Raw genomic sequence first — 59,025 nt, forward strand, 5'->3', positions numbered from 1 at the left:
CTCTTCTTCACCATCAAGAGCTCATGACCAGAGGGTAGGGTTGGACTGTAAATCGACAACTTCCCTCCTCATCATGATGGTTCAGTACAGATGCTGATGCTACACCAGACCCCTGCCCATCCCATGCTTCATTCTTTCATCACTCATGACTAAGATCCCAACCAGCATCCAGCTCTTCAGTCACGTTCCTTCAGTCCACACCATCGTCTTGACCTTCCTCCATCTCTGAACACCACCCTGTCCATCCACTCTAACGAAGCTGAACCAGTAAAGTGGGTAGTCCATGCCCATCATGATCCTCGTCTAAGACCTCACTAATCTCTAGAACACCAAACCAGAAACATCTCAGGATGCTTCACCTTCAGACCTTCAGTTCACCGCAGAGAACAGTCAAATCACAATCTGATCCTTATTCCTCTTCCACTCCAAGTAAGTCCTGATAACATCCAGGATCCTTGTTCTCTGGCCACCTGATCAAGACCATGGTCCTCAGTTTTATCCCCTTCTATCTGCTCCAACCTTTGAGACCTTCGTTAGCCCTCTCTTCATGTTGCAGGTTGTCGGTGCTACTTACAGAAAATTATTCATTTCTTTGAGGAGGTGTGGATTGTCATCACACAGTGGAGGAACAGCTTCATAGTCTGTCATTGGATGGATCTCCTCCCACATAGGATGGGATCCAGACAAGAACGGATGATGAGGCTAGATGTTCCTCAGCAGCAGGTCCTGGAAGGCTGGTAAAGGTAGAGGGTAAATAAATCCTGGAGGACAATCTGATGATGAGACGTGGAGAAGATCAGTTTTCCATCCAGACGATGAGTCGAAGCAAACAAAGATCACCTGAGATGATTTGAAGACAACAAGGAGGAGGTTCTGGAGGACTCAGAGTCCAGACCTCAGTCCAGCTGAGAACTAGAAAGGTTCTGTTGACTGAGGATCCCTGAGGAACATGACAGAGTTCAACAGTTTATGAGGAAGAAGGAGGAGAAAGACCAGGGGCCTCATTTATAAAACATTGCGTAGGATTCATACTAAAGTTTGCATACGCCGAAAATACGAAAAGGGCGTATGCCCTTCGCCCCTGATTTATAAAACTGTGCGTAAGCACAGCTGCACGCAATTTCTTGATAAATCACACACCAGCTGGAAGATTGCACAGGTGGATCCACCTCACATTCCGCCCACAACACACCCACATTTTACCATGAATGGTCAATGCAAAGTAACTCATGAATGTATCTGTATATAAATAAGCTGCTGATCCACGGCATTTCACACAGCGCCCCCTGCAGTCTGTTCACTGCTGTGCGTCAGGATGAATGAATCATGTGTTGACCCAGGCCACCCTGCCACTTAATTTGTTATGATCACGTCCGATGTACAAATAATTTGTACACTGATTGAATGTGCATTTTTTCGGTTCACATAGACAAATTCATCTTCACTCGGGGGTTGTGGTGTGAAGCATGTGTGTCTGTACAGGGCTGATTAATGGTTGGACGCTCATCCCACATATGGATAAATAAACAAAATTCTTTACAGGGCTGTACAGTGCGAGCGTTTCACTCGCATATGCGCCTAAAATAGATCGGGGCGAGTAGAAAAAATAAAAAGGGAGCACCCGTGTGAGTGCAGATGTCAACCCTATCATTCGCATTTGCTCCTAAAATAAATCCACACAAAGTGGATCAAACTAAAAGTCACAGCCTACACCTTCTTCTTCAACAACTTTTTTTTTTCACATCAGCGCTACAACATGACATGGTCAGAAAACCCGTGAGCTCCTCTGACTCTCAGGCCGTCTCCCCCATAGATCTATACAAACATGTATATATCTATGGTCTCCCCCCACAGTACCGAGCATCACACAGATCGCCGCACTTTCTTAAAGCGACAGGCTCCTATTTCTGTCTTTAGCTTTTATGAACACATTAACTTGAAATAACCAAATACTGTGTCTGTCTAAATTATAATAATGCAAATGACACTAAATTAAGCATGTAAAACAGTTTAAATACCATAAAGTAATAACTGAACTAAAATTGTCATCAGTTAACACAATCTGTGCATTCTGCCCCTATAATCAGACTCCCCTAAGAATGCAAGATATGGCATCAAAATATGTCTGGTATTTATGTATAAAGTCTTTAATATAAGTATAGTTCTTAAGTATAAAGTTATTTGTATTTGTTGTTATTTTTATTGGGCCAGTTAACAATATAATAGAATTGAAATTCTTTATCCCACACCTGGGAAATTATTTGCTACAACAGCTACAACACCAAATTACAAGTTGTTTTTTTTAAAATCCTAGTAAATTACAGTCTGTAAGAACAGAATAATAAAATAAGGGGCTAAATGATCACAGTATGGCAGATTAAGAACAGAGAGACTGTTTCAAAACTAGGACTTTAACAGAAATATGCAGGTTGAGTTAACTGTGCAGATTGTATGAGATGAAATAAAATCTGCAGTCAGAATTTGTTGGGTCACTTAACAAAATATGACTCCCCTATGATTTTGGCAAGGAAGTGACAACCTCCAAACTTTCTCCGCTACATCTGCACCTCTGCTGCTGTTGTATAAGGTCTGGTGTACATGGTGGCTTCCACCGAGTTTTTTGCTTGGAAATTGGAAAAATGTAACACAATGCCATCTGAGTGATAATGGAAAATATGACAAAAGAAAGAAGTCAGTAGACCAATCACACTCCAAATGAAAGGAAGCCATATTGGAGAAAGTTTTGTTTTCTTTTGTGAGAACAAACTCAATAATTCTTTACAAACTAATTACAAAATACACATACATATGTACACCTCCTTTTATGAGAACAAAATCAAACATAATTCTTTGCAAACTATTAACAAAATACACACACACACACACACACACACACACACACACACACACAGGCTTTGGTGTTTCCTTGTGACGGATGTAGTATAGATGTCCATCTGTAAAAATACATTGGTTTATTAGTTCACAAAGTCCTGAGGACCAATGAAGCTGATGTATGTGACACTGGTGAGGGATGATCATCTATTTTGTGGGAGAAGCTTTGTTTGTGCAATGTCACTGTTCGAACTGCATCCATTTATTTGACCACCACTGAAGACCTCATGAGGATCAGCTTGGAGGGGCCATGTCTGGAGGACTTTGATCCAAGTCCTGCAGTGGACCACTGGATGAACTCAGCCAAGTGTGCCAGGCAACTTGAATACAAAAAGATGTGGGACAGGGATGTTCTCTGTGTTAAATAACTGAGCCTACTGCTTGGCTTGTTGTGTGAATGTTAATAATAAAATTATGCGATTCATAGTGAAAACTCATAGTGCTCCTAAATGTTTTTCTGTGCTCCTAAATTTTTTCACTAGGAGCACCTGTGCTCCTAGTGAAAAAGCTAAGCGTACAGTCCTGCTTTACTTTTTTTTTTTGCCTTTTTACTGTGATAGTTGCAGTGAAGAGTGACAGGAAAGGTTGATGCTACGGGTACGGACCCGTACCTGTAGCGTCTGTACTAGAGGTACGGACCCGTTAAGGTCACTGAAGAGCTGGCGCCGGTTAACTACTATTTGCTGCACATTACAGGCAGTTTATATGAATGACTTTGACGGCGAACATTGTATAATTTAACCAAAAATACACCGTCTCCTCTCACACTTTAGACATTGCAGTTTTTACGCTTTTAGACGCCGTGTCTAAATTGTTTGAAGTCCAGTTCCTATTCATTAGTTTACCGCGTTCAGTGGTGGAAGTGGCTGACGAACTCCATTGCAAATGTTCCCATTTAATTTCAGACGCTAATTTACAAGATAAAGTTAAGGATGTCGAATATGAAACAAACACTCGTGAATGGTGAGGAGCAGCTCTTTAATTCGGCATGAATTTAAAAAAAAAACCACAAACTCGATTCACTGTGATACTGTGAGATTTGTTTGTGGTGATGTAACTTAGCCATTCAACAGAGTCCGCTAACATTAAAGTGACTGACGTGCAGTGTCTGTGTTGACAGACGTAGAAAATACGTCAGGGTTTTGTTTAGGTTGTTATTATGTAATAGTCTGTCGCTGCTTTTGAAGGTAAAAAAATACTTGTAGTTTGCTGGCTGTTAGTTCTGCCATTTGTTTTGTTTGCTGTTTGTGCTTTATTAGAACCGGGTCACGTGAATAAAAAGTTTTGCTATTTTTAATAGTAGTGCTGATTTCAACCCCCAAATCGCTGTCCGTGAAAAAGTCAGATAATGATATTTATAAGACATTATGCATGATAGAAAAGAGAACAGCAGATGACTGACATGACAGGCTCAGCACGCAGATTCACCTCGAATCACGGAAGCGCCTTCATCACTCGGATTACCAAACCGGCTCATTAATATTTATGTACGTCGGATTACCAGCCAATCACAAAGCGCGTTCATCAGTCGACTCATTAATATTCATGTGTGTCTCATTAATATTTATAGCAAGGGAAAGTGCCGTATCCGTAGGCCACAGGCTACGGGTACGGGTCCGTATCTGTAGACACTACCGACAGGAAATGGGGAGAAGAGTAGGGGGAAGACATGCATAAAAGTGCCGCGGGCAGGAATCGAAGCCGGGCCGCTGCGTCGGAGACCAGCCCTACAAATGGGGCTTCTGCTTTCCCCGATGCGGGCGCCGGGTGATCAGTAAACAAAATTATTTAATAAAGATCACCGCACCGGCCCCAGATACCGGCCCTTCGGTCAAACGACCAAATGAAATAACGTTCAATCCGCTCCTGTTGATATATGAACATAGTTCTGCAAATACAGTCGTTGGCCGAATGGCGCACTATATGAACATCTACAACAATGAGGGTTTATGATTATCAGGCTCTACAAGTCTAATATGTGATAAAAATAAAGGTTTGAGATCAATCTGGTTTCAATTCACCACTTCGTCCTCCAGCACTGCCGTTCCCTCTGTCTCCAAAATGTGCTTAAGCAAGCATCAAAGTTGGCGCACCGGTGCGCACATTCTCACGACAAGTTTGTTTTTAGAAATCACAACGAACACAGCGTACGCCACTTTCTACGCAAAGTTTGTGATTTACGCCCTGTTTTGTGCGTAAAGAAGCATCAAGAATCAAGGTTGGTGCACCGGTGTGCACATTCTCACGCAAAGTTTGTTTTTATAAATCACAACCTTTGCGTAGAAAGTGGCGTACACCACTATCTAGCCCTGTTTTGTGCGTATGCAAGCTTTATAAATGAGGCCCCTGATGTTCAGACTGATGGAGACCAACAGGAGCAGAAAGTTCATCTACTGAAGATTGACTGGAAGGAGGAGAACACTGATGGAACCATTGGTTTAATATTTTTTATTAAGGACATTATTTTGTAGAAATCTGTGAAAGAATCACACTTTATGTAAATTTTTGTCAAAAAAACAAGTTAAATGGACCATGATCTGATAAATAAATCAGTAAGAACAGACCCTTTCCTCAGAGGGAGAACATTTATCAGATCTTCTACGTGTTCGTGGTTAAATGTTTGGTTTTGTGTGATGTCTGCTTATTTGCATCTCAGTGATTCTTCTCTCCTCCTGATTTCATGCATCAACAAATATTTCTTTGGTTTCTGCAAACAACCCAGTTTTCTGTCTGCGGCTGTGCTTAGTGTGTCATTGCGGTGGCGTGTTACATGCGTGTGCTGCACGTCCGTGTGTTTGGCGGGAGGCGGCAGGGCAGCAGGAGCAGAGCGGGGCGTCATGATGAAACTCAGAGGCAATTTGGAGACGAGGAGAACGAGAGGAGGAGGCGAAGGGTGGAAGAAAGAGGAGCAGGTAGAGTTAAGGACATGAAAGCATCGCCTCCGTCTGTTTACTGCTCAGAGAGTGTTAGTGTGTGTGTGTGTGTGTGTGTGTGTGTGTGTGTGTGTGTGTGTGTGTGTGTGTGTGTGTGTGTGTGTGTGTGTGTGTGTGTGTGTGTGTGTACTTGTTTCTGCTATACCGGTGGGGACTTTGACCTGACTATTTGCTATAAAGGTGGGGACTTGTCTTACAGTGGGGACCTAAAATGAGGTCCCCATGGGTGGCAACACCGTTTTCTTGGCCATATTGTTGTTAATAAAAAATGTAAAAGTGCAAAAACGTTTGTTTAGGGTTAGGCATTGATTTGGTGATGGTTAAGGTTAGGGTTAGGGTAAGGGTTAGGAGTTAGATATGAATGGGAGTCAATGGTAAGTCCCCACCGGTATAGAAAAACAAACATGTGTGTGTGTGTGTGTGTGTGTGTGTGTTAACGTGTGTGTGTGTGTGTGTGTGTGTGTGTGTGTGTGTGTGTGTGTGTGTGTGTGTGTGTGTGTGTGTGTGTGTGTGTGTGTGCGTGTGTGTGTGTGTGTGTTAAAACAGGCATGTGTTAAATAGGGCTGTCCCGAATATTTGTTTCTGGTCTCCGAATATTCGGGTCCTATTAAAGACGAATATCTGAATATTCATTCCGCCCTGTAACGGCGGGATGAGCCGAAGTGGGCGGAAGGTGAAGGGAAGAGACGAACTCCGAATATTTTCATCTGTGGGGAGGAGGGGGTGATCACATAGACACATGTGTATATGTTTATGTGGTCACACGACGGGATGAGCTGATATGAGCCGATGTGGGTCGAAGGCTGAGGGAAGACAGTAACACCGAATATTTGTTCCGCCCAGAAGCGCGGAGGGGGGCAAATATTCGGATACCAAAATCAATATCCGGATACCGCCGTAACAAACGAATATTCGGATATTCGGGTCCATCCCTAGTGTTAATGTGTGTGTTAAAGCGTGTGTGTTAAAATGTGTGTTAATGTATTTTAATGTGTGTGTATGTTACTGTGTGTGTGTGTGTTACTCTGTGTGTGTGTGTGTGTGTGTGTGTGTGTGTGTGTGTGTGTGTGTGTGTGTGTGTGTGTGTGTGTAATCGCTCTCTCGTTGGTTTCCGTCGCTGCAGGATTTTTTTTCTGGAGATAAAAACTCTGTCAGTCAGATTGTTTGTCTGCTTCCAGGGAGGTGAATGAAGGCAGAAAAGCAGCAATAAGGAGGAAAATAAAAGGCGAATGGAGGCGAGGGATGGAGTCCTGCCGTCTGGGCAGCAGTTAGCGGCGTCTGTAAGCGGTGATGGGAGGTTGCATCATGGAGATCACCTCCTGAAACATGAAAACACTTTAACCTTGGTGCTGTCGGTCCCAGAAGCCTCAGTCTGCTGACCTTGGAGGCTCCAGCGTCTGCATCTCCTTCTACCTTTAATACGTTCAGCAGATGTTTAACTCCACACACATTAAACAGAATGAAGAAAGCCTCATGGATATGGAGCAGGACACCTCATTCATTAGCTTCAGCACAGAGAGGACGGTGAGTTCACTCTGAATGTGCTGCTTCTGTTGATGTAGAATTCCTCCATTTCCAAACTGAAGCAGAATAACAAACAGAGCCCGTTTATTCATCCTTCTTGCCTGGGACACAAAAAGATGCAAAATCACAAAAAAGGTGCAAAATCACAACTAAAAGATGCATAATTACCACAAAAAGGTGCAAAATACAACAAAAAGTTGCAGAATCTCAACAAAAGATGCTAAATTAAGACAAAAAGAGGGAAAATCACCACAAAAGGATGCATAATCATGTAAATGGAATGATATTAAAACATGTTTTTTCCTGGAACATGGAATGATTTGAACTTTTCATGGTAAAGATGCTGGTAGAGAACGAGCCTCTGCTGCTCTGAGGGTTAAACAGTTAAATATAATATTATAAATATGTTGTTTCTGTTCATTTCCAAACTGAATAACAAACGCAGCCTGTTTATTCCTCCTTCCTGCCTCCGGCTCTTCCACACATTTCCTTCTGCTGCTGCTTCATTTGAATTCCGTCATTTGAGCAGATAAAGTCTTTCTGTTTGAGCTTTTTTAAACGGCAGCTCCTTCTCTTCACCTTGTTTACCGAACGCTTCCCAAAATTCAAACAGGGGAGAAGAAAATGTTTCACGCTCGTGCATTTTAATGCCGGGCGGTTTAGAAGCTGTAAACAGGAGACGAGCTGCTGCAGGATTTTAAGAATCTTTGATTAAAACAAAACACCGACAGAGAAAAGAGTGGAGCTGAAAACCACCAACACACCTCAGTTCTGAGCAGCACAAACCCACTGCAGCTCTGGAGGTTTCACAGCAACAGTCATATCCAGGAAGAATAAAAATAAGAACGCTGCTCAGGTTTGAAAAAAAAAGAAAGGCGACCGGATGTTCGATCGAAAATGTTCTGTTTTAGTTTCACTGAACTGACTATTTTGTGACGTAGAACGATCTGACGGTCATCCAGAACTTCATCAGGACCGCAGACAGATTCACGACCTGTTAGGAGGAAAGACACAAAGCTGACAGCAAACCAGCACAAAAAGACCCAAAATATAAAGACAGAGAAACACAAAAAAATGTAAAATCACAATAAGATAAAGGAAAATTACCATGAAGATACAGAATCACCACAGAAAGACTTGAAAAAAGAACAAAGAGATGCAAGATTATTACTAAAAGATGCAAATTTACAAAAAAAGAGGTGAAACTAAGACAAAAATATGCAAAACCACAACAAAAACACAAAATGACCAAAAAAACATGCAAAATCAAAACAAAAAGATGCAACATTATTATTAAAAGATGCAAAATCACCTCAAAAAAGGTGTAATTAAGACAAAAATGAGCAAAATCACAACAAAATGACAATATTCCAACTAAAAGATACAAAATTACAAGAAATAGATGCAAAATCACCACAAAAAGATGTGGCATTAAGACAAAATATGTAAAACCACTACAGAGAGATGCCAAATACCAAAATCTGGATGCAAAGCAAACAAAACAAGACACAGAACTAGAAAAAACAGAAATTAAACTAGAGAAACGAGACACAAAATGTCACAAGTGATAAAAATGAGACACAGAACTAGAAAGAGACGGAAAATGACAAAAACCACAAACAAAAAGACGACAAGGAGCAAAAAACACAAAGACAAAAAGAACGACACAAAGAAGAACAAAAAACTGACACCAGATCAGTTTACATCCATCCAGCTGTCCCAGTCTGACACTGGATCTGGTTCCTGGTCAGTTTCTCTGGAAGCAGCTGGAAGCAACAGTATTATGGGATGGATCCTAGTGGGAATAGTTTAGATTCCAAGAAACTAACCATGATGCTGCCTCCACCATGCTCCATCATGATGCTGCCTCCACCATGCTTCATCATGATGCTGCCTCCACCATGCTTCACATCATGATGCTGCCACCTCCATGCTTCACAACATGATGCTGCCTCCACCATGCTTCATCATGATGCTGCCTCCACCATGCTTCACAGTGAGGATGGTGTGTTTGTGACGATCTTCAGTGTTTGGTGTCCATCAAACATATCATCTAGTCTGATGGACATAAAGCTCCATCCTGGTCTCCTCAGACCAAAGAACCTTCTTCCAGGTGTCTTCAGAGTCTCCACATGTCTTCTGGTGAACTCTAGTCCACATTTAATTGGAGCTTTTTCCATCAGAGTCTTTCTCTTTGTCTCCATGAAGCTTTGACTGGTGAAGAACAGTCTCTAACATCTCATAACATAAAAACCTGGATATTAACCCATGAGTACTCTAAAAATCTGGAAACTGACGCTCCATGAATTCAAAAACCTAGAAATTAGTGCACCCAAACTTTAAAAACCTGGACATTGACACACCTCTATGTCAAAGACTTGGATATTGAAGCAACAAATGGACCTCCACCTCAGTTACATGTTGAATTTCCAAATGGTCATTTGTTCCAATGTTTGACTGTAAAATGAGAGTTTTAGCTGAAACATGTAATGATCTCACATATATTTGCAGATACTTGAAGGATAAATTCTTCATATTTGAGATTGAAACCTGTGTTTTTACAGATTCTTCCTGTTTTATTCAGTTCCAGATGTTAAACTTGTGAAGTCACAGTTGTTGTGAAAACCTGCCGGAGTTTCTGAGATTCCTAGTCAATGAAATCCACCTGAGAGCTCCTCATCACACTTTGATCTGCAGCGTGAGCTCGCCTCTTTGTTTCAGTGTTTTCTGAAGGAAACTGGACTCAGAATGTTGTGGAATTCAGACATAGGTCAGCTGGTGGGCTAAGTTTAATGCCTGACGTCACATTCAGAGAGCATCAGAAGGTCCTCCATACAAGGATTTCCTCCTGTTCACATCTGGAAAACCACAATCTTGGAGTCCACTTGAGTCTGTGTGTGTCTGTGTGTGTCTTTGTGTGACAACAGCACTTAACAGGGTCTCTCCTTAATCAGGACTCTCCAGTTCTTCCTCTGCTGGTTTCCTTTACAAGCCGTCACTTCCTCTAAGTTTTCCTCTGGTTTGTCTGTTGAGACGTTGTTTTGTCCGCAGGTCTGAGTGTCTATTGTTTCTGGAGAATCTGTGTGTGTCAGCAGAGTTCTAATTAACGCCATTTTTGTTACAATACGACATGAAACTATTGGACACATGTGGACAGGATTAAAACATCTGAGGACAGCGTCTCGTCTAGTTTGACCTTCCTTTGCTCTGAGCACAACTTGAACTCTCTGAGGTCGACTCTCTGGAGGTTTATTTGGTAATCTTGTTATATAAACTCCCTTCTGCACTTCCCATAGTTCTTTTTTAGACTTTGGTTTTCTGTCTAAATGATCACAATCAGCTTTCATAATATTGAGATCTGGACCAGGTAATTGGAAATCTCCAACTAAAACATCAAAAACGTGGATACTGACCAACTGAAATATAAAAAATGGAAAAAGATCCACCAAAATGTCAAAATCCTGATTACTGACACATACAAATATGTGAAACCTGGAAAAGGATGCACTAAAATGTCAAAAATGTGAATACTGACACACAGAAAAGCCTAAAAATCTAGATATGAATGCACTACAACCTCATAAACCTAGATATTGATGCACTAATATGTCAGCAACGTGGATATTAATGCAACAAAATGTCCAAAATCTGAATATTGATGCACCAAAAACAGCTCTGAGCACAGCTTGAACTCTCTTAGGTTGACTCTCTGCAGGTTTTCTTTGGTAATCTTGTTACAAATGCTATAAGAAATTCCCTTCAGCACTTCCCATATTTCTTCTTTGGGCTTCATTTGGTTTTCTTTCCAAATGATCCTGTACAGCTTCTATAATACTGAGATCTGGACTAGCTAATTGGAAATTTCCAACTAAAACCTGAATATTGACGCACTGAAACGCCAAAAAATCTGGAGACCACTGCAGGAAAAAAGCAAAGAATGTGGATATTTTTGCACCAAAATGTCCAAAATCTGTAAACTGATGCACCAAAACCAAACCAAACTAAATTCTTCTTCTACAGGCTGAAGTCAGTGTTTAGTGACACCTCCCTTTGCTCTGAGCATAACTTGAACTTTCTTGGGTCGACTATGAGGTTCTCTTCAGTAATCTTTAAAAGCTTCCTTCAGGATTTCTCAGAGTTCTTCTTCAGACTGTATTAATGATATAAAACAGCTTCTATAATACTGAGGTCTGGACCTGGTCATCGAATATCTCCCATTAAAACATCAAAAATCTAAATACTGACACACCCAGAAGTCCAAACCTGGAAAGTGACGCATTAAAAAAATCAACAGTCTGAATATAGATGCACTGAAACCTCTAAGACTTGGTTATTGACGCATTGAAACGTCCAAAACTGGACATAAAAATGGACCAAGATGTCTGAAATCTGGATTCCGATGCATTACACCTACCTGAAACTAACTTCTTCCTGTACAAACTGCAGCCAGAGTTCAGTGAATCCTCCCATTGCTCTGGCTCTATGGTGTTGAGGTTCTTCTTAAGACTTCATTAGCTTCTCTGTCTGGATGATCTCATACACTGATCTGGAATATTGTGCTCTAGACCTGGTCATTGGAAATCTCCAATTAAACCATCAAAATCCTGAATAATGCTGCAGTAATACTGAAAAATAATCTCAATATCATACCAAAATGTCACAAACCCAAATACTGACAAACTACAATATCAAAAACCTGGAAACTAACATGAGAAAAGGTCAAAAACATAGATACAAGCCAACCAAAACATAAAAAAACATGGACATTAACCAACTAAAACAACAAAAACATGGACATTAACCAACTAAAACAACAAAAACATGGACATTAACCAACTAAAACATCAAAAACATAGATATTAACCAACTAAAACATCAAAACATAGATATTTACCAACTAAAACATCAAAAACATGGACATTAACCAACTAAAACATCAAAACATAGATATTTACCAACTAAAACATAAAAAACATGGACATTAACCAACTAAAACATCAAAAACATGGACATTAACCAACTAAAACATAAAAAAACATGGACATTAACCAACTAAAACATCAAAAACATAGATATTAACCAACTAAAACATCAAAAACATAGATATTTACCAACTAAAACATCAAAAACATGGACATTAACCAACTAAAACATCAAAAACATAGATATTAACCAACTAAAACATCAAAACATAGATATTTACCAACTAAAACATCAAAAACATGGACATTAACCAACTAAAACATCAAAAACATGGACATTAACCAACTAAAACATCAAAAACATGGACATTAACCAACTAAACATAAAAAAACATGGACATTAACCAACTAAAACATCAAAAACATAGATATTAACCAACTAAAACATCAAAAACATAGATATTTACCAACTAAAACATCAAAAACATGGACATTAACCAACTAAAACATCAAAAACATAGATATTAACCAACTAAAACATCAAAACATAGATATTTACCAACTAAAACATCAAAAACATGGACATTAACCAACTAAAACATCAAAAACATGGACATTAACCAACTAAAACATCAAAAACATAGATATTAACCAACTAAAACATCAAAACATAGATATTTACCAACTAAAACATAAAAAACATGGACATTAACCAACTAAAACATCAAAAACATGGACATTAACCAACTAAAACATCAAAAACATAGATATTAACCAACTAAAACATCAAAACATAGATATTTACCAACTAAAACATCAAAAACATGGACATTAACCAACTAAAACATCAAAAACATGGACATTAACCAACTAAAACATCAAAACATGGACATTAACCAACTAAAACATCAAAACATGGACATTAACCAACTAAAAGGTCAAATATGTGGTTATTGATGCACTAAAACAATAAAAACCTGGATAATGATGCATCTAAAAGTCAAACGTGTGTCAGCGTTTGTTGTTTGGTTTGTTCATTCTTCTTTATTCTATTGTCTAGTTCCATCCTCTGTTGATTGTCTTCATCAGATTCACCTGTACCTAATGACTCTCTGTTGTCTAATATTGGACAGTTTGGGTAAATTCCTCTGGTACTACTATAGTACATAAATAAATAAACAGCATTCTACAGAGGAATCTGTGTCATTTCGTTATTTATTTACTCCAGAGAACAGCTGTGCTCTGGTCAGGAGTTTCCACGGACTGAACAGGAACTCTGGGGTTGGAGGTTCCTCAGAGGGCTGCTACTGTTTCAATGACAGGAAGTGACCCGAACGCTGGACGGGTTCCTGAGTTCACAATGAGCTGGAAAGAACCAGCAGAACGTGAGTCATTTCACTGCTGAGGAACCTGATGGAGGCTCTGATTTCCCTCAGAACGTTTCTGAGTTCAGGAAAGTTTTACTAAAGAACTGCATTTCTGTTTATTTATACAGAACAAAACGCAGTAATAACATGCTTCATATCATGATGCTGCCTCCACCGTGCTTCACATCATGATGCTGCCTCCACCGTGCTTCACATCATGATGCTGCCTCCACCGTGCTTCACATCATGATGCTGCCTCCACCGTGCTTCACACCATGATGCTGCTATTAGATGTGACTGAACTCAGAAAATGTAGGATATTCTTCAGATGTGTTGCTCAACAGGTGTATTTTAGACCAAACTGTGACATTTCCTTGAAGTGAAACAGGTAATTTGGTGACTGACCCAAACAGTGATAGAAAACTGAAACTACTCTTTTGGACTACAGGATGACTGAAGTTTGTTCAGCAGCTACACCCTGAGTTTACTTCAACAGTTCACTGATGCTGCAGATGGTGATAATTCATGGAAATCTGCAGTTTTAAATGGTCAGCTTCAACAGAATCTACAGGCTGCTGCTTTATCTGTACTTCTGTACAGTTGGAGTGCAGATCCTGCAGTATTTGTACTTCCTCATACTCAGTATTTCTAAACTTTGAAACCAGTTATCTGAATGTTCTGCATTCTGTTCTTCTACTATCCTCATGGACTTCCTCCTTCAGTGTCTCTGACTTTCATTAAACTTTCTGTGGTTTCCTCGTGTTTGCAGTTGCACTTTTTTATTCTGTGAACTCTACTGGAAGATGTTGAGGCTTAAACTGAAATCAGCAGAGTTGGTTTCTTGTTCAGCGTCTTTTAGCATCGGTTCTCCTGGTTGTGATTCAACGTCCTGAGAGATCAGCTGGCAGAAGGTCCAACAGGATTACAGGTTCAAGACACGAAATGGTGAAAAAACGATGAACAAACTGACAAGAACAAGATAAAAGCTAATACTACATTTACCCTCTAGTGCTACATTTACATTCTAACACTACATTTACCCTCTAACACTACATTTACCCTCTAACACTACATTTACCCTCTAGTGCTACATTTACCCTCTAACACTACATTTACCCTCTAACACTACATTTACCCTCTAATGCTACATTTACCCTCTAGTGCTACATTTACCCTCTAATACTACATTTACCCTCTAATACTACATTTACCCTCTAATGCTACATTTACCCTCTAGTGCTACATTTACCCTCTAATACTACATTTACCCTCTAACACTACATTTACCCTCTAATGCTACATTTACCCTCTAGTGCTACATTTACCCTCTAATACTACATTTACCCTCTAATACTACATTTACCCTCTAATGCTACATTTACCCTCTAACACTACATTTACCCTCTAACACTACATTTACCCTCTAATGCTACATTTACCCTCTAATGCTACATTTACCCTCTAATGCTACATTTACCCTCTAACACTACATTTACCCTCTAATGCTACATTTACCCTCTAATGCTACATTTACCCTCTAACACTACATTTACCCTCTAATACTACATTTACCCTCTAATGCTACATTTACCCTCCAATGCTACATTTACCCTCTAACACTACATTTACCCTCTAATACTACATTTACCCTCTAACACTACATTTACCCTCTAACACTACATTTACCCTTTAACACTACATTTACCCTCTAATGCTACATTTACCCTCTAACACTACATTTACCCTCTAATGCTACATTTACCCTCTAACACTACATTTACCCTCTAATGCTACATTTACCCTCTAGTGCTACATTTACCCTCTAATACTACATTTACCCTCTAATGCTACATTTACCCTCCAATGCTACATTTACCCTCTAACACTACATTTACCCTCTAATACTACATTTACCCTCTAACACTACATTTACCCTCTAATGCTACATTTACCCTCTAACACTACATTTACCCTCCAATGCTACATTTACCCTCCAATGCTACATTTACCCTCTAACACTACATTTACCCTCTAATACTACATTTACCCTCTAATACTACATTTACCCTCTAACACTACATTTACCCTCTAACACTACATTTACCCTTTAACACTACATTTACCCTCTAATGCTACATTTACCCTCTAATGCTACATTTACCCTCTAACACTACATTTACCCTCTAATGCTACATTTACCCTCTAGTGCTACATTTACCCTCTAACACTACATTTACCCTCTAATACTACATTTACCCTCTAATGCTACATTTACCCTCCAATGCTACATTTACCCTCTAACACTACATTTACCCTCTAATACTACATTTACCCTCTAATGCTACATTTACCCTCTAACACTACATTTACCCTCTAACACTACATTTACCCTCTAATGCTACATTTACCCACTAACACTACATTTACCCTCTAACACTACATTTACCCTCTAATACTATATTTACCCTCTAATGCTACATTTACCCTCTAACACTACATTTACCCTCTAACACTACATTTACCCTCTAGTGCTACATTTACCCTCTAACACTACATTTACCCTCTAATACTACATTTACCCTCTAACACTGCATTTACCCTCTAACACTACATTTACCCTCTAACGCTACATTTACCCTCTAATGCTACATTTACCCTCTAACACTACATTTACCCTCTAATGCTACATTTACCCTCTAACACTACATTTACCCTCTAACACTACATTTACCCTCTAATGCTACATTTACCCTCTAACACTACATTTACCCTCTAACTACATTTACCCTCTAACGCTACATTTACCCTCTAATGCTACATTTACCCTCTAACGCTACATTTACCCTCTAACACTACATTTACCCTCTAATACTACATTTACCCTCTAATGCTACATTTACCCTCTAATACTACATTTACCCTCTAATGCTACATTTACCCTCTAATACTACATTTACCCTCTAACGCTACATTTACCCTCTAATACTACATTTACCCTCTAACGCTACATTTACCCTCTAATACTACATTTACCCTCTAATACTACATTTACCCTCCAGTACTACATTTCGGTGTCCTACTATGTATTTAATACCTTTAATATATTTCCAGTATGTTTTAGGATTTGTTGAGAGCACAGATCCAGATTTTATTTGATTAAAACCGGCATATTATTAAAACACAAAGAACAGGGTTTGTCCTGAGATAAACTCTGATAGCGGCTGCAGACTTTACAGTCATTCTGTTTGTTTTTATGCTCATTATAACTGATTGTTGACATAAAGCTTCAGATTCCATCAGTTTATTCTTCCTTCTGCTCCTTTCATTCACACGTTTCTGTGTTGTCTTGGATTGTTTTTTTTTTCTTTTGTCAATGAATGAAATAAAAACTTACTGATGAATGTGGAGCAGAAAACTGGAACAGAGAAGGTTTACTTTTCAAAATTTAGAAGTTCTGGACTGAACTTTTCTTGTCCGGTAATAAACTGTGATTTCTGGAGGTTTTCTTTAGAGATCACTTCCAAGAAATGAGTTTCCAAATGATCCATCCTCCTCCTCACAACATCTGGAGATAAAAACAGAAACAACCAGAGGAGTGTCGGAACGCACTGAGCATGCTCAGTCCACAGGGAACACACTGAGCGTGCTCACAGTCCACAGTGTGTCTTGTTTTATGTCTTTTTTTGTTGTCTTTTGTCTTTTTGTCATTTTGTATCATGTTTTTGTCTTGTTTCTGTCTTTTGTGTCTCGTTTTTGTCATTTTCTGTCTTGTTTCTGTCATTTAGGACATGGTTCAATTTATTTGGGACAGTTTTTAATAATTTTGGACAGATTTTAAGACAGATTTTTGTTCTTTTTTTAGAATTCTTAGTAATTAAGGATGTGTTTAAAGTTATTTTGGATATTTGATCGTAATTTTAGACATGTTTCTGGGTTTCAAGCCATCTGGGACATTTTCTGAGTCATCTCGGATCTGATTTTTTGGAATTCATGAGTCAAAGATGAAAAAGTTCTGAAGAAAAAGTTTGGATGGTCACAGTTCAAATGTTTTACTGTGCAGCAGCTGAAGCATTCCAGGAATAATTTATTCATTACTAATATTTACTCAGAACGTCTCTAATGTGTTTGTTTTAAAATATTTAAATTTAATTCTTGATGAATTTTCATCTGAATGTAGGGGGAAAACAACAAATGCAGATTTTATTCTGGTTATTAAGAGTTTCTGTTCCTCTCATCCTGTTTTCTCTTCTTTATGTTCATCGTGTTTCTTCTGGTTGTGGAGGTCCGTTCATCTCCAGCAGGTCGGAGGTCACAGCTGAACCTCCCACATCACTAAAGGTTTACAGATGTTCAAACTCAGTGCTTTAATTCTTCTCTCCTGTCGGTTCATCTCCACCACATTTCAGTTAAATGTTCAGTTTGAGATGTTTCCAGACCTCATGAAGCTCCAGATTTAGATTGAAAGAACAAAACTTAACATCTTTTTTCTATGTTATGATTCTTATATAAACTTTATCAGATGCGCCACATCAGAATGAAGGACAATGCTAAGTTTCTTTGGTTCTCCTCAGCAGATGTTGGACCTCAGAGGTGTAGAAATGATCTTCTGAACATCTGGTTGGAGTTCATCCTCTCAGCTTTAGTGTTCAGGTTTTAATCTTTTTATTCCTCAGAAAATGTCGTAAATTCCCTCAAGTTTTTATGATCTGTTGCTAGATTCACAGTTTCCCAAGAAAGGTCTGAAAGAAAAAAGTTCTTCCTGCGATTATTCAGTACGAGGCTGCACCATACTTAGATAAACACAGTTGCATGCAAAATGATTCAACCTCCCTGATATTTTTGACAAAACATGAAAAAACAACACAAAATGACACGATCAAGGCAGAAAATGCTATAAAGGAGAAACAAAAGGCCACAAATGTGACAAAAAACAACCAAAAGACACAAAACTATGCAAACGAGACACCAGGGGACAAAAACAAGACGCAGAAATATTAAAATTAGATCCAAAACAATGAAACGAGACACAACATGACATGAACAAGATGGAAAACGACACAAACAAAACATAAAAGAAAAATGAGATACAAAATGTCATAAAAGAGACACGAAAGGACAAACGTGACACAAAACAACAAAACCAAGACACAAGATGACACAAAGAAGACACAACATGATGAAAATGATGAAAAATTTATAGGAATGAGACATAAAAAGACAAAAATGGGATTCAAAGCAACACAAAACCATGAGTGACGCACAAAATCACGGAAACGGGACAGAAATTGACAAAAACAAGACACAAAACCACAAAAATTTAATTCAAAACAGCAAAATCAACAGAAAATGACACAAGGAACATGTAAAATGCCATAAAGGAGACACAAAAGGACAAAAATTTGATGCAAAACAACAAAAAACACAATGCTTTGGGTCAATCCTCCCCTTACACCTCCAGCAGCACCATGGTTCAGACCACAGAGATGTCCTGAAGTTTACAGAGGAGATAGCTGCTTTGCACCAGAAAGGAAATGGGTCCAAGAAGATCTCCAAGCTCTAGAATGTTCCCAGAGACACTGTTAGAAGCATCATTGGTATGTTCAAATCCACCCGTACTGTGGCTACACTACATGGTGGAAAAAAGAAGCTGTCAGCGAGAAAATCAAGATTTATGGAGACAGATGGACCAGAACCCTCGGCTTACTGCCAGGGGCCTGCAGGAAGATCTGGCTGGAAGAGGAACTGATGTTTCTGTGGACACACTCCATGCTGAAGGACTTTATGCCAGATCTCCTAGATGGACACAGCTTCTGAAGACACACCATAAGAACAATGGCCTCCAGTCTGCTAGAACCAACCTATCTAAGCCACAGAAGTTCTGGGAGACCTTTGTATGGACTGATGAGACCAAACTAGAGCTCTTTGGTCCTATGGACCAGAGGAACGTTTGGGAGGAAGAACGAGGCCCACGAGGAGAAGAACACCCTGCCTGCTGTGAAGCATGGTGGTGGATCTGGGATGCTGTGGGGGTGTTCTGCTTCTGATGGAACCAGGAATCTCCAACGTGTTGAAGGCACCATGGATTCAGGAAGTACCAGGATGTTCTGGACAAGAACGTCCCTCAGTCCCTGAAGAAGTTGAAGCTTGGACGTAATTGGACGTTCCAGGAAGACAACGACCCCAAACACACATCAGAACCAACAAAGACTGGTTAGAGAAGAAAGCATGGAAGGTTCTAGAGTGGACATCACTACCTCCAGACTGAAACCCAATGAAGAACCTGAGGTGGATCTGAAGAAAGCTGCTGCAGCACGTAGACCTGAGAACATCGCTGAGATGGAGACCATCACCCACGAGGAATGGAGTAAAATTCCCAAGGAGCTGCCTGACGCTTGTTAGAGACGATACCTCCATCTACAGCAGGTCATTGGAGCTAAAGGCTGCTGAAGATACAACCTCATAGGACCTGAAGATACGGCCTGATAGATCTGAAGATACTGAATTATAGGACCTGAAGATACAGCGTCATAGGACCTGAAGATACAGCCTCATAGATCTGAAGATACTGAATTATAGGACCTGAAGATACAGCCTCATAGATCTGAAGATACGGCCTCATAGATCTGAAGATACGGCCTCATAGATCTGAAGATACAGCCTCATAGATCTGAAGATACAGCCTCATAGATCTGAAGATACTGAATTATAGGACCTGAAGATACGGCCTCATAGATCTGAAGATACGGCCTCATAGATCTGAAGATACAGCCTCATAGGACCTGAAGATACGGCCTCATAGGACCTGAAGATACAGCCTCATAGGACCTGAAGATACAGCCTCATAGGACCTGAAGATACAGCCTCATAGGACCTGAAGATACAGCCTCATAGGACCTGAAGATACGGCCTCATAGGACCTGAAGATACGGCCTCATAGATCTGAAGATACAGCCTCATAGGACCTGAAGATACGGCCTCATAGATCTGAAGATACAGCCTCATAGGACCTGAAGATACGGCCTCATAGGACCTGAAGATACAGCCTCATAGGACCTGAAGATACAGCCTCATAGGACCTGAAGATACAGCCTCATAGGACCTGAAGATACGGCCTCATAGATCTGAAGATACGGCCTCATAGATCTGAAGATACGGCCTCATAGATCTGAAGATACGGCCTCATAGATCTGAAGATACGGCCTCATAGATCTGAAGATACAGCCTCATAGGACCTGAAGATACGGCCTCATAGGACCTGAAGATACAGCCTCATAGGACCTGAAGATACGGCCTCATAGGACCTGAAGATACAGCCTCATAGGACCTGAAGATACAGCCTCATAGGACCTGAAGATACAGCCTCATAGGACCTGAAGATACAGCGTCATAGATCTGAAGATACTGAATTATAGGACCTGAAGATACAGCCTCATAGACTTGAAGATAAGGCCTCATAGGTGGAGGATCATTCTGAAACCTGCTTTTAGTAAAAAAAAAAAAAAATTGAAAAAATTGAAAAAAATTGAAAAAAAAGCTGAAAAAGTCTGAGTCACTCTGGACAAATTTAGCTATTGTGGACCATTTTTAGCTTGTTTTCAGATAACTGTATTCATTTCTTGCATAATTTTTGAATAATTTTGGATAAATTAGTTTGATTGTTGTGCTTGTTTGGTGTGGACTAGTAATTTTAAGCATATTTCAAATCAATTTGAATACATTTTGTGTCATTCTGGACCAATTTTGACTTGTAGAATGATCTTTTGGTATATTAGGTGAGGTATTAGTCATTTTGGACTAATTTTTGGTCAATTTGGATGAATTTGGGGTCATTTTAAAGGACTTTCTATTAATCTTGGATGGTTTGTCGTCATTTTTTTGTCATTTTGGACTAAAAAACCTTGTTATCGTGTTCTTCTTAGCTGGTTTGGACTACAGTTTTGAGTAGTTTTCAACAAATTTTGGGTCAATCATGGTGTTTAAAATCTATTTAGACAAATTTTGAGTCACTTTGAACAAATGTCCTGTCATTTTGGACCATTGGAGCGCTGCCAGGAGCTTGTTAGAGACGAACTCTCCTGTCGATCTGAAACAGCATCTGGAGAGTTAGATTAACACACATTCTACAGAGTGTGTGTTAATCTACAGAGTGTGTGTTAATCTACAGAGTGTGTGTTAAAGTAGATGATCCTCCGTCGGACCTCTAAGCTCGTTACTAGAAGCTCCAGGAATCGCCTCGATGCTCCATCCTGATTGGAGGAGAGTCTCCAGAAAAACAGAAATTGATTGTTAGGGTTAATCCTGGGATTAGAATAAAAACAGGAAAACCTGCAGCCTGTTGTTCAGAAAACTCAAGAGATTTTTAGGGTTAAATGAGCTTTAATTTTGGTAACAGAGATAACCATTTTATTCTGAAAAGGTGCAGTTTGTTGAATAAAAAACAGACTAGAAGCAGACAAACACAGAAACCGCTTCACAACAAGGAAGTTCTGTCCTTACAGCTGATTTATTTTGGATTTTTGAGTTTTAAAGTTAAATTCCATCTGACACCGACTAAAAAATGAATTAAACTCATTAAATGATCAATAATGTGCACTAATACAGTTATAAATGTTCACACATCACGTAAACCAGTGGACCAGATGAAGACTAAAGCAGGAACGTAGACGAGGAATTCACCGTCGCTGTTCTCAGGCTCCAGGATTGAATTTCAGGCTGACAGGAATCATCCGTCAGAGGAAACTAGAAGGAGGTGGAGGATTTGGAAACACACCCAGAGGCTCTAATGAGCGGCCGGAGGCAGCATCTGATGAACAAATTAATCTGTGGTCCTCCTCAGCACGGATTAACGAGCTACAAATAGCTGCCATTAATCTGCATAAAGACATTAGAGAGTAAGACCAAGTCCGTCCAGCTCTAAAAGTCCACTTTAAAATGCTTTTAGAGTCACATTAGAGCTTCAGTTATCAGAGGACTCAGCTCTAAAGTCTGTTCAAAGGATCCTTTAGTGATTCTATGAGATAAATTCATCTGTTTCTGATTTAAAATTATTCCACTTTAACTGAACTGATTGTTTCCTCAGTGGTTCCACATCCAGAGAGGAGAAGAGGAACCTGACAAGAACATGAAGAACAAGACAAACGATCCACACACACACACACACACGTCTGGTTCTTATATCCCCGTGGGGACTTACCATTGACTCCCATTCATATCTAACCCCTAACCCTAACCCAACCCTAACCTTAACCCAGACCAAAACAATGTCTAACCCTAAAGAAACGTTTTTGCACTTTTACTTTTTCAGTAACAACAACATGACCATTTTTGGTCCCCACCGTGAGACGAATCCCCACCGAGATAGTCAGGTTGAAGTCCCCACCGGTATAGATAAACACGTACACACACACACACACACACACACACACACACACACACACACACACACACACACACACACAGTGTGTAATAACAGTAAACTGTTAGGGGAAAAAGTACTGTTAAAAACTTCAAATGTTTTACAATCCAGTAATTTGCCGCTTTGACTATAAACAACAGTTTTACTGCATTTCAATCAGCTAAAAATAAGATTTACATTTATTTGCCACATGTTTCTGTATTTTTTAAACATATTTTCTGGCCTCTTTGTTGTCAGATTTTCACATCTTTTCTTCCAGTGAATGTTCTGTGGCCTGGTTCACAGTTTTCCCCTGAAGGAATCAGTTGTTGAGCTTCATGTGTGTTTAGGGTCTGATGTTAACAGGTCTCATTATGAGCAGCCTCTAATCAGTAAAAACAGCAATGTAGGTCACACACACACACACACACACACGCAGCGCAGCACATGTATGTTGGTGCTGTAGCGGTGAGGTCACTGCTCAGACTGACAGCTCCAGGAAATGAAACACACCTCGAATTACAGCGACAACATGTGAACCATGAGCCTCTGCTGGGACCAGTTTACCTCCAGTCTCCATCTGCTGCTGGTTAATATTAAAACCAGCAAACACTGGTCTGTCTCTGAGTGTCTGGAAGTCACAGCAGGAGGAAATAAACCCCAGAAAACACTTCAACGCTTCAACCGCAGCATAAAAGGTGTAAAATCACAGCCTGGAAAACCAACGACAGCATTAAAATACAGTAAAACACTGTCACAGATCTGTATATAAAGATCTATATTAAATATAGTAAAATACCATCATTAGTAGTAAAGTACAGATTATGTATTTAATGTGAACGTTCATGACAGTTTTGGTGTTTTTAAAAAAAAACAAATCTGAGAACTAACAAAACAGGAAAAATCTGTTAAAGAGCAGTTAAATATGATTTTATATATGATGCTGCCTCCACCATGCTTCACATCATGATGCTGCCTCCACCGTGCTTCACATCATGATGCTGCCTCCACCATGCTTCACATCATGATGCTGCCTCCACCGTGCTTCATCATGATGCTGCCTCCACCATGCTTCACAGTGAGGATGGTGTGTTTGTGATGATATTCAGTGTTTGGTGTCCATCAAACATATCATCCAGTCTGATGGACATAAAGCTCCATCCTGGTCTCCTCAGACCAAAGAACCTTCTTCCAGGTGTCTTCAGAGTCTCCACATGTCTTCTGGTGAACTCTAGTCCACATTTAATTGGAGCTTTTTCCATCAGAGTCTTTCTCTTTGTCTCCATAAAGCTTTGACTGGTGAAGAACAGACAGCAGTTGTTGATGAACAGTCTGAAGCTGGAACTCCTTCAGATTAGTCATAGAGTCTTGGTGGCCTCCCTCTCTAGTCTCTTTCTTCTTGGTTTCAGTTTTTGAGGATGTCCTGCTCTAGTCAGATCTATTCATGTTCCATCTTTCTTCTCTTCTGTGCTGGTGGATTCCATTATGTTTCTTTAGTCTCCTCCTGCTTGGAGACAGAACCTGAACCTTTGACTCCTCAGATACCATCAGAGGGAGGACACTAGAACTCTCAGATTTACTGAACTCTCCAGTAATTAGATCAGTGTGGGGTTCCACCCAGACGTTGAGCAATCTGAGGCTGAGCGAAGCCGTAAAGTTTGTGGTTTTCTTCCTGAGTGGAGCTGCAGGCTGAGATCTGTTCACTTCAGTTAGACTCACTTTAATCCGCCTCAGCATTCTTCATGTTCTCCATGTTTCTGCCAGAACTCCGCTCTTTCATCTCGGTTTCCACGCTCGGCCCTGATTGTTCTGTAAACCTCACAGTCTAAACAGCAACACGATCCTCAATAATCACCGTGTTGACCACAAACTCCTCATAAATCACCAGCAGTCAGACCAGAGACCGTCACACTACTGCTCACTTACAGAGTGGATTTGAAGTGTCTTGGACTGGAGCTGTGATGGAGGACGTCCAGCTCCACTCCCGGCTCTGATCCAACATATTTGTCTTGTTTTTGTCTCTAATTTCTACATGAACATTCATATTCTGCTCAGTGGCTCATTATTCAGAGTGAAGCGAACAGCGTGTTCTTCACTCCCAATCCCTGAACTCTGCCTTCACCTGCTGCCTTCCTCAGCAGCTTCCTGTTATCTCCACAGCTGTGGGGGAGCAGAGAACATTTAGAATTCCTTTTTAAAGCGTGTCGCCTACTAGCCGGGGAGAGAATCAAACAGTCGCTGATCTGGATGTGAAACTGAGGATTTCTGTGAGACAACTCGTAGAAGATGAGAGTCTGAGAGCCTGAAATGTTTAAGCCTGTTACAGACAAATCACACTTATTGTGCTTTTTCCAACATAAATTCCGGCTTTAAGTGTTCGGCGGCGGCGGCGAGGCGAGTTTATCGGCGTGACGTGTGAAGGATGAAGGAACAGGAGAGAGGATGTTTGTGAGTCGACATGAAGGGATTATCGACACACAGCTAATCTCTTTATTCCACTCAGATCTACATCACAAAAAATAAAAAGTGCTCCTCACAAACACTGAAACGCTCATGAACACGTGACGGATGTGAGGAGACGCTGCAGGTAAAGAGAAAATAAACCAAAGCCTGGAACTGAAAACCTTATTTAAGGAAGAGTGAAGCCTGAAAACTACCTGCAGGTAGAACCGGATCATTCAGAGCTGCACCATCTTCAGCTCAACATTCCAGAGTTTTCTCTAAAAAACTATTTAAACAACGAAGACACTTAAAATTCAGGCCCCAAAGTTAAAACTGGTGAGCGGGGTTGGGGCATGGGTGGTGGGTGGGTCCTCCTGCCCCGGAGGGGGGGGGGGGGGGTGTTGGCCCTGCATTGCCGTGATAGCCGTTCTGGGCTTCAGGGTCCTTCACACTTACATGTTTGATCAGGTCTCACCAGTTGTTGAGCAGTGATGGGACCAGAATGTGCTGAGACTCTCTCCAGAGTCTAGACTCACACTAAACCCACTCTCTCTTCCTCTAGTATCTTCTTCTGGCCTATTCTATTCTATACTGTCAAGACATCCACAATTATGGGGTTCAATACTGTTTGTTTGTTTATTTATTTTCTTTGTTTTGTTGGTTTTTTTTTAAATTGACGAGCAGTTAATAGTTGCCCAGATAGCAAACTATGGGTGAATCAATGTTGAATCTGTGTTGAGACCTAACGTAGAAATTATACAGAAAGCGCAAGGTTGATAAAATGTTGAGTCAACGTTTGCTTACATAGATTACATGTTTGCAAACATAGATTCAACATTAATTAAACATTGACCTGTCAAACATTTTAATTAAACCAAAATACAACGTAGATTCAATGGTATCTTTTAAACACAAACTTCAATGTTAACAAAATGTTGTTGAATCAACGTTGATCCAACCATCAGTCTTCAACCGTAACCACAATTCAACCTTCTTAACCCTAATTCAACATTGATTTAACATCTTTTGTTATCTGGGTAAAGTGTGATTTATGGTTGAAAAGCAAACGTTGACTCAACATTTTATCAACCTTGCGCTTTCTGTATAATTTCTACGTTAGGTCTCAACATAGATTCAACATTGATTCACCCATAGTTTGCTATCTGGGTGGGGATTACACAGCACCTGACACACTTCTTCAGTTGTAATAGCACCGCTTGCTAGTCCCTGTCCGTCCCCTCTCGTCCTGTCCACCCTTTGTTTCCCCTCACATCACCACTGAGGTGTAGCACTGCCCTCCCTGGCTCTTAACAGGGAAATGTAATAAAAAGTGTCAGCTTAGCTTTCAGGGAGGACTGGTGATGGTCACACACATGCACTAAATAATAAGATATTTGGCTGTAAGACTAAAATCTGCATTAATCTCATAAAACGTTGACACCCCTTCTGTGGAGTTAAACAATGAGAATAAATGCAGACATAAAAAAAAAGAACCAAGTCTGAAAGACGACAAATGTAGCAGAACTGAACTGGAATTGGTGCTGTTTCACTACATTTGTTGTCCTTCTGACTCATGCTTGATTCAGTTAAACTGATAGTATAATGATACCGCCACCTCCATGCCTGATGGTAGCGTTAGAGTCCAGAGGAGTCCAAGATAAACCAGAAGACTGAAACCAGAAAAACCAAACTGAGGTGGAAATGGACTAATTTAAGCAGATCTTGAACATTAGTGAGTCCTGGGGCGTCTAATTGTGTAACAGGAGCAGATTTTATTCCCACTAACTCCTGAGGACTCGCTGATCCGCTGAACCAGATTAGAGGAAACGTGTCCACGGCAGCAGAATTAGAAGTCATCAGCAGCTCACCCACACACACAGATAAAGTGTCAGAAAACCAGATTATGTTGGATCTGTGTGTAATTAGCAGCCTGCAGTCACAGCAGCTAATCTGACGTATAGATAGATTCATTTTAATAAACAGCACGACGCCTCTGTCCTCACCGTGGTAATGATGAGGTTTTAGAGTGTTTAATGACAGGAAAACACGTCTGCACCTTCTGCAGGATCAACAGCTGGAAACAGGTTTAACTCTGACCGTCACAGAACCTGTCTGCACATTTTATGTCCACATTTTTGTCATTTTCTGTCTCATTTTTGCCGTTTTGCAGTTTTTGTTTCATTGGAGCATAACGCTGTCAAACTGGAAAATAAAGAAAAAGCACAACCTTTAGTGAGAATCTGAGATCTGAATGTCCAAAATTGCACAAAATTTGTCTACAATGACTCAGAATTCTATCCATAAATGATAGAAAAATAAATGAGAGAAAAATGTCCAGAGTGACTCAAAGATGTTCCAAAAATTACTTAAAATGTGTTCTCAGTTACTGAAAATGTGTCCAAAATACTGAAAAAGTTCCTGGAATGATTTAAATCTGTCCAAAATAGATCAAAATGTGTCAAAAAATGTCTTCAAATCTGAGCAAAATGACCATAAATATGTCCTAAATGACCACAATTTGTCCAAAGTGATAAAAAAAGCATTGAATTGAAGACATGAAGGTTAACGGGGCCGCTCATGTGGGTCATTTTAAAGTCCTGCAGCTCTGTGGAACCTGAACACCATAAAAAAAGAGAGAGAACTCAGAGGTGTCTTCTTCCAGTACATAGAATGATGGAAACCAGAGAAAAGACCAGAACAGAAAGCTGTTTCATCGAGCTGGATGGATCCTCCAGTGAAATGACTTGAAGTACATCCAGAGTAAGCTTCAAAGTCAGTTCATGTTTGTCCAAAATGACTCAAAAGTTGCCCCAGATGAGGCAGAATGGTGTCTCCTGATGCTGCAGATGTTTATCTCCATTTCTACAAAGGGTTTAACTCCTCTCTGGGACTTTTCAAAGTAAAACACGTCTCATTTATCAGCTTCAAACTGTAACAACAGAAGTAAAATGCTCATATTTTCTACTTCCAGCTGGTCCTTGAATGCATCATGTGTGGTTCCTTCAGAAAAATGAACTAAATTTGAACTTTAAATGATGACGTTTCATTATAATTAACAAGAACCTCCATGTTTCCTCTCCACACGCTTCCTCTCTGGGAACATGTTTGACCATGCATGGATCTCCAGTAACTTGTGTTGTTGCTTCATGTCTCATTTTTGTCGTTTTGTCTCTTTGTGGTCATGTTGTCTCCTCATCCTGCAGATGTTTTTCTATCTCCATGTTTCCAGATGTCTCATCATCAGTAGATGTTCCTCCATGCTGGATGGATCTCCAACTACTTCTCTGTTCTCTGTTTCTGCTGCATTTATTTTACTGGAAACACTGCCTGCAGTTCAACCTGGAGCTCTCAACAAACAGGTTATTTGTGTCTTATTCTTAGTGGTTTTGATGCTCTATCTCCATTTAAAGCTGAGACTCGGATGCTTTTCGTGATGGAACTTCTCCAATCATATGATGTTTCTAATAAAAGGTGGTAAATCGTTCTGTTTTTACTGTTTCTAGGCAGTAAATGGTGATTATTAAAAGACAACAGATGGTTTAAGAGCTTCAGACAGAGCTGCAGGATGTTTATTAGAAAAGAGTTTGTAGTCCTTTAATAAAATACTGCATCAGACAGATGGAAGAATAAAAACACCTCATGAAGAATAAGTCCAGGTTGGTTCAGCTCCAGCATCATGACCAGCAGAAAGAAACACAAACAGCTCAGGAACAAGAAAAATCAACCACAAATCATCTCATTCTTCTCTGTTTCAGTCCTCAGAATCCTGATAAATCCACAGACAGCTTCAGAGCAGCTCAAAGCTTTTCTGTCCTGGTGGTGCCTCCTGCTGGACAAACTCTGTCATTACAGCTTTTACATCTGCTGCTGCAGGTCAAAAATACCGTTAAAATCCCTTAAAAACACAGACATTAAATGGATTAAATGGGCTAACATTATCCCTTCACCAGACTGAATGTATATCCAATGAAATGACTCCAAATATATCTGAAATCTGCAATAACAATTGTTCAAAATTGACTAAAATATGACAAAAGTAGCTAAAATTTGTCCCAAATGAGGGATAAATTGTTCAGAAAGCCATCAGATTCATCAGATGTTTCACCAGGCTGAATGTATCTTCAACATCACGCTTTAAAAATAGTCCAAAATGACTCAAAATTTGTCTGAAAATACTTAAAATTTGTGCAAAATGAATGAAAAATTGTTCAAATTCCCGTGAAATTTGTCCAAAAGGACTAAAAACTGAATAAAAACCAACATTTAAACACGACAATCCACCTGTCCCACAGTTTAGACAGACTGAAGCTTTTCTGTCCTGGTGCTGCCTCCTGCTGGACAAACTCTGTCATCACAGCTTTTACATCTGCTGCTGCAGGGCCTCCTCCAGCTCTGATTTTACTCAATGTTGATGCATGAATGTAGATATTTCGAAGATATGTGCTAAATTTAGATAAAGATTCAGATTTATCAGGTATTTTTGGGAGTTTTTTTCTGACATTAAAATCTGAGTCTATTTGAACAACAATATGCCAGAAACTATGTAAGAAAAAAACCTGAAAAAAACCTGGGAAATCATCACAAAATGATGCTCATTTTCCATAAAAACATATTAAATTAACAGAAAAGATGCCTAAATATTCCAAATGCAAAAATGTCAATTAAAAGATGTGAAATTACCACAAAAATATATGAAATAATTGCAAAAGATGCTAAAATACCACAAAAAGCAGTGTCCTCACAAAAAGAAGCTAAATTGGCACAAAAAGACATGAAATCACCACAAAAGATGCTAAAATATCACAAAAATGCAGTGTCCTTAAAAAAGAAGCTAAATTTGCACATAAACAAATGAAATCATCACATAGATGTGAAACCAACCCCAAAAGATGCCTAAGAACCACTGAAAGATGCAAAATCATCACAAAAAGAAAAGTTCCACAAAACGATCTAAAAGTGAAATCATGGCAAAGATATGATAGGTTTCCATAAAAAGACATTAAATCAACACAACAGATGCTGAAATACCACAAAAAGATGTAAAACCATCACAGAAAAACACTAAATTTCTGGAAAAAAAGGTGAAATCAACACAAAAAGACGTGAAATTAACACAAAAGATGTTAAAAAAAAACATAGGAAGAAACAAAATTAACGTCTAAAGAAGCTAAATTAGCACAAAAAGAATGAAAAAGGTTTTATTGCCAAGTGGGATTTCACATTCAAGGAATTTGACCCGCAAGAGAAGTGAAATTACCACAACAGATGCAAAAACACCACAAAAAGATGCAAAAATCAAAACCAAAAGACATTAAATTTGAATTAAAATATATTAAATCAGTCCAAAAATGCGTATAATTACTATAAAATATCAGATAAAGATGCAGAATCATCACAAAACAAAGCTAAACTGGTCCAGGGGAGTTCTATCTGGTTCTTCTATGTGGACAGAAACAGAAACAGGATGAGTTTCTGTTGATGCCAAAGGACTGAAATCTGTCCACAACAACTCCAAAAGTCTTAAAAAAAGACTCAAATGGATCCTAAATGAGTCAGAAATGTATTAAGAAGTGTTCAAAATGACTAAAAGTGGACATAAATTAATAACGTTTTGATCAGAATGATTAAAACTTGTCATAAATTAATTATGGAAGTTCACTTTAAACGCATTAAAACTTAAAAACTAAATCAAACAGCGTCTCTTCATTCAGATTAATATCATCCTGAAACCAGACGTTCTCTGAGAGAAACTGAAGCACCAGAACAAACTTCAGTCATTAATGAGATGGTTTAAAGTCTAGTCCAGTCTGAGGCCTCCAGGTCAGATCTTCTTCTGTTTGTTTGTCCGTCTGATGACCTCCAGTCCAGCCATCGCTCATCACTCATGATGTCATCACTCATGATGTCACAGGAAGTTCACAGGTCAGACGGTGACCTCACAGGAAGTCTGGGAGACAAACCTGCAGGTGGACCGAAGGAGATGAAGGTTAAAAATAGACGTCAGACGACAGAAGCAGCTCAGAGATGCTTCGTTAGATCCAGGTCAGGAGGTCCAGGGAGGACTTCTGAGGAACTCTGGACAAATTCTCCTTTATGCCATTTATGACCATTTTTATTCATTTTCTATAATTTAAGAGTAATTTTAGACTATGTTTAGCCTTTTATTGGACAAATTTCAAGTCATTATGTCAAACTCTGCTTCTGTTCTCACTGATCTTTGTCCTTTTGGACACATTTTGAGCCACGTTAATGATTTTTGAGACATTTTGGACAAATTCTGAGTCATTTATGACATTTTTTAAAGCATTTTCGATAACTTTTTAGTCATTTTGGGCAATTTTTAGCTAATTTTGGACAGATTTCAAGTCATTTTGGACATTTTTTACTGCATTTTGTCCTGTGTTGTTTATCAGACTCTAGAAAGTCCTGATCTCAACCTCTGCTTCAGTTCTGACCATTCATTGTCATTTTTAGCAAATTCTGAGTAATTTACGACAATTTTTGAATCATTTTATATAACTTTTGAGTAATTTTAGACAATTTTGGACTCTGGTGTGATGATGTTCTCTGGATGTTCTCCTACTGAAATATTCCTGTTCTCCAGCTGGTCAGACAGGATTCTGGTTCATCCTCAGACCTTCATGATGCATCTAGAAATGTCTTCAATATACAGCCTCAGATCATCATACTGCTACCTCCATGCTTCACTGTCAGGACCATGATCCACTGTGGTAGCCCTGGTCAGGTTCTCACCAAACATCTGGACTCCATCTGAGTTGGGCTCAGATGGAGAAAGTAGTTCACTGTCTGTGGAGTCATTTTAGGAGCTCTGATTAGTGGAACTATGACTCCTTCTAGACCTCCTGATTAGTGGAACTATGACTCCTTCTAGACCTCCTGATTAGTGGAACTATGACTCCTTCTACACCTCCTGATTAGTGGAACTATGACTCCTTCTAGACCTCCTGATTAGTGGAACTATGACTCCTTCTACACCTCCTGATTTGTGCTTTCTTTCCTCTTCCTGTGTTCAGTTTTTGCAGACAGACAGTGATCAGGTGAAATGGCTGCTGGGTAATGAAGTCAAACAACCTCAGAGTGAAGTGGAAGTCTTTTATTTTGGAGGCACTTCACATCCACACAAACACAACAAAGTGGAGCAGCTGAAACAAACTTCCTGTCCATCAGGGTTCTTCTCATCTCCTGGAGGTTCTAAAACCTCGACAGGAAGAACCCAGCGAGACTTCAGACCTGGGGGTGGAGTCCAGCTGTGATCTCCAGATGTTCTACCAGGAGAACATCAGAGTGAATACATGATGGTGAGTTCAGGGTTCTGGTGGATTTCTGGTTAACAGAACTATGTGGTTCCTACAGCAGCTGATCTCCATGATTTAATGAATCCTTTAAAGGAGCGTCTCCTCCGTCTGCAGCATGCGATCAAAGACAGGACGAGGACAGGAAGGACACCATCAGGGAATGACAGAAGACAGAATGTAGGACACGAGCAGAGCTTCCTCAGGAGCTCTTGTCATAAAAGTAGGACTGTTCGATGCGTTTGCAGAAGGACAGCAGGTTGCTGTAGCTCTTGATCCTCTCAGCCAGCTCTGAGCTGGTCAGCCTGGTGGTCAGGATGGTGAAGAGGTGACCGAAGACCAGAGCGTCCAGTTCTGTAGGTCTGAGACACAAAGACACGCAATTTAACACAATGTAGCACGATGAAACACACACTGAAACAGTTAAACACGATGAAATACTATAAAACACACAATGAAACACAGTTAAACACTATAAAACACACAAAGACATGCAATTTAACACAATACAGCACGATGAAATACACAATGAAACACAGTTAAACACTATAAAACACACAATGAAACAGTTAAACACTATAAAACACACAAAGACATGCAATTTAACACAATACAGCACGATGAAATACACAATGAAACACAGTTAAACACTATAAAACACACAATGAAACAGTTAAACACTATAAAACACACAAAGACATGCAATTTAACACAATACAGCACGATGAAATACACAATGAAACACAGTTAAACACTATAAAATACTATAAAACACACAATGAAACAGTTAAATACTATAAAATACTATAAAATACACAATAAAACAGTTAAATACTATAAAATACTATAAAACACACAATGAAACAGTTAGACACTATAAAATACTATAAAATACACAATAAAACAGTTAAATACTATAAAATACTATAAAACACACAATAAAACAGTTAAACACTATAAATACTATAAAATACACACTGAAACAGTTAAACACGATGAAATACTATAAAACACACAATAAAACAGTTAAACACTATAAAATACTATAAAATACACAATAAAACAGTTAAACACTATAAAATACTATAAAATACACACTGAAACAGTTAAACACTATAAAATACTATAAAACACACAATAAAACAGTTAAACACTATAAAATACTATAAAACACACAATGAAACAGTTAAATACTATAAAACACACAAAGACACGCAATTTAACACTATAGCACGATGAAATACACAATGAAACAGTTAAACATGATAAAATGCTATAAAACACACAAAGACACGCAATGAAACACAGTTAACACTACATAATACTACAGTGGGGATGGAAAGTTTGGGCACCCCAGGTATAAATTTGTATTAATGTGCATAAAGAAGCCAAGGAAAGATGGAAAAATCTCCAAAAGGCATCAAATTACAGATGACACATTCTTATAATATGTCAAAGTTAGATTTTCTTTCCATCATTTACACTTTCAAAATAACAGAAAACACAGTGATAGCGTCTGCAAAGGTTTGGGCACCCTGCAGAGTTAATACCTTGTACTGCCCCCTTTGGAAAGCTGAGGCCTGACAGTGTCATGGATTGTTCACAATCATCATCTGGACAGACCAGGCGAATCAGAATCAGAATGCCTTTATTGTCACTATACACTAGTACAATGAGATTAAGAGCATCTTCATTAGTGCAAGATACATGAAATAAAAAAATCACAAAAAAGATAAAAGAAAAATAATAAATAAGATAAGCTAAATAAGTTAAGTAAAACAGTATAAGGAATTTTTAAAAAAAGTGCATAGTCAGTGGAATATTGCACCGTCCATATTGCACAATGGGGGGGGGGGGGGGGGGGGGGGCATGGTGCAGCTGCCGTACCACACTGTGATGCAATAAGTCAGCAGGCTCTCAATGGACGAGCGATAGAAGGTCGTCAGCAGGGTGGGGTCCAAGTTGTGTTTCTTGAGAACCCTCAGGAGGTGTAGCCGCTGCTGTGCCTTCTTAATGATCGCCGTGGTGTTGTCCGTCCAGGAGATGTCAGAGGAGATGAGGACGCCAAGGAACCGGAAGCTGTGGACCCTCTCCACACACTCACCGTTGATGTAGAGGGGAGCTAGGTCGGTGCTGAGCTTCCTAAAGTTGACAATGATCTCCTTTGTTTTCTTGGTGTTCAGAGCCAGGTTGTTTTCTGAACACCAAGCTGCCAACTTCAGGACCTCCCCTCTGTAGGTTGCCTCATCTTCTCCTGTGATGAGTCCGACAACTGTTGTATCGTCAGCAAACTTCACGATGAGGTTGCTGTTGTGGGCCGGACGACAGTCATGGGTGTAGAGGCAGTACGGGGGGGGCTCAGCACACAGCCTTGTGGGGAGCCGGTGCTCAGTGTCCGTGTGGAGGACAGGTGGGGGCAGAGTCTCACAGCCTGGGGCCGGTTGGCAAGGATGCTCCAGATGTGACAGCGCGGAGTGGAGAGCTACAGCGATGGCATCCTCAGTGGATGCGTTTGCACGATATGAAAACTGGTAGGTGTCGAAGTCTGGGGGGAGATGGTCCTTGATGTGCTGGAGGACCAGTCTCTCAAAGCACTTCATGATTATCGGAGTGAGGGCCACAGGACGATAATCATTTGCGCTCGTGATGGGAGACTTCTTAGGTACTGGAATGATTGTGGCGGTTTTCAGACAGGACGGGATGACTGCCTGGGCCAGGGAGAGGTTGAAAAGATTCTGGTGAGGATGTGGATGAGCTGGAGGGCACACGCCTTTAGCACTTTACCAGGAACACCATCTGGGCCAGAAGTCTTCTTAGGGTTCACAGTGAGAATAGTGGTGCAAGAACTGGGTGGGGGTGGGGGCAGGGCAGGGGCTGCTGAATGTTGCTGTTGGGACGTTTCAAAGTGAGCAAAGAAGCGATTTAGCTCCTCAGCCAGTGATGCACTCAGGTCTTCTGTTGTTGTAGTGCCGCCCCTGGAGTTTGTGATGTTGTGAATGCCCTGCCACACCGCCCGTGTGTTGTTGCTGGACAGGTGGGACTCTATGCGCTTCTTATGGCTCTCTTCTCATACCCGCTCGAGCAGTCCTGTAAAGGGCTCCGTCACCTGATCTGAAGGCAGCGTCAGGGACTCTGAGGAGTGTGTGGACCTGGCTGGTTAACCAGGGTTTCCTATTTGGGAAGACCTGGATGGTTTTTTCCACAGTCACATTCCCAATACAGAACTTGATGTAGTCTAGTACTGTTTCTGTGAAAGTTCCAAGCTCCTGCTGTTCAAATAGGTCCCAGTCTGTCTCAGTGGAGCAGTCCTGCAGTTGAGAAAGTGCGTTATCCGGCCAGGTTGTAACAGTCTTTATGGTGGGCCTGGCACTACGTCTGAGGGAGGTGTAGGCTGGGGGGAGCAGGAGAGAAAGGTGGTCTGACTGGCCGAGGTGGGGGAGGGGTATGGCTCTGTATGTGTGCTTAATGTTGGAATAAACGTGATCCAAAGTGTTGTCCCCTCTAGTGGAACACTTGACATGCTGATAGAACATTGGGAGTACAGTCTTCAGGTTGGCCTTATTAAAGTCTCCTGCAATTATGTGGACACCATCCGGATGGTCCCGCTGGTGTACGTTGATGGTGTTCAGCAGGATGGAGAGCGCCGTGTTTACGTTGGCATGTGGTGGAATATACACAGCCTCACTACTGTTAGCTCTCAGTAGAAAAAAGGGCCGGCATCTCACAGACATGTACTCGAGGTCGGGGGAACAGTGCTTGTCTATCACAGTCCCGTTGTTGCACCAGTTGTTATGGACATACATACAGAGCCCCTCTCCTCTGCTCTTACCAGAGTCCTTAGTCCTGTCCCCACGTAGCAGAGTGCGGCCCGCTAGGTGATGTCATTCTCAAAGTTTTTCAATGCCCAGACTCATCTGACCTTTCTCCAACAATCAGCACCATGGGTTCTTCTAAGCAGCTGTCTAGAACACTGAAACTCAACATAGTTGACGCTCACAAAGCAGGAGACGGCTATAAGAAGGTAGCAAAGCGTTTTCAGATGCTAATATCCTCTGTTCTGAATGTAATTAGAAATGGCAATCATCAGGAACAGTGGAAGTTAAAGCAAGATCTGGAAGACCAAGAAAAATATCAGACAGAACAGCTGGCAGGATTGTGAGAAAAGCAAGTGAAAAACCCACGTTTGACTGCATGATCCCTCCAGAAAGATCTGGCAGACACTGCAGTTGTGATGCACTATTCCACTATAAAGAGATACAAATGTGGGCTTCATGGAAGAGTCATCAGAAGAAAACCTCTTCTACATCCTCACCACAAAAATCAGTGTTTGACGTTTGCAAACGAACATATAGACAAGCCTGCTGCATTTTGGAAACAAGTTCTGTGGACTGATGAGGTTAAAGTAGAACTTTATGGCTGGAATGAGCAAAGGTACGTTTGGAGAAGAAAGGGCACAGAATTGAATGAAAAGAAGCTCTGTCCAGCTGTAAACATGGGGGTGGGTCAGTCATGCTTTGGGGCTGTATTGCAGCCAGTGGCACAGGGAACATTTCACCAGTAGAAGGAAAAATGGATTCAATAAAATTTCAGCAAATTTTGGACGCCAGCTTGATGCCATCTGTGAAAAAGCTGAAGTTAAAGAGAGGATGGCTTCTACTAATGGATAATGATCCTAAACACACCTCAAAGTCCACGGTGGATAATGATCCTAAACACACCTCAAAGTCCACGGTGGATTACATCAGGAGACGTGAACTGAAGGTTCTGCCACGGCCTTCACAACCTCCTGACCTCAACAAAACTGAAGATCTATGGATAGACCTTAAAAGAGCAATGCGTGACAGACAGCCCAGAAAGCTCAAAGAACTGGAAGACTTTTGTAAGGAAGAATGGGTGAAGATACCTCAAAGAAGAACTGAAAGACTCTTACCTGGCTACAAAAAGCGTTTATGAGCTGTGATACTTTCCAAAGGGGGTGGTGCATGCTATAAACTCTGCAGGGTGCCCAAACTTTTGCAGACTCCATTATTGTGTTTTCTGTTATTTTGAAAGTGTAAATGACGGAAAGAAAATCTAACTTTATTTGACATATTATAAGAATGTGTCATCTGTAATTTGATGCCTTTTGGAGATTTTTCCATCTTTCCTTGGCTTCTTTATGCACATTAATACAAATTTATACCTGGGGTGCCCAAAACTTTCCATCCCCACAGTACAAAACACACAAAGACACGCAATTAAACACAGTTAAACACTATCAAATATTATAAAGATCTATAAATTACTATAAAATACACAAATACATGCAATTAAACACAGTTAAATACTATAAAATACAATTAAAAAACACAGAAAAACAATTAAACACAATAAAGCATTATAAAACACACAACAGAACACAATAAAATACTAAAAAACACAATAAAACACAGAAGCAGACTCAGGGTTTGTTACTGAGGGAATCAAGTTTGTATTTTGAGCCTCATTTATTTTTTTTAAATTAAACTGCAGCTGTGAAGAACTTGAAATTTTATTTTTAAAATAATGTTTGACACAAAAAGTGTGAAAATATAATCAAACCATAATTTCAAAACTACACTGTATTTTTTAATTTATTAGATGAAATTAAAACATTTCCAGTTCAATGCTGTGAAATTGTTTCTAAAGTTAGACATGATCAGTGAATCTGTAATTGACTGAATTTATCTTTGTATTTACGTGTCTAATTAAAATAACATTAAACCCTGAATCTTTTAATAAACATAAAATTAACTTTTTTAAAAAGAGAATACAAAATGTTAACATGAAAAGAAATTATAAAAAATAAGAAAAAACAACAAAATAATTACTGTTAAATCCCAAATATATGCAATTATTAGATGAAAGTGTAAAATTCAAGTTTACTGCTGTAGATTTATTTATTTAGTCAGAAGCAGACCTGAGCATCCAGGATTTTATGATGGATGTTTGGTTTGTTCAGCTTCTAACCAGCAGGTGGTGCTGCTTCATCCTCTACAGCAGCAGAATATTCCAGTAAAAATCAAACTTACTGTTTGTTGAAAAAGTACGGTTGAGTTCCAAGTCTCTGAGAAAGAGCCTGACAGCACTGACTGACGTCTTCATACACCTGAAATAAAAAATAAAAACAAGCAGCTGAACGTTTCTCCACTAATGAGGAGACGTTCCCTAAACCTGGAGACGTTCCCTAAACCTGGAGACGTTCCCTAAACCTGGAGACGTTCCCTAAACCTGGAGACGTTCCCTTAATCTGGAGACGTTACCTAACCCTGGAGACGTTACCTAACCCTGGAGACGTTACCTAACCCTGGAGACGTTACCTAACCCTGGAGACGTTACCTAACCCTGGAGACGTTACCTAAACCCTGGAGACGTTACCTAAACCCTGGAGACGTTACCTAAACCCTGGAGACGCTACCTAAACCCTGGAGACGCTACCTAAACCCTGGAGACGTTACCTAAACCCTGGAGACGTTACCTAAACCCTGGAGACGTTACCTAAACCTGGAGACGTTACCTAAACCTGGAGACGTTTCCTAAACCCTGGAGACGTTACCTAACCCTGGAGACGTTACCTAACCCTGGAGACGTTACCTAACCCTGGAGACGTTACCTAAACCTGGAGATGTTTCCTAAACCTGGAGATGTTTCCTAAACCCTGGAGACGTTTCCTAAACCCTGGAGACGTTACCTAACCCTGGAGACGTTTCTTACCTGCTCCAGTGTCTTCCCTCCCCAGCCGATGGCGTTCATCTTCCTCCGGACCTCCCACTGCTTCTGATAGGCCAGGATGTTACTGAGAGGCCACGAGTACGGACTGCTGTACCTGGGACGAGAGATCTGCAAAAACACACCTGATGAGACCCCAGCACAGGTAAAATACAGCTAAACTACAGGTAAACTATGAGTAAACCAGAGGTAAACTACAGCTAAACTACAGGTAAACAACAGCTAAACTACAGGTAAACCAGAGGTAAACTACAGGTAAAAACTACAAGCAAACCAGAGGTAAACTGCAGGTAAACTACAGCTAAACTACAGGTAAACACTACGGCTAAACTACAGGTAAACTACGAGTAAACTGCAGGTAAACTACAGGTAAACTACGAGTAAACTGCAGGTAAACTATAGCTAAACTGCAGGTAAACACTACAGCTAAACTACAGCTAAACTACAGGCAAACACTACAGCTAAACTACAGGTAAACTGCAGGTAAACTACGAGTAAACTGCAGGTAAACACTACAGCTAAACTACTGGTAAACCTGAGATAAACCTAAACCAGAGATAAACCAGAGATTAACATGAGACAAACCTGAGGTTAAGTCTAAACCAGAGATAAACCTGAGGTAAGCCAGAGGTAAGCCAGACGTAAACCAGACGTAAACCAGACGTAAACCTGAAGTCAACCTGAAGTAAACCTGAAGTAAACCTGAAGTAAACCTGAAGTAAACCTGAAGTCAACCTGAAGTAAACCAGAAGTAAACCAGAAGTAAACCTGAAGTAAACCTGAAGTAAACCAGAGGTAAACCTGAAGTAAACCAGAGGTAAACCTGAAGTAAACCATAAGTAAACCTGAAGTAAACCAGAGGTAAACCTGAAGTCAACCAGAAGTAAACCTGAAGTAAACCAGAAGTAAACCTGAAGTAAACCTGAAGTAAACCAGAGGTAAACCTGAAGTAAACCATAAGTAAACCTGAAGTAAACCAGAGGTAAACCTGAAGTAAACCATAAGTAAACCTGAAGTAAACCAGAGGTAAACCTGAAGTAAACCTGAAGTAAACCAGAGACAAACCAGATATATTTCAGAGATAAACCAGAGGAGGAACAGACCTCAGCAGCTGTAGCGTCGTCACACCACTGGACATAGAGCTGAGGACAGGAACAGGAATATCAGCTGATTACAACAGCACACAGGTTATTTATTCATTTATTCATGTGTTGTTGGCGTGTCGTTGTACGTTGTGGGCGTGTTGTTGTACATTGTTGACGTGTAGTTGTTTGTTGTGTTCATACCTCCGCCGTCAGCAGCATATTGTTGACCAGCTCCATGTAAGCTTTCATCTCGGCTCTCTGGACGTCGTCTAAACCATCACTCAGTGAATGACCCTGAAAGCATAAAACACAGAGATTACAACATTAACATACAATAAAATGTCTGCTTTTTTAAAGAATCCTTTTGACATACAAATACTCTGAAAATACTTCTTAATAATTCCACCAATCTTTCCTGTAATGACTCCAAGTTAATGCTGTAAATACACAAAACACATGAAGATATTAACAGAATTACAAAAAAGGATGTGAATTTACACATCTAATGTAAGTCTAAGTTAGAGGTTATTTCATTGTTTAAAAGTACATAACTAAACATAAATATCCTTTATTAGACATTAAAAAGTCAAAAATGATGCACATGATTCACAATATTTTTCAAATGTGAATTCACTGCAGCAACAAAAATTACATGTAACAATATTAACGTAATGTAGATAATTTATGGGTGTATAAAATAACTTGACGTGTGTCAGATCAGTAATGAAGCTCTGACCATATTTTAACTTCAGCGCTACGTCACCTTAGCTTTGGTGAACTGAACAATCGGCCCCAGCTCCGACACCACCTGGTTCCCCACATGGATAAAGGGAATCTTTCCTGAAACAGGAGCAGAAGATGGAGAAAACTGAAATTAAAAATCCATTCCTTCATGTCAGGAGCTTCTAATCACACAAAGAATCCACAAACTACACAGCCTGCAGTTCAACCAGAAACTCTCGGTGAACTCTCTGACTTCACTGTTGTGTTAATGAGCAGAGAATGTATAGGTTTTTACACAATCTACTGAGTGCAAATGGTTTATTTAGTTAGAATTTAGAATAAAGCCTTTCACTTTAGATTTGGTTCATTTTCCAAAAACCTAAAGATTATTTTAGTTTTTTACAGTTTCTGGCTGATAATTGATGGAATTGTGTTTCACTTTTTAAGACTGAAAATTTTGTCTCCTCATGCTGTAATTAACTCTCTCTATTTTCATAATTTCTACAAAAGGTTCAACTCAACTCTTTGACTTTTCAAAGTATAACATGCCTTTAAAACCTGCCAGCGGGTTGTAAAGACGTTTTACTTTGAAAAGTCACCAAAATGTCTCATTTATCAGCTTGAAACTGGAAAAACAGAAGAAAAATGCTCATATTTTCTACTTTCAGCTGGTCCTTTAATGCATCATGTGTGGTTCCTTCAGGAAAATGAACCAAATCTGAGCTTTAAATGGTGACATTTCATTAAAATGAACAACTGCTTCCATGTTTCCAGACAAGTCCTCTCTACTCTGATCATCAGCTCGAGGAGGATGCTTCACCATGCTGGATGGATCTCCAACTACATCAAAAAAGACCTTTAAAATGGTCCAAAATGACTCAAAACTAGTCTGACACGAGCTAAAATTGTCTCAAATGAGTTGAAATTTGTCTGATGTGAGCTCAAATTGGTCCAAAATGAGATATAAAGTCCAGAATTTTTAGTTTTTTACAGAATCTGGTTGAAGCCAGTGTTTTTTCTTTAACCCTCAAGCGACCAAGCTATTTTAGCGACTAAAATGACCAACTGGGCTCATTTATGACCCCGCTATATTTTACACAGGAATGTCTGCTTTAGTGCCTCTTTTTGTGCTTTCTTACCTATTCCACTCCACTGCATTTTAAGATGGATATTCTAAAGTAACCTTCTGTAATTATTCATGGCTTTAAATCATTTTTGACTCAGAGCTAAAGTAAAACCATATGAACAATATGATGCATTGTAAGAACACAATAACATTTATTTAGACACGCTTTGTCTGCCACTTCTTTTAAAACTTTATTCCTTTTGTTTTCTCAACAGTAAATCAAAAGTACATAAAAACAAAATCTACACAAACATCTTGTCTGTATGTGTGCGATGTAACATGCAGAGAAGTATTTAGAATAGGGGCGGCTGTGGCTCAGGGGGCAGAGCCGTTCGTCCAATGCAGACACTTTACCCGCCTGAGCTCCAGTGCTGCCACTTCCACTGCTGTATGAATGTGTGTGCTGTGTAATGCAGCGCTCGATTTAAGGCCGAGAGGTCCAGTCGCCCAAATGACATTTTTTGGGCCTCCAACATACGTCAATTTAGACATTTTTAGGAGCCAAAATCAACTTTTAGTGGCCAAAAAAATGAATCCTACTTTTTTTTTTTTTTTTTTTTTTGGGGGGGGGGGGGGGTCCAGTTCCTCCTCCACGTCAACTTGTTAGCTAGAGCCGCCGAGCTATCACTGGTCGCTGAGCAAAGTGTGCCTTACAACCCCCACGGCCGTGAAAAGTCACCCACGAATGAGCAGCACATTGTCCGGAGCTTCTAGCGGGCGACTGGGACGTTGACAGCCGGAACAGGTGCGGTTTGTCCCGGGCAGATGAGCGGTGAGGAGCGGCAGGTGTTAGCCAAGCAGCTAGCGGGGGACAGCTAGCCAGCCCGGGAGTCTGAGCAGTCTGTGGGGAGAGCAGCCGGCGGACCCGCCGAGTTAAAGATGACAGCTGCGGTGGCTTGGTGCTTTCCGTTCGCGGTGCTCAGGCTCAGTTGGTGCTGTCCTCCGGATGCCGCCACCACATTCTGGGCTGGTTCTGGATCCGACGGAGTCTCGCGGACTCCCGCGAGATGTTAACGATGTTAACATCAGCGACAATAAAGTGTTCAAATTTGAAATTAAATCGGCGGAAATCCGCGGAAAATTGCCATCCCTGAAACTTGGATTTGGCGGTCAGAAGTCCAAATCAAAATATTTGGGCCCCTAACCAGCGTGTTTTTTGTCATTTTTGGTCGCCAAAATCGGTTTTTAGTCGCAAATCGCGACCTGGCGGCCGTCTAAATCGAGCGCTGTAATGTTGGTGGTGGTCAGAGGGGTTGTAGGAGTGGATTGGCAGCCAGTCAGTCTGCCCCAGGGCAGCTGTGGCTAAAAATGTAGGTCTGCCAGCTATAGTGCACTGCAACACACTGAAATATAGCGATTAGAGGTAGAAATGAATAAATAAAACTAAGGCCTGCAATAGTGGAAAAACCTATACATCTTTCTGGGGTCATAAGTGACCCCAGAGAAGTTTCCATTATCCTTGTCACACCAGTTGGCCGATCTCTACAAAAAACTATGAGCAGCTGTAGGACAAGTCAATTGACAAAATTTATGTAGGAAACATTTGTCAGATAAAAGATATAAAAACGGCAAATATAATTATATGACTGGGGTCATAAATGACCCCACTCGGTCCCTTGAGGGTTAAATAACACAGGAATGAAACGTTAAAAACCTGCTGAGTGTTTCTGTTTTTCATGGTCCTGTCTGATAAACAGTAAAAGATGAGATGTGATGAAAGCAGCTACAGGTTGTGGGGTTAATATTTTCATATTTTATTATTTAAGAACTGAACTACTGACCTGAAGGAGACATGTACTCAGCGTTCACTCTGCAAACCACCTCCACAGGTAGACCACACATCCTCAGGTAGGCCTGCAGGACAACCAACAACATAAAACAACAATAACCCAACACTAACTCAGAATAACTCAACACTAACTCAGAATAACCCAACACTAACTCAGAATAACCCAACACTAACTCAGAATAACCCAACACTAACTCAGAATAACCCAACACTAACTCAGAATGACCCAACACTAACTCAGAATGACTCAACACTAACTCAGAATAACCCAACACTAACTCAGAATAACCCAACACTAACTCAGAATGACCCAACACTAACTCAGAATAACCCAACACTAACTCAGAATGACCCAACACTAACTCAGAATGACTCAACACTAACTCAGAATAACCCAACACTAACTCAGAATAACCCAACACTAACTCAGAATAACCCAACACTAACTCAGAATAACCCAACACTAACTCAGAATGACCCAACACTAACTCAGAATGACCCAACACTAACTCAGAATGACCCAACACTAACTCAGAATGACTCAACACTAACTCAGAATAACCCAACACTAACTCAGAATAACCCAACACTAACTCAGAATAACCCAACACTAACTCAGAATAACCCAACACTAACTCAGAATAACCCAACACTAACTCAGAATAACCCAACACTAACTCAGAATAACTCAACACTAACTCAGAATAACTCAACACTAACTCAGAATAACTCAACACTAACTCAGAATAACTCAACACTAACTCAGAATAACCCAACAATAACTCAGAATAACTCAACAATAACTCAGAATAACTCAGAATAACTCAACACTAACTCAGAATAACTCAAAACTAACTCAGAATAACCCAACAATAACTCAGAATAACTCAACAATAACTCAGAATAACTCAACACTAACTCAGAATAACTCAACACTAACTCAGAATAACTCAACACTAACTCAGAATAACTCAACACTAACTCAGAATAACTCAACACTAACTCAGAATAACCCAACAATAACTCAGAATAACTCAACAATAACTCAGAATAACTCAGAATAACTCAACACTAACTCAGAATAACTCAAAACTAACTCAGAATAACCCAACAATAACTCAGAATAACTCAACAATAACTCAGAATAACTCAACACTAACTCAGAATAACTCAACAATAACTCAGAATAACCAAACACTAACTCAGAATAACTTAAACAATAACTCAGAATAACTCAACAACCACCATGTGTTCATGTCATCTTTAAGCCTCTGAACTGATCATACTGCCAAAAGAAAAGGTAAAAACAGAGAGAATGTTCAGATTTTCAAACTTCTTAATGGCAGAGAAAAATGAGTAAAGATGTTCAGAGTTCACAGCGGTAGAATAAATCTACAAATAAACACAGAATGTGGAGAAAAAATGAGAATGTTGACCTGAACAGCAAGAGATGAAGCGCAGTCTGACAGCAGAATCTGATCCTCTGAGGAAACAAAAGCACAGCAGAGTTACACAATGTTATCTAAACATTACCTAAATATTATCTAAATATTACCTAAACATTACCTAAATATTATTTAGATATTACCTAAACATTACCTAAATATTACCTAAATATTATCTAAACATTACCTAAATATTATCTAGATATTATCTAAACATTACCTAAACATTACCTAAATATTATCTAAACATTATCCAGATATTACCGAAACACTACCTAAATATTATCTAGATATTACCTAGATATTATCTAAATACTATCTAAATATTGTCTAGATATTATTTAGAGACATCACAGAGCAATGAGTAAATATTATCTAGATATTACCTAAACACTACCTAGATATTATCTAGATATTTAGAGACGTCATAGAACAATGACTAAATCAGTCATTTTGCTTCTTGTTTTGTTGCTTTGTGTCTTGTTTTTGTCATTTTCTGTCTCATTTTAGTATTTTGTCTCATTTCTGTCATTTTGTGTCTCGCTTATGTCAGCTTTTGTCTTGTTTTTGTCATTTTATGTCTCATTTTCGTTGTTTACTTTCTCATTTTTGTAATTTTCTTCCTTATTTTTGACATTTTCTGTCTTGTTTTTGCCATTTTGACCTGTTTGTTTGTTTAGTTGTTTTAATGGTTTGTTTCTGGGAGGAAAACACACAGTCAAAAGAAATGCTTAGCTAGCTAGCAGCTAATGTGCATCTGTCAGGTAGACAAAGCCACAACAACCACATAAACAATATAAAACCAGTAGAGGACAGTCAAACCAGTCAGAAGGACCAGTAGAGGACAGTTAAACCAGTCAGAAGGACCAGTAGAGGACAGTCAAACCAGTCAGAAGGACCTGTAGAGGACAGTCAAACCAGTCAGAAGGACCTGTAGAGGACAGTTAAACCAGTCAGAAGGACCTGTAGAGGACAGTCAAACCAGTCAGAAGGACCTGTAGAGGACAGTCAAACCAGTCAGAAGGACCTGTAGAGGACAGTCAAACCAGTCAGAAGGACCAGTAGAGGACAGTCAAACCAGTCAGAAGGACCTGTAGAGGACAGTTAAACCAGTCAGAAGGACCTGTAGAGGACAGTCAAACCAGTCAGAAGGATCTGTAGAGGACAGTTAAACCAGTCAGAAGGACCTGTAGAGGACAGTTAAACCAGTCAGAAGGACCAGTAGAGGACAGTCAAACCAGTCAGAAGGACCTGTAGAGGACAGTTAAACCAGTCAGAAGGACCTGTAGAGGACAGTTAAACCAGTCAGAAGGACCAGTAGAGGACAGTCAAACCAGTCAGAAGGACCTGTAGAGGACAGTTAAACCAGTCAGAAGGACCAGTAGAGGACAGTTAAACCAGTCAGAAGGACCAGTAGAGGACAGTCAAACCAGTCAGAAGGACCTGTAGAGGACAGTCAAACCAGTCAGAAGGACCTGTAGAGGACAGTCAAACCAGTCAGAAGGACCAGTAGAGGACAGTCAAACCAGTCAGAAGGACCTGTAGAGGACAGTCAAACCAGTCAGAAGGACCTGTAGAGGACAGTCAAACCAGTCAGAAGGACCAGTAGAGGACAGTCAAACCAGTCAGAAGGACCTGTAGAGGACAGTCAAACCAGTCAGAAGGACCTGTAGAGGACAGTTAAACCAGTCAGAAGGACCAGTAGAGGACAGTCAAACCAGTCAGAAGGACCTGTAGAGGACAGTCAAACCAGTCAGAAGGACCTGTAGAGGACAGTTAAACCAGTCAGAAGGACCAGTAGAGGACAGTTAAACCAGTCAGAAGGACCAGTAGAGGACAGTTAAACCAGTCAGAAGGACCTGTAGAGGACAGTCAAACCAGTCAGAAGGACCAGTAGAGGACAGTTAAACCAGTCAGAAGGACCAGTAGAGGACAGTCAAACCAGTCAGAAGGACCTGTAGAGGACAGTCAAACCAGTCAGAAGGACAGTTAGCATAAAGCTCCGCTGCAGACCCAGCAGTCTGTTCAGACACTCACCCTTCAGCGGCTGGTACAAGGTGGCGTTTTCCGGCCACGGCTCTGCAGCTGTCAGACAAAAACAGAACAAAAGGAATGAAAGGAGACGCTGGATTACCAAGGTCACTGCAGCCGCTCAGCTTCTGCTGTTTAACTCTGAATATTACAGATTATTATTATTATTACAGAGATTACAATCGCTAATGTTAGCTCTGGTAATTTAAAGGTTAAAAATACTAAACTATTAAAAAAACCTTTCAGGGAGTTTCAGCAACAGAGATGAGATGTATTCTGATTAAAGGCTGCTTTATGCACAGCATAAACATATGTTCCCATTTTCAAGGATTTCAACTACACAGCTCAAAAAAATTAAAGGAACACTTTGAAAACATATCGTATATCAAATGTGGAGAGAAAAACTGGATCTTAGCATTGATATGGACTGGATAATGTGTTAGGAATGAAAAGTGTCACATTGTTTGATGGAATGAAAATTATCAACCCCCCAGGAAGGCTAAATTCAAGACACCCCAAAATCAAAGTGAAAAACTGATGTGGCAGGCTGGTCCATCTTTCTGAAATTCCTTGGCAGCAACTCAAAATGGTATTCAGTAGTTTGTATGGCCTCCATGTGCTTGTATGCAGACTGACGATGTCGGGACAAGCTCTGAATGAGACGATGGATGGTGTCCTGGGGTATCTCCTCCCAGAACTGGACCAGGGCATCGCTGAGCTCCTGGACAGTCTGAGGAGCAACCTGATGGTGTCTGATGGAACAAAACATAATGTTCCAAAGGTGTTCTATTGGATTCAGGTCAGGTGAGCGTGGGGGACAGCTAATGGTATCAGTTCCTTCATCCTCCAGGAACTGCATGAGTTCTCTTACCACATAAGGCTGGGCATTGTCCTGGACCAGAAGGAATCCAGGACCACTGTACCAATGTAGGGTCTGGCAATGGGTCAAAGGATTTCATCCTGATACCTAAAGGCAGTCAGAATGCCATTGTCCAGCCTGTAGAGGTCTCTATGTCCCTCCATGGATATGCCTCCCCACACCATCACTGACCCACCACCAAACCGGTCACACTGAACAATGTTACAGGCAGCAGAACGTTCTCCACGGCTTCTCCAGACCCTTTCATGTCTGTCACATGCGCTCAGGGTGAACCTGCTCTCATCTGTGAAAAGCACAGGGCACCAGTGGTGGACCTGCAGATTCCTGTGTTCTATGGCAAATGCCAGCCGAGCTCCACGGTGCCGGTCAGCGAGCACAGCGGGCACTAGAGGGCGCTGGGCCCTCAGACCACTCTCATTACATCTCTTTCTGATTGTTTGATAAGAGACATTCACACCAGTGGTCTGCTGGAGCTCATTTTGTAGAGCTATTGCAGTGCTCATCCTGGTCCTCCTTGCACAAAGGAGCAGATACCTGTCCTGCTGATCGGTTGAGGACCTTCTACAGTCCTGTCCAGCTCTCCCAGACTAACTGTCTGTCTCCTGGAATCTCCTCCATGCTGTTGAGAATATGCTGAGCAACACAGCAAACCTTGTATTTTTCAGTTATTTGGAAAAAATTTCTGTCACTGCAGCAAACGTTCCCGTTATTCTGGGGACGTTTGGAGTCTTTTTAGGCACATTTCCAGTAATTTGACCAAAAAATTTGAGTCATTTTGAACATTTGTTTTATAATTTTAGCAAACATTTTTTAATAATATGAACCTTTTTTTTAAAAAATTTTTGTAGGTTTTAGGTTGTTTTAGGAAATATTTGAGTCATTTTATACAAGTTAGTCATTTTAAAATAATGAATAAATACATTTAATATTTGGGTTTCTTGGAGTTTATTTTAGAAGAATCATTTAGAAAGAACAGAATCTTCATACATCTACAGAAAAATGAGCAGAAACACAAACATCAGTTCTCAGATTGATTAATGATGGTTCTGACTGATGTTTAAAATACTTTTCCTCCAAAAAAAACACACCAAATGTAGAGGTTTACTCGACCAGACTGTATTTAACTTGATTTATGGGTGGATTCTTCATCCATTAGCTCTTTTTAAAAATATGGACTGAAACTGTAAAAATTTCTGAAACATGTTGCTGAGACTATATTAATCTGTTGATATTATTAATAGCATCATTTTGGTTCCGTGCAGCTTAAAAACTGCGTTATGTGTCTTTAAACTGGTAAATAGAAGCTGTCTGTTTGTAATGTAGGACACAGAGCAGGTAAAGCAACGCAGAGACACGAGGTTAATTAGAAAAGAGATTATTTCTTTATGACTGTTTGACCCAGATAGCCGAGCTGCTGCACTAAACTGCTCTGGTGGATAAAACAGGAGCGACTAATGCCGCTGTTAGCATAAAAAATGTAGGTCAGATGGGATAATAATTATATTAAAAATTATACAGGAGCAGCTAAAGTTGCTGGTAACATTAAAAATATTGTTCAAATGACGTAGTAAATATTTAAAAATTAAATATGAGCAGCTAATGCTGGTGCTAGCATAAAAAATGTACATCAGATAGGATAATAATTATTTTAAAATTATTTAGGTGCAGCTAATGTTGCTGTTAACATACAAAAATAAAGTTTGTGTGATCTAAAAATTATAAGTAAGCAGCTAATGTTGGAAAATTCTCCTGGTAGCATAGAAAAATAAAACTTAAGTGGTCTAATGATTACTTTATATTAAATGTGAGCAGCTAATGTTGCTGTCGGCATAATAAATGTAGGTCAGATAGGATAATAATTGTTCAAAAATTACATGTCAGCAGCTAATCTTGGAAAATGCTCCTGTTAGCATAAAAATTGAAGTTTAGGTAGTCTAGTAATGATTTTTTTTAATTATACGACTAGCTACTGTTGGTGTTAGCATGAAAAAATAAGGTTTGGGTGGTCTAATAATTATTTTAAAACGAGATGTGAAAGGCTAATGATAGAAATCCTGCTGTATTCCCCATCATTAGCTGCTTAAAAATCACAAACCAACGTCAGTAAGGCTGCTGCTAGTATAAAAAAATACAGTTCAGATGGAGAAATAAATATATAAAATGATATGCAAGCTGCTAATGTTGCTGTTAGTATAATAAAAACAGTTCCGAGGGTCAAACAATTATATTAAAATGACATGAGAGGAGCTAATGCTAGTGCACAATAAAGAAAGTTTAGGTCGTCTAATAATTATTTAAAAAATAAATGACAGTGGCTAATGTTGCTGCTACTATATTAAATATAGCTCAGAGGGTGTAATAATTATATTAAATTTAAATGAGAGCAGCTAATGTGAGAAATCCTGCTGTACTTCCATCTTTAACGCTATTTTCCATCAAACATCAGAAATGCTGCTGTTAGCTCGATAAAGCTCCGCAGAAACAGCGGCTCGAGGGAATAATCTGGAAGATTCTGGAATATTTTACCTGCTAGCTGCGACACGAAGGCATCAGCCGCCAGAGACATGTCTCTGCTGGGATAAAACCACCAGTTTTTAAAGGTTCTACTGGTTTTAACACCAGATATAACAGTTTCAGGTCGAACTACAGACGCTCTAAGGACAACAGCTCACCGGTCCGGCCAGCATTAGCGTCCGGACCAGGAACTCTGACTCCGGTATTTGGTTCCACTACACCGGCACACTTTATACAAAACAATAGAATAAATGAAGTTATTAAAAAAGAATAAATTAAGTTAATAAAAAACTAAATAAAGGCTTTTATATGTTGTTATTATACAAATGTAATCAATCCGATTTCAGGAGTTTTTGAGTTCTCCTGTCAGTCAGCAGAGGCGCTGCTGCCCCCTACAGGCCGTTTACTGACACCACACCACACTATTTATTATTATTATTATTTAAAAACAATAATAATGATAATAAAAATACAAATAACAATAACAACAATAATAATAACAGTAATAATAACAATAATCGTAATAATAAAAACAATAATAATAATCATCATGAAACATCCTGCTGCTTTGTGTTAATTAATAGTTCAGGTAATAAAAAATGAAAATAGATTTAATTTTCAGAGGAAACATCTCCTCTCCTAACTTCATGTATTTTGTTATTTGAACATAATTTCATCAGAAGTCGTCACAACTCAGAAAGATTAATTCAAACCGCTGATAATTATTGAGCTCAAACAATAATTTTTCGAATGTAGGAAAATCCTTTGAGCAAAAAAAAAAAAAGATGTTTTTAACATTTTTAACTATAGTCTTTTGGATGGTTCATTGTAGTTTTATAGAATTCTCCTGTACAGAGACCTTAACTTTAACTTTAAATTAATATATTACACATATACTACAAATTAAATGAGCTGCTAAGCTACCACACACTACTGAATAATAATGACAATAAAAGTCATTATTAAAACCCATGCACAACAGACTTCTTCTTCTTCTGGGTTTTCTCCTTCCTCTTCTCCTTCTCCTCGTCCAATCAGATTTGAGAACAGCTCATCTGCCAATAACAGAGCAGCTTTAGAGCCCCGCCTCTTTTTAAACTCCAGGAGAAGATGGCTTCCAGCTCAGACAGGTGAGGACTGTTAGAACTTCCTGTGGTTTTGATGTGATGTTTGTTGTAATTAAATAAATTAAATGTGACTTTCAGGAGTTCCATCTGCCGCTGCTGGAGCCGGAAAGTTCAATAAAATCAGAAGATAAACAGATGAGCATGACTTCTGTTCAGGTTTCTGCTCAGAAGGTCTCAGGTGTGGAAGCTGCTTCTCAACACTTCATCATTTTGGTTGAGTTTAATCATGCTGCTGATTATCCTTAAAAATATGAAATGAAACTGTAAAAAATTCTAAAACAGAGTTCAGGTTTCTGTTCAAGGAACCTGCTGGCATTAAGTTATTATTACAAGATAGAAATTGTATTGTATTTTGTATTGTATTTATCATTTCATTTCAGGCAAGTATATGCAATAGAACCGCATTTTATGCAAACAGATATATTATTATTTCCGTACAGCAACTACAAAGCTACAGTAGATGTTACATACAGTAGGTTCTGATGCCTGAAAGGCCTGATTCAGACAAACCTTTAAAGTGTCAGACATCGTTTTCATGAGTTTATAGATGTCAATAAAGCAAGGAAAATAAGAAACACCTTTGATTGTAGTAGAAAAACTTGTTCCTTTAACTCACAGTAGTTCACTGGTTGAACATAATTTAATGGGAATTTGTCTGAACTCACAAAGATGGAAACTGTTGGATTCTTACAGACCTGGAGGGCATTTGGATTTCTAAATGTTTTTAAAAAAAACTTTTCTTCTCCAGTTTTCTGCTCCACATTGATCAATAATAAGCTATCAAAGCTTCCACATCAATGGTAGCATCTTTATTCCATGTTTCTGTGTTGTTGCTAACCCTACTCTAATCCATGCTAATGTGATCTTTTTCTCAGCAGTAGAAGCTAGATACTTAGCTAGCTGTTACTGCTGACCACTGATGGAAAACAGTCCAAAGAATGAGTCTGATCCTGATAATAGGAGGTAGAGTGAGACGTGAAATCAAGACAGATGGAAAATAGAAGAGAGGACACAGCTTTGCTCTACAGTTGCTCTAGTTGTCAAAAAAATACACAGATTTCATCCAAAGTGACTAAAATGTTTGTCAAACTGACTGGAATTTGTCCCAATTTTGCTCAGAATGACTTCAGAGTCATCACATTTTCCCAAAGTCTGTCTGGAATTATCCCAGAGATCACTGAAGTGTGATTTAATGGAGCTCTACTCAAAGTTTGACCTCAATAACTGAAATTTGGCCAGAAATAATTTTTAAAAATACTCAAATCTGCATAAAGACTGAAAATCTGTCCTAAATGAGTTTTGAAGAAGTTTAAAGAACATTTTTAAATTGTACATTGTGTCTTATTAGTAAATATTAATAATTTTAATGCTGTTCATGCCGTATTGTTTCCACCTGTATGTGGGTTTAATGTGGACAGAATGAGCAGGAATCAGAGTAAAAACACGTCAAATCTCAGCTTTAAAATGCTGCTGAACCTGAAACCTGCAGCTCCCTGTCAGCCCCTGAACCTCATCTCATCTTTATCTCTTTAGCTTTGTGTTTAGTTTTTTCTTTTTTTCCCTCAAACTGAGATCATTTCAGAGATTTATCTTCTTTGTGTCTCAGGCTGCAGTTCCGGGAGCCACCAGTGGGGGACATCAGTGCTTCACCAGAAGAAACATCCAGGTTTCTAAAAACACAAACATCTCAGCAGAACATCCATCCATCATCCATCCATCCATCATCCATCCATCTATCATCCATCCATCCATCCATCCATCCATCCATCCATCCATCCATCCATGATCTGCTTCAGAAGGTTCACTTTTTAATGAAGAAACCACTGCAGCTGTTAAAGCTCCTGTGACTTTATCTGCAGTCACTCAATTAAAATCTACATTTAAGAATAATCATAAAATATAAATTAGAATGTGATCAAATAAAAAAAGATTCACAGTTAGACAGAAAAAAAATTACCAAAGATATATTTAAAGAAATGTTGAAATGTGTGTTTTTGCAGACATAAATGATATTTTTACCATATCTGGACTAAAATGTTGCTGCTCTGTTAAATTAAGCTTCTAAAAAAATACATGTTTCAAATAATTTCTATTTTCTTTTGTTAATTAGGTCAGAAACTGTGAACGTCTGTCACAATGTTTGATATAAATCTCACATTATTTTGGACATATTGAGGCATTTTTACATATTTTAAGTCATTTTGTTCATGTATGTTGTGTTAAAAACTCTCCTTTCTAATCCGTGAATGTCAAAATAAAGCTGGCAGGAATTTATCTGATGTTTTCCTTTTAGCTAAATTAAATTACAGTTAGTTTTATTTGTCATCTATAAACTGTATTTTAGGTTCAGACCGTTACGTGGCTGGTTTTTGTTGATATTAATTCTGGTACCAACCTAATGACATTTTGTTGTTGTGTTTTTTATATTTGTGTGTTTTTCTGCGCTGACAGATTGTCTATGTTTTAACAGAATCTTTTTTTTAACATGCTGAAGCCACGTTTCTATTTTTTAATGCATCTTGCAGCCTTTGCCTCCCGGTTTTCTACTTTTTGCGGGGTTTTCCCCCTTATTTACGGCGCAGACATGGAGCAGCTTTTGCTTTGTGAGTGATGTCTGCGTCTCTCGGCTTCCTGATGGATCTGCTCTTCTGCACACGGAGCCGCGTCTCCACCGGATGACTCCAATTAATGGCTTTCAGCGCCCGTTTCCCTCAAACATCAGCCACTCAGTGTTTCCAGGCGCTTCAGGAGGACTTTACACCGACTTACAGGAGTTTCCTGCACACTGAGGAGTTCACACCGAGCCGCAGTCAGGCCTCGACCTGAACCTCAGGCTCCGATCTGATTTCAGGATTTAAGGATTTATGCTGCGAGAACTTTGGTTTTGTCTCCAAAAGGGAGGCGGCTCTTTAGAACGTGAACTGATTTATGTTCCTACCACACACACACACACACACACACACACACACACACACACACACACACACACACACACACACACACACACACACTCCTTTATCCTCATATATGTTCTCATTGTGCGCTGTGCGTAAAAGGCGCATATGAGCCCCTGTTCCAAAGATAAATTAAATATTTAATGTTTACTGCCACATAATGATTTTAAATTTTACATTCTCTCAGTTTCAGAAGAAAACCAGGGTAGTTTAGATTTTTTTCTGATTGACCCCCAAATCTGCACTCTGACGCTTCACGATTTACGCTGCGCCTCCCTTTTGGAGAGGTTTTGTCTCCAAAAGGGAGGCGGGCTCCTTAGAATGAAAACTGATTTACGTTCCTTCAACACACACACACACACACACACACACACACACACACACACACACACACACACACTCCTTTATCCCCGTATGTTCTCGTTGTGCGCTGTGCCTACATTGTGCGTAAAAGGTGCATATTAACCCCAGTTACAAAGATAAACAATAAATATAAACTTTTGCCACATGACACTTTTTTATATTTTACATTTTAATAGTTTCAAAAGAAAAACAGGAGAGTTTAAGTATTTTCTGACTGACCTGGAGCGGCCTCCTCTGTAGAATCACCGTTTAAATCAGAGCAAGTCTGCGATCTGACGCTTCAGGATTTATGATGCGAACTTTGCTTTTGTCTCCAAAAAGGAAGCGGCTCCTTGGAATGTGAACTGATTTATTTTCCTTCAACACATACACACACACACACACACACACACACACACACACACACACACACACACACACACACACACACACACACACACACACACACACACACTCCTTTATCCCCATATGTTCTCGCTGTGCGGAAAAGTCCCTGCTCCAAAGAAAAATATAATCTTTTATTATTTACTGACAGATAACATTTTATATTTTACATTCTATCAGTTTCAGGAGGACTGACCGGCCTCGTTGGTTCTACAGACGAAATGTTTTAAATCTGCAGGAGCTGCTCCGTTGAGCCATAACGCGCCACATGTTGGTTTTGGCTCGGCTCGGCTCGGTTCACTTTGTTTCCTTAAACAAAGATGTTGTGGCCCTCAGAGAGCCGCTCTTAAACTTTATGATACTGACGGTGGAGAGGATTGTTTTTACGCACAGCGGCTTCAGTGGAGACAAACCTTTAATGGTGTAATTACAGCACACACACACACACACACACACACACACACACACACACACACACACACACACACACACACACACACACACGTTCAGTTTGGTAGTTTTTTTATTTTATCAAAACATTTATACAGATAAATTTTTTACACAAAGTTTTTCTTTAATTATTTTCAAAATTGAGCTCAAACGTAGAAAAGAAGCTGGAAGCTGCTAAAAGAATAAAAAGTTTCTCTCTAAATAACACAATAAGTACTGCAGTAAAGCTGTCATAACAACAATAATAACAATAATAATAATAGCATATTGACTGGAATCAGCTCTGTATTGTTTCCGTCCTGAGAACAGAAGCTGCTTTAGCTCTCCATCCTCACATCAGGAATCCAAATGTTTCTGCTCCGAGGCTTTGGTCATTTTTCTTTCTGTACATGTTCATAAATTCAGATAAAACCCTGTTTGAATGTTTACCCTGTAGAACAACAAAGACCCTGTTTTCTCCTGAATCTGCTTCTATCATCACACATAAAGACGTAAAGCTGCTGCACACGTCACACCGTGATCCCCGCCTTCACAGACTCTCCACCGCCGCCGCCGCCGCTGCTGCTGCTGCTGCTGCTGTTGTTGTTGTTGTTGTTGTTGTTGTTGTTGTTGTTGTTGTTGTCCCGCCTGCTCTTGCTGCGGCCCTTGGTGTTGGGCAGCTTGTTGTCTTTCTTCCAGCGCATGCGCCGGTTCTGGAACCACACCTTCACCTGCCGCTCGGACAGGCAGAGCGCGTGAGCCACCTCGACGCGTCGGCGGCGCGTGAGGTACCGGCTGAAGTGGAACTCCTTCTCCAGCTCCAGGACCTGCTGGCGCGTGTACGCCGTGCGCAGGCGCTTCGGCTCCGGACCCACGTGGTTCGGATTCACTGGAAAAACAACCACAGAAAATAAACACTTTATTTCGACGTTTAGTTCAGTTTTTATTTCATTTCCGTTTCTGTAAAAATTAACCCAGTTCAACTCAAATATTTTTGATCTGTTTAGTTTTTACTGCTTCAGAATTTTACTGTTTTTGTTCCTTTAATCCACATTTATGGAGAACTGGGAGCTGGTTTTAGTGCCGAGCTGCAACTTTTTGTTAGTTACACACACACACACACACACACACACACACACACACACACACACACACACACACACACACACACACACACACACACTGCTGCAGGGCCATAAAACTTTATGGGGCCATAATTCTCTCTGAGTCTCACTGAGCTCGTAAATATCTGGACAACAAAAAGCGGCTCACAGATGGAGCAGAAACAGAAGAGACACATGGACAGACAGACAGACAGACAGGTAGACAGACAGGTAGACAGACAGGTAGACAGACAGGTAGACAGACAGGTAGACAGACGGACAGAAGAGGCAGGGGCTCCGGGTCTCACCGTGCGCTACGTGCACCTTCTTCATCCAGGGGTAAACCACCACCGGCGGCCGCTCTCTGCTCGCACACGCCGCCCTCCGCTGCACCTGAGGCGGCTTTCCGCAGGTCGTCCAGGCCGGGCCCTGCTGCAGGTCCCCCACCGGGAGCCGGTCCTTCCCGGGGCCCGGGCCCTCCCTGCAGGCCGGGTAGAGCCGCGGCGGTGCGTCCTGCGCAGAGGGAGGATATGCGGGTTGCTGCGGGTCGTACGGAGGCGGAGGCGGCTGCAGGTTCTGGTATCCCCCTCCGTAGCTGCCTCCGCCGTCCTGGGGGCAGTTATAATACCCCCCCTGGTCACTGAAATTACTGTAATCTTCTTCACAAGGCGGGAACTGCGGCTCTGCGTATTTACAGCTCAGCACGAACGAGTCCATGATTGATTTATAGCGCGGCTGCTGCGGAATACTAATTTTTCTTTCTGGCCCTCGGTCCGTTCGGTGTCGCCCCTCTGGCATTCGGCCATCCTGCGCCTGTCAAATAGACGGACGGCCGCGCGGGACACGTGACCCCGCGGCCAGCCAATGGGAGGCCAGCCCGGGTTGTTTATGTGGGCCGTAATGGACTCATTTGGAGAGAATGTCGGAGCCTGGAGGAGCAGGAACTCCTCCGATACCTGAACCGATCCATGAATAAAGCTATCGATCACCCCCTCCCCTGGCTGCCCCTCCCTCCCTCCCCCCACAGATGGCTGGAACATTACTGCGGCCCAAGCGGAGGCCGGCGGGCCCAGGTTCGGCCTTGTGGCGGTCAAAGGGCGGACAACAAAACGCGGCGCTGCGAGCAGAGAAAGGAGATAAAAGGCTCCGGACAGTGACTAGTGTTCGGCTTTGTTGGGCTTTGTTCGGCCTGGGGTCAGGCAGCAGCAGCAACAAATGATGAGAAACGCGACAGGGAGAGAAAAAAATGAAGCAAAATGGATAAAAAGCTGAAAGAGAGAAAATGAAAAAGCTGCAGCGACTGAAAGGTTTTCTTCATCAGTCAGGAGCTCTAAAGGATCATAAATCTGGTCCAGAGTCAGAAGATCCAGGATGAATGGATGAATCTGAGCTGAGAAGCTTCTGATGGAACCAACAAAGCTGTCAGAGTCCATCTGTCTGAATAACGTTCATCTCATTCAGTCATTCACTGCTGGATTTAGCAAACATTAAATGTTCCATTTAAATCTAAAGTCAAGTTGATGTAATTCAGAGAAATT

General features: G+C 40.2%; 2 protein-coding genes and 2 long non-coding RNA genes across 14 annotated transcripts; all 4 read right to left on the bottom strand.

The window, feature by feature from the left end:
* Positions 1–19,373: 19,373 nt before the first annotated feature.
* Positions 19,374–21,034, bottom strand: LOC127537531 (uncharacterized). Of its 4 annotated transcripts, none has more exons than XR_007947254.1 (4): positions 20,871–21,034; positions 20,646–20,737; positions 20,418–20,555; positions 19,374–20,104 (listed from the first exon to the last, which is right to left on the bottom strand). It is a non-coding gene; the product is annotated as an uncharacterized LOC127537531 (long non-coding RNA). The 4 variants fall into 4 exon arrangements; XR_007947253.1 differs by having other exon boundaries at positions 19,374–20,172; XR_007947252.1 differs by lacking the exon at positions 19,374–20,104 and having other exon boundaries at positions 20,343–20,555; positions 20,646–20,691.
* An 11,539-nt stretch (positions 21,035–32,573) lies between these two features.
* mtx2 (metaxin 2) lies at positions 32,574–51,316 on the bottom strand. Its single transcript, XM_051960127.1, has 10 exons — positions 51,140–51,316; positions 47,740–47,787; positions 45,694–45,740; positions 44,250–44,322; positions 41,383–41,459; positions 40,821–40,913; positions 40,638–40,676; positions 39,520–39,645; positions 38,838–38,914; positions 32,574–33,149 (listed from the first exon to the last, which is right to left on the bottom strand). Exons 1-10 carry the CDS (start codon positions 51,177–51,179, stop codon positions 32,990–32,992), a joined length of 780 nt encoding a protein of 259 aa, XP_051816087.1. The 5' UTR covers positions 51,180–51,316; the 3' UTR covers positions 32,574–32,989.
* LOC127537547 (uncharacterized) lies at positions 45,761–47,704 on the bottom strand. Of its 8 annotated transcripts, none has more exons than XR_007947270.1 (3): positions 47,402–47,704; positions 47,210–47,241; positions 45,761–47,145 (listed from the first exon to the last, which is right to left on the bottom strand). It is a non-coding gene; the product is annotated as an uncharacterized LOC127537547 (long non-coding RNA). The 8 variants fall into 8 exon arrangements; XR_007947271.1 differs by lacking the exon at positions 47,210–47,241 and adding an exon at positions 47,306–47,337; XR_007947272.1 differs by having other exon boundaries at positions 45,761–46,857; positions 46,890–46,953; positions 47,210–47,704.
* Positions 51,317–56,550: 5,234 nt separating the features above from the next.
* Positions 56,551–58,483, bottom strand: LOC110971596 (homeobox protein Hox-D4b-like). Its single transcript, XM_022221968.2, has 2 exons — positions 57,796–58,483; positions 56,551–57,273 (listed from the first exon to the last, which is right to left on the bottom strand). Exons 1-2 carry the CDS (start codon positions 58,283–58,285, stop codon positions 56,915–56,917), a joined length of 849 nt encoding a protein of 282 aa, XP_022077660.2. The 5' UTR covers positions 58,286–58,483; the 3' UTR covers positions 56,551–56,914.
* Between the last annotated feature and the right edge of the window lie 542 nt (positions 58,484–59,025).

The sequence above is a fragment of the Acanthochromis polyacanthus genome, chromosome 15, assembly GCF_021347895.1.
Source record: "Acanthochromis polyacanthus isolate Apoly-LR-REF ecotype Palm Island chromosome 15, KAUST_Apoly_ChrSc, whole genome shotgun sequence".
Classification (NCBI taxonomy): Eukaryota; Metazoa; Chordata; class Actinopteri; family Pomacentridae; genus Acanthochromis; species Acanthochromis polyacanthus.

Excerpts from the sequence above, each read along its gene's own strand:
- mtx2 (XM_051960127.1), bottom strand. The coding sequence starts at position 51,179 with ATGTCTCTGGCGGCTGATGCCTTCGTGTCGCAGCTAGCAG. Across the intron at positions 40,914-41,382 it reads TTCAGTTCACCAAAGCTAAG|GGTCATTCACTGAGTGATGG; the intron begins GTGACGTAGCGC and ends TTATGCTTTCAG. Across the intron at positions 38,915-39,519 it reads GAGGGAAGACACTGGAGCAG|GTGTATGAAGACGTCAGTCA; the intron begins GTAAGAAACGTC and ends TTTTTATTTCAG.
- LOC110971596 (XM_022221968.2), bottom strand. The coding sequence starts at position 58,285 with ATGCCAGAGGGGCGACACCGAACGGACCGAGGGCCAGAAAGAAAAATT. Across the intron at positions 57,274-57,795 it reads GAAGGTGCACGTAGCGCACG|TGAATCCGAACCACGTGGGT; the intron begins GTGAGACCCGGA and ends TTGTTTTTCCAG.